This window comes from Tachyglossus aculeatus, chromosome 16 (genome assembly GCF_015852505.1).
Source record: "Tachyglossus aculeatus isolate mTacAcu1 chromosome 16, mTacAcu1.pri, whole genome shotgun sequence".
In the NCBI taxonomy this organism is placed as follows: Eukaryota; Metazoa; Chordata; class Mammalia; order Monotremata; family Tachyglossidae; genus Tachyglossus; species Tachyglossus aculeatus.
The window spans coordinates 31,609,060-31,681,148 of NC_052081.1; positions in this window are offsets into that span (position 1 = coordinate 31,609,060).

Here is a 72,089-nt window from a genome sequence, read left to right on the forward strand (position 1 = left end):
ATTTAGTTCTTGGGGTAGTGACCATATCAGTGTTGAGGAAAGGAGTTGGTTTCAAAGCTAACCAAACAAATCCTGGCCTTTCCCTTGTCATTCATTTTCAATCCAACTAAGCTTGACAGACAATTTGAATATTCTATGTTCTGTTTTCAAATCGAAGCCCTCTGTTGAACTAAAGAAGCTGTGATTAAGGTACATTGTTTCAGAACACTGTGATTAGAGTTTGATTCAGCCTGCTACATGCAATGAAATCAAAATATAAACACTTGGGAGAGGGTTGCCAATTTCCTAGTAAGCACCTTGACTCCTTTTTACATGCCTAGTGCTGCCCAGAAATTATTTTTCCAATAGTAGACAAGACCCTCGGGGAAAGGAGCTCTTTGTTTTGTCGTCTTTGGCAGATGGCTTTAGAGTGTGCAAGTGAGTTTGATTCTTGGGAAAGTAAGCTCCAGGGTTCTATCACAAAGGGCCCCGTGTATTGAGTGACCTTGGATCCTTTGATCAAATGATTACAATAATTGCGGTATTTATTAAGCACTGACTATGTGACAAAAGATGAGGTAAACACTAGAATAGGAACTATACAGTCAGATCAGACACAGTCCCTACCCAACATGATGTTCACAGTCAAAAGGGTGAGAGAAAACAGTTATGTAATCCCCATTTTACATATGTGGACACTGAGCAACAGAGAATTTGAGTGACTTGCCAGAAATCACCCAGTACATGAGTGATTCTCATGAGAGGAGAGCTCACCTCCTCCAGGAGGCCTTCCCAGACTGAGCCCCCTCCTTCCTCTCCCCCTCCTCCCCCTCCTCATCCCCCTGCCTTACCTCCTTCCCCTCCCCACAGCACCTGTATATATGTATATATGTTTGTACATATTTATTACTCTATTTTACTTGTACCTATTTATTCTATTTTGTTAATATGTTTTGTTTGTTGTCTGTCTCCCCCTTCTAGACTGTGAGTCCTCTGTTGGGTAGGGACCGTCTCTATATGTTGCCAACTTGTACTTCCCAAGTGCTTAGTACAGTGCTCTGCACACAGTAAGCACTCAGTAAGTACGATTGAATGAATGAATGAATGAATTCTCCCATGTCAACCCAGTGCAAGGCCATTTTCCACTTCCTAGAGAAGGGCTAGCAACTGCTTCCTGTTAAATCCTGAATTCCAAATCATGTCCAGCAGAATCCACCCAATGTGGACCTTTTGGCAGGGGAGCGTAACCTAGTGGAAAGAGCATGGTCTTGGGAGTCAGAGGAACTGTATTCTAATTCCAGCTTCCCCAGTTGCCAATGTGGCCTTGGCTAAGTCATTTAACTTCTCTGTGCCACAGTTTCTTTGTCTGTAAAATTGGGATAAAATACCTGTTCTCCCTTCCTCTTACACTGGGAGCCCCATGCGGAACAAGGACCTTGTATATTTTTTTTGGCAATTATTAGGTGCTTACTATGTACAGAGCACTGTTCTAAGTATTCTGTTTATATTGTATCTATCCCAGTGCTGGAGTGCTTTGCACATAGAAAGTATTTAACAAATATCACTATTACTATTTTTTTCCCAAAAGCCCTCTCCAGTATCATCATTATCATCAATGGTATTTATTTAGTGCTTACTATAGAGTGCTGCACTAAGAAGATGGGAGAGTACAATACAACAGAGGTCATAGGTATGATCCCTGTCCACAACTGTTTGTCAGCCATTTATATGGAAGAAAGAGAAGTGAGGAAAAGTAATTACCAGGCTGAAGAATGGAGTTGACAAAACAGAGCACTGTACTAAGCATTGAGAGAGTACCACACAATAGGCAGACATAAGCCCTGCCCTCAAGGGGTTTACAATCCAGTGGAGGCATATGTCTAGAGGTGCAGTGAAGAAATCAAGAACAGTGGGAAGAGAGCTCATTTTACCCTTCGCAGATCCATCTTGACGATTCTCTTTGGGAATCTACACATCCAGTCTCTGCCGCATTTCTGAGGTGGTGACTCCAGTCAACTGTCCCAGCAAGGATGAAATTGGTAAGAATCACTCAGTGCTTAAACAGATTATCAAGGAGGGTTGTAGCCCCTGCTTCCTTTAAAAGAATATTTAAAAGCAGAAGAGAAAACCTCCCATCATGGGTGGTTCAGTTATAATCTTGCCTACTGAAAGTCCTTCCTTCCCTTTGATGTTGTGATGTTTGTTGACTGGGTCAAGGTGAAAGTTTTCCCCACAATTATGTCAAGGATTGATATTGGCTATTTTAATGCTTCCTAAATCCTGGTTCAAGAGGCATGTTGTAACCACAGAGACCAGAGAAAACAATCAACATTAGGTGCCAAAGATGATGAGAGGAGTGTATCTGAGCTACAGTGTTTAATCCCGTCCTCCATGGCCCAGAAATTGATCTCAGAGTTTTCCCCAAGAAGTAGTAATTGACATTGATTGATAAGTGTTCTTGGTACTAAATCAGGCAGAGTTGCTAACACTTTGGAAGGCAGGAATAAAGTGACCAAGACCAACAAAAATAGGATTGGTTTCAATATCTAGATGTGCAAGAGAGTTATCCTTGAGGACAACAAATAAACATCCAGCACTACAGTTCAAGGGATCCAGGTTAGGCCCACAGACATAGTTGACTAGGAACTAATTGCAAGTTGGCTATACTGTGCTGTTGCTGAAAAAATCAACATGCTTTTGAGATGTTTATGTACTCATGTGTGTGCCCATCTGGGTGTGTATGCCCACTGCCAAAGTGAGTGAGAAAGCAACCAGGAATCAGGGAAAAGGTCAAGAGGAAGTCAGCACTTGCCCCAATGCAACATGTACAAGAAGCATATCACATTATTAATTTTGAAGCTGTATGTATGCTTATGGTTTAACCATTAGAGAAACAGCAGGGTCTAATGGATTGAACGTGGGCCTTGGAGTCAAAGGATCAGGGTTCTAAACCTGGCTCTGCCACTTGTCTCCTGTGTAACCTTGGGCAAGTCACTTCACTTCTTTTGTGCCTCAGTAACCTCATCTGTAAAATGGGTATTAAGACTTTGAGCCTTATGTGGGACAGGGAATGAGTCCAACCTGATTATCCTGTTACTACCCCAGTGCTTAGCAGAGTTTGTGGTACATGGTAAGCACTTAACAAATGCCATTTAAAAAAAATTGGATGAGAATCTCCCTAAGGATGGAATTCTTGTCTACTCCTTATCTATTTTCCCCACAATTTAAGACATAATGCTTTGCTCACAGTGGGTGCTCAGTAGGTATTACTGCCTGACTTGGGGGGGTCTAAGCTGTGTAATTTGTGTTTGTCAAAAATATATCTTAAGACTGGAAAAAATCCAGGCCAGAAAAAAAGGAGCAGGAGAGAATGAGGTTCTGAGGTTGTTTGTACTCAAAGCTGTGCTGTAGAGAAATGCATTCTTCCTTTGGGATCACTTGAAATAAGATGACACATATTTTACAGTGAAAGGAGTTAATTCCATCAGCCAAAAGTGTTTTTCTTTTTTTTTTTAACGTGAGGCATTCACACTGCCCTATAGAGGGTTTCCACATACTGAACATTCCTTCTGTGCATTTCTGCCCGATTTCATGCTGTCCCACATCTTTTTGGCCCTGTTCAGGGTCAAATTCAGCTCTAAGTTATTCTCATACAACTCCTGTTGAAACCGAGGCCAGGGCTGAAATTTTACTCCAAACATGCAAATGGCAGCATCAAAGGAAACCCCCAGAGGTACAAATAAAATAGGAAGAGAGACTTAATCTCTTCCGCACTTTGGAAATGTGTTGCCAACAGTATTGGAGCCCTAAAACCGCCATCAAAGGAACTGGTGAGATCCCATTTTATTTCACTTTTAGTCCCTTATAATCAATCAGTGGTGTTTATTGAGCACTTAGAGTGTGCAGAGCACAAGGGTTTGGCAGAGTGCAATAAAAAAGAGTTGTTGGGCACAATTCCTGCCCTCAGGGTGTTTACAGTCTAATGAAAGAGTTTACTCTTCCCCTACCACAGTCAATGCTTTCTTTTTTTACCCTGTTCCTTTTCAGCAGGAATGGTCCACAAATGCAGGTTATCTGTGTCCACCCTGGTTATCTTGCACTTAGTAAACGACTAACAAATACCACAATTATTATTATTAAGCAGGTGTGTAACTGCTAATGAGTGTGTGTGTTGTGGCAGGGGGTGGAGGGGGGGTGCGCATTTTTGATATCTGTGTCTACCAATTCAGTTATATTGGGGATAGTATATTCTCCCAAGTGCTTAGAACAGTGCTCTGCACACAGTAAGTGTTCAATAAATATGATTGATCCACTGTCTCACCCTATTTATCTTCACTGGGAGCCCTTCTGCTTTTTTCTCTCTGCCTTTCTGTCTCACTCTACCTCTCTATGACAGTCTCTGTGTTTGTGTATCCCCTTCCTGCCTTTTTCTACCCAGCTCTGTTTGTGCATTTGCCTCCATTCCTTACATTCTAACCATTGTCCCACTCTTAGCTCAAGACAAGAAATAGTAATAGTAATCATAATTATGGTATTTGTTAAGTGCTTACTATGTGCCAGGCACTGCACTAAGCTCTGGGGTGGATACAAGCAAATTGGGTTGGACACAGTCCCTGTCCCATGTGAGGCTTACACTCTCAGTCCCTTTTTACAGATGAGGTAACTGAGGCACAGAGAAGTGAAATGACTTGTCCAAGGTTACACAGCAGACAAGTGGCAGAACTGGGATTAGAATCCATGATCTTCCAACTCCCATGCCTGTGCTCTATCCACTACATCATGTTGCTTCCCACGAGAAAGCCACAGGATTGCTCAATGTGTGTTTTTCAGAGATCTGGGGTGTGCTACTTGCAGGCCAGGGCCAAGGGTTTGGTACTGATGGGGCAAAGGTGAATTATGAGTGCAAGGAGCTGGGAGCAGTTGGATCCTTCCATGGAGTTAAAGGGGCCTCAGAATTGCTTTCCAAAAGATTGAAATCAACAGCAAGTGTTTATCATAAGTCCAAAAAATGTGAAAACCATGGAAAGTCCCACATTACACAATAGCCTTGAAATGGGGCCAGGCAACAAGACACATGCCATAGGGAGCAATCTTGCAAAGGCTCTCAGTGGACTGGGTGACATGAGAAACCTTTTCCATAGCTCACTGTTCAGAGTGTACAACACTTTCATAGGAGCAGCAGAGATCCACATTTCATAGAGGGAGTACTGCTCTTTAGAAGAAGAGCATCCAGTGACTTATATGGGAAATGTCTTGAGGCTGAAGTTGTGGAGGCAGACTTCTGAACACCTCGAAACTCTTGACAGAAGAAAATGGCACATTAGGCATTAGGAAGGAATTGCAAGCCATTAAGCTGTTTAATACTACTATTCATTCATTCATTCAGTCGTATTTATTGAGCGCTTACTGTGTGAGAGCACTGTACTAAGTGCTTGTGAAGTACAAGTCGGCAACATATAGAGACGGTCCCTACACAACAATGGGCTAACAGTCTAGAACTACTAATAATGGTACTTGTTAAATGTTTATTATGTGCCAAGCACTCTTCTAAGTGCTGGGATAGATACAAGGTGGGCAGGTTGGATACAGTCCCTGTCCTACATGGGGCTCACACTCTTAATCCCCATTTTACAGATGAGGTAACTGAGGCCCAGAGAAGTGAGGTGAAGTCACTTGACCAAGGTCACACTGAAAACATGTGGCAGAGCTGGGATTAAAACCCATGACCTTCTGACTTCCAGGCCTGTGCTCTATCCACTAGGCCATGCTGCTTCTCCATGTGCTAGTGATATATCTATGTGAACACAGACTCATTGCTAGGAGTTAGGTAGATTCAGCTATTGACAGGTATAGAAATACACCTACATATATGTACGTGCATAATGTATACATGTGTTTGTAGCATGAATAGGTTGAAGCTGGAGGAGAGTTGCTCCCTGGGATAGAAAACATTCCCAAATGACCTTATCTCTGCCTCTGATTCCAGTTACTGGTCTCCCCCCATCCCTCCCCCTGCCAGGTGGAAGAGGAGGTGGTCCCCCTGGGGTCAAGCACCCTCTGACTGACAGCATTCCAGGAGCCAGTGCAACCTCTGGCTCCTCTCCCTGTGTCGTGTCTCTCGGCTGTCTCAGCATCTGCAGCTGGAGAACACGGCACGACAGCCCTGTAGGAGTCATAGTAACGGCATCAGTAGGTTAGAAAATGCAAATGCATTTGCAAGGACTTGCAGAGAGCTGGGGGTGAGGGTTGCACTAGTCATGTGGTCCATGTTCATTCTCCCAAACCAGAGCCCTGCTTTTCTCTGTACCACATTCCACCCCAGTCCCTGGAAAGCACCAGGGAGATGATGGGTGGGAGCAATCCCTGTGCTCTCCCTTCCTCCGCCTACCTGTTCTCAGGAAAACTATGCACAGGATATTTTCAGCCACGGGGCTGTACAAATTTGCAATGAGATTGTCAAACTTGCAAACTGAGAATTATGAGGGAGGCGGATTTCACTAATTATCTATAGCACATATATCACTTCGTGACTTTGTTAAAATGAAGTAGTATTTCAGATGAATTTGTTCAGAACCACCCTGAATTATGAATTTATTTACATTTTTATGTGTGATTCAAAGGAAAATGAACTTAAAAAACAAATAAAATCCACTAACAAAACTTCTAATCTTTGTTATGAAGTCATGTGAAGTCTTGCCTTTAGCAAGATAAATTATATTACCGAAGTACTTGGGATAATGGCATAAATCAAGACATGCCCCAGTATAATTTTCTTGGTATGATATTTAGAGCTACACAGTAATTTGAATGCAAAAGAAAAAAAAACAAATTAGTTAAAAGCCATATTTCAAATCCTACTTGCAACTATTCCCTGTTTAAACCACTATAGTGACGTTAGAGAAGGATTCTCTCCCAGTCTCTCTTAAACGTGTTGTTTCTAAGCTGGTTGGAGTTATTTTGAGGTCTTGCAGGAAGCTCGTGAGGCTTTCACCATCAGGTAGCAAGATTTTTCAGTGAGGTGCTTTTTAAAATACGGTTCCGATTCTAAGTCAATGAACAGATCAGGAACTCAACCTGAGAATGTGTTTTCTAGCATTTTAACAAACAGGAGTGACAGACTGTAGACTGTTCCCGGAGGGCAAATTCAATCAGGCCTTGAGGTAACTGGTGAATGTGATAATCACTTACTGGCAAACCATTATCACTAAAATTGGTTGCTTGGCAAAGGTTCTTGGTCCTGAAATCTCATGGTTGAGGTTCACCAGTCTTTCCTATAAGGACATGCCATCATTATCATCATCACATTCATCATCATCATCATTATCTTCATTTATCAAAATCCTAAAATTCCTATTGAGCTAACATTCCTTAACACCAATCCCAGATTACTTCCTGAATCAAACTTGGAACACATTCTAACTGTTGTGAAACTTTCCTGATTAGTAAAACCTAGGCTGTCTTACTGACTTTAGAACTGAAACAGAGCTAAGCAATAAATTCAGTTGAGATTTCACATTCAATGTAGAAACAGGTTACTCCTCAAGGAGAGAAGCAGCTTGGCCTACTGGAAAGAGCACAGGCCTGGGATTCAGAGGACCTGGTTTCTAATCCCACCTCTGCCACCTGTCTGTTGTGTGACTTGGGCAAGTCACTTAACTTCTCTCTTCTTTAGTTACCTCATCAGCAAAATGGGGATTAAGACTGTGTCTAACTTAATTATCTTGTATCTACCTTAGGACTTAGTAAAGTAACTGGATCACAGTAAATGCTTAATAAATATTGTAAGCAAAAAAGAGCCAGCTACTACCCCAAGAAAAATATGCCCCACTTTCCTAATATGATGTCTTACAAAGGTCTGCCCAAGTCCTCCCAACCCCTCAAACCTAAAATATGTCACCAGAAGGAACCCTTAATATACAGACTTTCCTTCAAACTCGGGCAGAGGGAAGTATCATGGCCTAGAGGACAAGCATGGGCCTAGGAGTTAGGGGATGTAGGTTCCAATCTCAGAACTGCCACTTGCCTCTTTTGTGACACTGGGCAATTTCACTTAAATTATCTATGCCTCAGTTTCCTCATCTGTAAAAATGAGAATAAGATGTCTGTTCTACCCCCTCCTCAACCCCATCCCTCTGCCCCATCAATACACAGTCTCCAGATTATGAACCCCATGTGGGACAGGATTGGGTCCAATATTCTAATATTGAATAATAATCATCATCATCATTTTTAAGCGCTTACTAGTGCCAAACACTGCATTAAGCCCTGGGGCAGACACAAGGTAATCAGGTTTCACATGGGGCTCACAGCCTCAGTAGGAGACAGAAACAGGTATTGAATCCCCATTTTGCAGATGAGAAAATTGAGGTACTGAGAAGTTAAGAGAGTTGCCCACGGTCACACAGCAGGTAAGTGGTGGAGCCGAGATTCAAAATTAGGTCCTTTGACTCACAAACTTGTGCTCTTCCCACTAGACCATGTTACTTCTCATTTTTCCATCTTGTATCTTTTCCAGCACTTAGTCCAATTTTGGCACATAGTAAACACTTAACAAATACCACACTTATGATTACTGGACTTGTTCCCCCAGAACGGTGAGCCCTTAGGTGGCAACCTCACTGACTTTCCATCAGAGGCATTGCTTTCTCCTACAGCCCCACCCCGATCATGCAGTCATATCGCAACTTGAATCAAAATGAATCCATTGCACTCGTCCATATTTCCCATTTTATTAGTCTAAAAACACCCAATCTTACAAAAAAGAGAGTGATTAAGGAACTTCTGTGTTGAAAGGAGGGAAAAGAAAAGAGAAGAAATCCACCTTGGTCATTTTGAAAGTCACATTCTTCCTCAATGTGCAGCATTTGTGAATGATTTCTGAGGCAATTTCAAGGAAAGGTAGGGACTTTGGAGAGTAAGATTCACTCAGTAGAAGGCATTTTGATCAGCTCAGCTTGATATGAAGTTGGATTTGGCTAGCCCATTTTTTAAGAAGCATGGCCCTTTAATTTGCTCCTTGAGGGTAAATTGAAAAGCTGCTTTAGAATATTTCCAGAAAATATGACCTATATTTTCAAAAGAAGAAGAAAAAGCTGGGGTCAATCCTTATCAGGAATTTCAATTCTCTGGCATCCTGGGTTAGGCCAACCATGAGAAATGTATTTATCTTATGTTAATAATGTCTCATTTGTCATTATAGAGGATAATAAGGAAAAGCTATTAAGCTGAGCATAATGTTTTATTAGTGCTACTTCTGGATTCTATTGCTACACAAAGCGCAATGAATAAAAATGGCCTAAATTTTTCCCTCCACAAGACATTTTCAGGCTTGGTTTCTTCAGCCTCTAACACACAGTGAAACCCTTTGCAAACACCATTGGACTTCAAAGATTCAGTTCATAAAAAGAAATGGATTTATATAATTTTTATATTGTGCAATAACCCTTAAAGATCCAAGTCCCCATAAGCAGAAATGAGTTGATTCTTTTTGATTTGCTGTTTAATAACCCCCTACGCTCATGTGGCTGCTGAAATTGGCAATGTCAGCCGTGCACTGGTCATGGAATGCTTTTAGACTGGAGCCATTATCTCTCCATTCTATTGTTGATGTTATTGGTCTTCATTTTAATGGTACATGACATTATATGTGAAGAAAAACAGCAATTTATGGGTGAGGGTGGAAGTCTAACTGAAACTTGGTGCTGTTTCCCAGGGTCTCATAATGTGGTTCTGCTCTTAAATCCAACCCGGCTGGGTCCAAACAGAAAAATTCACTTTGAATTGTTTTGGGGTTTTTTTATGTGGAAGAGGCACTTCTTCCTTGGAGTGCATATTTGTGTATGTGTATATGTTTATATATGTGTGTGTATACGTATATATGTGTATAATTCAATTCAATCATTTTTATTGAGCATTTACTTTGTGCAGAGCATTGTACTAAGTGCTTGGGAGACTAAAATACAACAATGAAGAAACACATTCCCTGCTCACCTCGAGCTTACAGTCTAGAGGGGGGAGACAGATATTAATATAAATAAATAAATTATAGATTTGTTCAAAAGTGCTGTGAGATTGGGACAGTGGAAGAACAAAGGGTGTGATATCAGGGCATCACAGAAGGAGTGGGTGAAGAGGAAAGGAGGTAATTAGTCAGGGAAGGCCTCCTGGAAGAGGTGTACCTTTAATAAGGCCATGAAGCGGTGGAAAGTAATTGTCTTTTGGATTTGAGAAGGGATAGACGCACACACACATATTTATGGTATCTGTTAAGTGATTACTAAGTGCCAGGTACTGTACTACGTGCCAGAGTAGATAAAAACTAATCAGGTTGGACACAATCCATGTCCTATGTGGGGTTCTCAGTCTTAATCCCCATTTTGCAGATGAGGTAACTGAGGCACAGAGAAGTTAAGTGACTTGCCCAAAGCCACATAGCAGACAACTGGCCAAGCAGGATTAGAACTCAGGTCCTTCTGATTCCCAGGCCTGTTCTCTATTCACTAGGCCAAGCTGCTTCTCCTATATAAGTATTTGAAAATGCAAATGAAGACCCTAGTCAGAACAAAATTACAGAACATCTAGGGGCATATAAAATCCTGCATGTCTTGTATATTGGTACATTTATTGGCTAAGGGAATTCAAGATATCTCTCTGATGAGAGGACTTCACTTTGTGAACAAGAGTGTAGACCTTGGTACAGTGTATGTCAGGAGAAGGTACTTGAATTATCAATCCAAAGAACAACTTTGAGGCAGAATAATCAGAGGAACCAAACGACTGAGAAATAACCTATATATTTAAATACCAGAAAGCCTTTCAGACCTAAAGACCTGTTTTAAACCAAGAAAAACTGAAAGCCACCCTGGAATCTTTAAGGAAAAATGATTTCCATCTCCTGTTCATCTCCTTTTAGACTGTAAGATTGTTGTGGGCAGAGAACGTTTTCCCTAACTCTACTGTATTGTACTTTCCCAAGTGCTTAGTACAGCGGTTTCCCCACAGTAGGTGCTTAATGAATACCTTGATGAATTGATTGATTGTCTCCTTTCCTCTCCATTCTCTCACTTCACCCCACCCCACATTCTTCACTCCTCCTACACTAAATTCATAACTATACCTTGCTTGCCACTCTCCCATTTCTGACCCATTGCTCATGCATGCAACTCCCTTCCCCTTCAATCCCTGAAGCCTTTCTCTCCTCACCTTCTGAGTCATCCTGAAAAAACAAGTACTGTTTTCTATGCAATCCCCACTGTCTTGGTCATTCCACCCCATCAGCCACTCTAGCACTTATAGTAGTAGAACTCAGGCATCCATTTGTTCATTTATTACATTTATGCATTTATTTAGGGTCTGCCTCTGATTTTACCAAGTATAGCTGTACTTTTATTCCTCTTCCTTTCTCATTTCCTATCCACCTGTCTTCCCCATTAAATTGTAAATTTGTCAAAGACAGGGACCACATTTTCTGTCTCTCTTGTATATCCCCAATTGCCTGGTATAGAGTTCAGTGCACAGTAGTCATTCAATAAATACCGGTTATAATGAGGATTTCTCTAAATCATCTAGCAGGGACTGTAACAACTTACTTTTGCCAACATCTAACATCAACCTGACAACATTTGTTCTGGTATGAAATGTCTTGTAATCACTACTGATCTCCATTAAGTATAGCAACAAGAAGGTGTATATTGGAGTCTGTCAATCAGTATGCCTTCCAGATCTAGTGATCATATTACTGGATTTTTTTTAACTTCAATAGCAGAAAAGAAAACAAATAACATTTGCTGGAACTGAAGGGAGAACAATGGTAATTCCATCCACATGTTATGATTTTGCCCTTGAGTCAAGTTTGGAATGAGGTGGTAAATAGAATAAGCATGATTCTGGGAATCAAACATAATTCCTTGGGAATCTAAAATGCTTACTGGAGGCAATTTAATGGACTAAAGAACAAAAGTTTTCTTTTTAGGGCAACAACAGTACCAAGTATGGTCTTAGACATAAAAGGCTCTTCGAAGTTGGAAACAGCAGATGGAGGACATGAAGTTTGAAATTTAGTAAGATTCTGAAAAGGAAAATAATTTCATTCTGTCAAAACGTTGATTAAAAACAACCAAATTCATCCATTTAAATTTTAGGATGAATAGGGTTTCATTCTTGTAATAATGAAAACAAAACTGAATTCTTCGAATTTCTTCTAGAATATGAATTTTCAACTTGTAAACTCTTGAATTTCCTTTGTTCCACTAAGAAAAGCAAATATGTTTTTAATCATTTGTTTATAGGTGATTTGATTCTCTGAATATACTGTCTTTGTTTTGGTAATTACGTGTTAAATTTATGTAGACAAAATATAAAACAGTTTCATAAACAGAACAGTTCTAAGAAATCTTTGAGAACTGAGGCTTGTGTCTGGACTATAATGTTGCCAGAATTCCTTTCAACTGCTAGAGTGTAAAAATAAATCACTTTTGTGCTTTCCAATAAGGATAAAAGTCTAGTTCTTTCAATATGTCCTTTAGGTTTCAGCTGTAAAATCCAGCAAGATAAGAGACATGAGCATTTTAGTAGCATGTATTATTATGGGAAAGGAGGTCCACTGATTATCTTTACCAGATAATCTCGCATTTTAATTTCCTACAAAAGGCTCATAATATTTGCTTGTAGGATGCAAGGTCCTTAAAGACCAGAACCTTAGCTGTGGTACATTTGGTTCAGTGAAAGGGTCCAATCATCTAGGGGAAATCCTCAACATTCAGTTCATAAAAATGCCATTGCTGAGTCTGTCTGAGTCTATTTGACTATCTTTTATCCAGACTAAAAGAAAATAATAGTGGATCATGAGAATCATCCTGAAATTTCCCAGAAGACCCTTGTTCTCCTCTTCCTCTGCTCCGCCTTTTTCTCTTTCACACCGGAATCCTCATAGGGACAGAAATTGGAAGAGTTCAAAGATCAGGAAAGGGACTATTTTTTAATCGTTTCCTTCACAAGTCAAAACGGAACAATTATTGTCCTAAATCCTCATTTCTAAAGAGACTGGAAGACCCAAGAAGATGCAAATTTTCTCTGAGCAAGGCTTACTGGTCTCTAAGTAACAGCTAAGAGCTGCTCTTGGAAGACTTGTTTGTTAATGTCTTACTTTACTTACTTTTTTCTCCTAGCTTACCTTTAGGTAATGAAATCCAGAGAACCATTGTCCTTCAAGGACAAGAAGCTAACCTGAAAAAGGAAGTGTTAGGATGGGACAAAAGAGAGGGTTAATATGAAGATGTCCTAGAGGGCTTTATATGCCATCCTGCCTGGAAGCCACAAAATGTATTAGAAAAATTATCAAAGTCTCTTTGGGACCTAGAATACTCCAATGACCCACTAAGATCTGGTTTTCAATACTAATCAACCTAAATGCAAAAGGCTGGTATTCCATTACCGGTTCTTTAAAAATCATCCATGTTTCTTAGCCATTTGATGCTTGATGGAAAGAAATATCAGAAAGAATATACCTGTTATCATCCTGAGTAGAATAATTACAACAGTGCTTTTAGGAATAGAAAACTAAATGTTTCCCTTTTCACAGCTTCCGATTTCCATCTATGTGCTATTCATTTAGTGTTTACTGGGTAAGTTTTCAGCATGACCGGTTAATATTTATTAATCATTGCTGTAGCGGTCTCAGAGATGTTCCGTTCCATGATCATGGATAACACTCCCTCCCTACTCTCCTTACCAGCCATCTCTAATAGCCCCTGGGTACAGGTGAAAGGGAGAGGGAGTGTGAATGGCTCAGCACAAACCATCACTACTACAATGATGATGCATCGCTTCAACTCTCATATAATAAAAATCATGTATGGATTGATTACATTTATTATTGTCTAAAAGATTTGTAACTTGCCTGAAGAAATGTATACATTTGGGTTTCATGTTTCATGTAGTCGGGATCTCCTGTGCTTAACAGAGTGCCTGGTACCTAGTAAGTGCTTTAACAAATGCCACAATTGTTATTATTATTATTATTGTTATATGAATGACCACCAGTATGCAGACAGCAGGCAGTCATGGTTTGAGCATGAGAAATAATTTGAAAATTGATTTCATAGGGACAATTTCAATTTGTTTCATTGATTTATCTATTGATCAGTGGGGAGCCACTCTGATTTAAGCCCCAAATACCATTAACAAAGTTCTTTAATTCATGAAACACCACATTAAAAAAATATGGTATCCCACTGAAAGGAATACTTGGTGAGAAAAATCTTTCTGTTCTCACGCAGCAGTATTCTCATTAACTTAGTTCTAAAGATGTTAAAAAAAAACTAGAATGGCAACCTCATACCTGTAGGATCCTTGGAGGCATGCAAAACTGTAATATTGTTTTTACAATGAAAAACAGATACTGACCCAATATGATTTCCTCATTCCTTCTTTCCACCTGCAATCTTTTTCTCATACTAAGATTTACTTCCTAATTACATGTCACTTGTCTTCTAAAGCCTCATTTTTGAAAACATCCATGAGTCCAGGCTCTCTTGCAATCTTCTATGCCAGTCTTTCATGCTCCAAAATATCTCACCTGTAGATTTTTACTAATTGAAAGCTCTTAACATCAGTCATCTCCCTATACTTAAATGAAACACTGACATCTTTTTGAATGGAAAATAAAATTTCTAAGATAGCCCTACTCCTAAAATTAATAAAATATCTAAACCTACGTTAAGGTCTCGGTCTGGAAAATAACAAATTATAGTGTCTGCAAAGCTGAAATTTTAATTGAAGGCCACATCTTTAAAGGATAATGTTTCTTTATACATTATGTTTCCATTCAGAGTATGTCACATCTGGGTAAAGTAAGATGGCCAATGGCTTAGTGTAATGTAAAACATCTGTCTGTCACAGGGCTTTCAGGAATCAATTCCTGAGATCACTGTGGTGGTGGTAATGTCACATCCTTCTGGTAAATCCAGGTGTTTTCAAAATGGTATCCACTGGTAAAAAAGAAAAATATTTTCCCACAACTTTTCAGCTGAAAAGAGGTACCAATGTCAAGTTCAATTTGCTGAGGGGAGTCCTCTGGGTGGAAATGTCAGCCCTTCCTTTTGGGCTTGCTGAATCTTTCTCTCCATGTTTCTGGAAATAAAAAATCAGCTTCATCTTCTAACTGAAACAACTTAACGTGCTTCGCTGATCAGAAAGTTTTGTGTGCTCGGTGGAGGAGATACACAGTCTGAGAACATTAACCTACTAATTGATTCTTACTTTGGGGAGATTGTATAGCAACCCTGTATATCTAGAATGAATTGAGTTTCATTTACAAGGACATGGAAGAAAAAAATTAGAATTCAGATCTTTTACTTGTGATCTAATTCATGAGGCTACCTTTAGAAATGCTGGCATATGGGTTTTTTAAAAATCTCCTGGGAAACCGGTGTCCTTTTATGATAGTGTGAAGGATAGGACTGGAGAATGCAATCCGGACTAGGATGAAGCAAAGGAAGCGAAGGGTCTATTCCTCCTCTTAGAACACTGCAGAGAGCAGATGAGCTAGGAAAGAGATTTTGATGCCATCTTAGAAGCTGAAAATTATCTGGGATAGGAGGTAGATTGTCCAGAACAGGGATAGAGGACTTCCTTATTCTGTTCATTTTAGAAATTTCAATGGGACAAAGCAAAGGGGATCTTTAAGGATAGGCAGTTTGAGTAATTGTAATAATAATAATGACGGCATTTATTAAGCGCTTACTATGTGCAAAGCACTGTTCTAAGCACTGGGGGGATACAAGGTGAGCAGGTTGTACCACGTGGGGCTCACAATCTTAATCCCCATTTTACAGATGAGGTAACTGAGGCACAGAGAATTTAAGTGACTGGCCCAAAGTCACATAGCTGACAATTGGCAGAGCTGGGATTTGAACCCATGACCTCTGACTCCAAAGCCTGTGCTCTTTCCACTGAGCCATGCTGGTGGCTGCTCCCATTCTTCTGTTTGTTTTCCAACTTATCCTGAGAGAAGACCCTACAACTCTAGAATGTTTCCTCAGGGAATCATGGGCAACAAACCTGCCAATATGTAGGATACAGAGCAATAGCTTGAGTTAATCCATAACACATTTTCAGGAGGAGCTTTGATTTGCAGTGTGTTTCAATTTAATGTTTTCAGCAATAGACTCATTGATCTGAAAGATGTGTTCCTTTCTGGAAAATTCATATCATGCTGACTTAATTCCAGTGAATCATCCTCTTTCATTCAGCATGGCTTTTGGGGTGGCCAAGCCTATGGGGTGTGGGACAAAATTTCTAACCCCGTAAAACCTTGACCAGTACATTAGCTATTTACCAAGGAGCCGAAGGTATCACCTCTTTGGCCCTGAATTAGCTTGTGCCTTGGCTTCAGCCGAAAGGTGTTTTTAGGAAAGAAGAATGACTGAATTACTTACATGTCTCTCAGGAAATATTTTGGCCCATGCTATTTCTGTGGCCCTACATGCCATTCTGTAACCTAGCTTGGTTTGTGGAGTGGCAGGAAACAACAGGGGATTAATTCCTAAAAGGCTTGACCTCATTCAAGTAGCATCACCCCACCCGGCCTCACCCATTGTACACCTTATTCTTATCAATCAATCAGTCAACCGACTTTATTGAGCACTTTGTCCACTTTATTATGCTCTTAGGAGTGTACAATGGAGTTGATAGACAACACCCTTGCCTTCAAGGAGTTCTCATTTTACTGGGAGAGACAGTTATTAAAATAGATTTCACTGTCCTTTTATACATATGTATGTGTACTTTTATTTATTCTTCTATTTAATATATTAATAATTTTGGTATTTGTTAAGCGCTTCCTATGTGCCAAGCACTGCTCTAACACTGGTTACCTATATATATTCAACTGTTCAGCTGTTTCATTCTGGTGTGTATGGATCAATATGATACACCTACCTCATTTCTCATTTTTTATTAGCAATGCCTTTTCTCAAAACTCATATTTTGACTTTGATTTATTTGAAAAAGAGGATCCATGTGTTAAGTGTTAAGTGGAACCCACATTTCCATAAAAGTTAAAGCTCAGGTAATAATGTTTACATAAAACAACTTGACTTGTGGAGAGTTTTCTTCAAGGTTTCTTACATTTAATAGGGTCAGTGTTTTGAGTTGTGGATACATAATTTTACATTGAATTTATAACCAGGTAATTGGAGGCTGATCATTTTCTTCTACATATACAGTGTCACTAAAGGTATGGTTAAAACTAAAGACAAATTAAAAACCAGTCAACTTCAGTTTTTCAGATCCGTGCTCACTGAGCAGAGAGTGAATATTTGAAATATGAATTGTTTCTCATTCAAATGGGTGAGCCTCAAAGAATTCAAAATGACCTTGGGGAAACAGATTTTCTTGTTTGGTAGTGTACGCATGTCTTCTGTTGAATCAGGTCCAACATTCAAAGAATAATAGAGAATTTTTCTCAAATCATCCTTGCTTTCCTATACCATAAGTAGGTCAAAAGCAGCTGCAACATGCCTCTGCAAAAATCAGAATTTTGGGAAGGCCTTAGTGGCTGCTGTAGTGGTAACTGTGGCTGCAATTGTGTCTGTTGGACTCTGAGTTAAAAGGAGCCTGAAATTCTGCTCCTCTAGTCTTAGTGCCCGTCTCCTTTTTATTTTTATTTTATACATTTATCCTTGTCTTATATGTGTTCATGGTTTTATTGTTTCATTTTTCCTTGTGTAACTGTCACTGTCTCTGTCACTGTTTTACCCATATAATCTTAGATTATGAGCCTCTTAAAGTCTGGGACTATGTCTAATTCCCACCTGTATATGCTTTCCCACACTTAGTACAGTGGTGTGCTCACAGTAAGCATTTAATAAATACTATTACTTCTACTACTACTAAGAAAGTTTGTCACTCTCAGGCAGGCATAAAACAAAACTAATAAATGAATAAATAAATTTCAATCCCAATGAGTCCCATGACATTAAACCCTTGCTTGGCAATAAGGATAGCAAGGTTTTTATTGACAAGAAAATAAAGTCTTCAGCAAGAAATATGATTCCCTTTGCCCTCTCCAGCTCTATGAAAAATGAGTTGCTCTGGAGAGATAACAGATAGCTTCCCCTTCTGAAGGTATTTGCTCAAGTTTCTCTTTAGAGAGTGGTGTAGCAGAGCTGAAGGCAGGGTGACTTGTTCAATTGCTGCCCTGGCAGTCAAACAAGGATGGATGAGTTACCTAGGCCACAGGAGTGGGAATGAGGGCACACTTTTCCAAGTGAAGAACCTGCCTTTAAGTCACAGGGTTAGGACTTGGCTCCTTGAATAATTATGCCTTCATGAGCAGCAGGCTTCCCAGTTGGAAAGTCTCATAGATGATAATGGAATCATTTTAAGAGCCAAAGTTTACTTTTCCTCAGTTACTTGTCCATGAAATGACTATTTCAGCTGTGCTACGTGGACCTACCTAAAACTGAGAGGAGAAAAATGATTGAATGTAAACAATGAGGTCTCAAGGAGCTGAATGGTGGTGAGGGGTGTCATGAGCACACTTTGAATAAAAGTTACTAGGGTTATTTGGTGCTTTCCAGTTTTAATACTTAATCTTGTTCTCCTAGGTATTTAATGATGATGATGATGGCATTTGTTAAGTGCTTACTATGTGCAAAGCAGTGTTCTAAGAGCTGGGGGCATACAAGGTGATCAGATTGTCCCACGTGGGGTTCACAGTCTTAATCCCCATTTTACAGATGTGGTAACTGAGGCTCAGAGAAGTTAAGTGACTTGCCCAAAGTCACACAGCTGACAATTGGCGGAGCCGGGATTTGAACTCATGACCTCTGACTCCCAAGCCTGGGCTCTTTCCACTGAGCCATGCTGCTTCTCATATTTAAGGTAAGGGCCCATATGTATGTTCAAATCTGTCAGCTCCTTGTGATCCAGGTGAGTAGAAAGTAAAAGTGCCTCAGATAAAATGCTAACAATGCACAATAGCTGAGGAGGTGGGTGAGGGCCCACTGGTTAAGGGAGAAGGGAGTAGGGGAATCCTCAAACCTCTCTAGGCAGCAGAAAGCTGTGGATCCCTAGAGAAGAAGGTCAGGGGGAAGGCAGTCTTGCAGCTGACAAGAACATAAGAATCTGCTATGGAAATTGGATTCTTGACCATCTCTGCTGAGCCAAGCAGCAATAGAAGCAAATATCACTTGAGGTCCCAAAATGTTGGGCAAAATCCATGAAATCTACAGTCTACAATCTTACAGTCTACAATCCTCTAGACTGTAAGATTGTTGTGGGCAGGGAACATATCTACCAAATCTGTTATGTTGTACTCTCCCAAGTGCTTACTACAGTGCTCTGCACACAGTAAGCTCTCAGTAATAACACAATTGATTAGGAAGAAAAACAAAATCAACTAAATGTGTTAGATTACTAGGCTTAGTGAATGAACAGAATCAAGGTATACCCTAGCCATAAGCATGATGTTACCTGTATTTAAAGTGACGCTTATAGCAAGAAGCAGGACTCTTGGGAACCCTCAGAAGAATGAATTCAAGATTGAAAAACAAACATGTTTGACTAGCAGCATGGCCTAGTCGGAAGATCATGGGCCTGGTAGTTAGGAGACCTGAGTTCTAATTCTAGGTCTGCCAATTCCTTGCTCTGTGATCTTGGGCAAGTCACTTAACTTCTCTGTGCCCCAGATTCCTCAACTGTAAAATGGGGTTTGAATAACTGTTCTCCCTCCTACTTAGACTGTGATCCCCATGTGGACAGGGACTGTGTCCAACCTGATTAACTTGTATCTGCCCCAGCACTTAGAACAGTATTTGACACATAGTAAGTGCTTAACAAATACATTAAAAATGACTCTCAAAAACTTGATGGTTACTTTGGCTTCTTAGGTTCCTTATTCTCATAAAGCATGTTTTTCTACTTACGAGAAGGAAAAAGAAAGTTACTATACCAATACAAATACATTTAAGTAAAGCACATCATCCTTTTAACTTACATCTGTGGTTTTGTGCTGTTGGATTGATGTAGAGGATGTTTTAGAATATCCCTATTAACATTTTACTGACCCTTTCAAGGTATGTATTCTTATTTCTTGAAAAGCTTGAATATCATCAACTCATTGTCTTCCAAAGAGATAAAGCCACTCATGTCTAATTCACTAGTTCAAACAGTGATATGAAGTCATCATTTGTTGGAGTCTATTAGCATGATTGAAGCAAGATGATTGTCTTATCCTGCCTGAGCAGATGGGATGAAGTGTAAATCAGCTGTTACAACTGCTTTAGAGGTGAAAACAGAAAGCAGGCTACTCTTCTTTATTTTGAGTGATTCCAATGCTAAAAACCTGAGTTATTTTGAAATTGAATCTTGTGGTATGTCTTATAAACATACATTCATTCATTCAATCATATTTATTGAGCACTTACTGTATGCAGCGCACTGTACTAAGTGCTTGGGAAGTACAAGTCGGCAACATATAGAGATGGTCCCTCCCCAACCAACAACGGGCTCAGTCTAGAAGCTTCAATAACAATTTCCACCCCTTGGTCCCAACTTGCTAAAAATCTGTTCTGAACCTTCAGTGTCTTCAGAGGGCATATTACTGGGGATTAAACTGCATATTTTGTTCCATCTTTCTCCCCAGTTTAAGTTCTTTCCTTTTCTTGCCTAGGGATAAGTAAGACTCAGAAATAATAACTGTGGTATGTGCCAAGCATTTACTGTGTGCCAAGTATTGTACTCTGCATTAGAGTAGGTACTAGATAATCAGTCAGACACAGTCCCTGTCCTACATGGGGTTCATAGCCTAAGAGGGAGAAAGAACAGGTATTGAATCCCCATTTGACAGATGGAGAAACAGTGCAGTTAAGGAACTTGACCAAGGTCACGCAGCAGGCAAGTGGTAGAGGTGGGATTAGAAATCAGGTCCTCTGACTCCCTGGCACAAGTTCTTTCCACTATCTAGACCATGCCACTTTTCTACTCACTAACATGGAAAACAGAGGGATCCAGAAGCTTCATTTTTCACTCCTAAATCCCTGCCTATTTCAACCAGGAAGCACTTTCATATTTGTTCACTGCGCTTTCAGCCAGTCACATACAACCATGTGGGTCGATACTGTATTGAGTTTTCTCATTTGCCTGGGGTGAGACTTGCTGATTCTTGGCTGCTCAGTGCAAACGTTCATTTCCTTTCCATTAATTCCATACGGATGTAGGCAACTTAGCTCCAGAAGTTTCCCCATAACGTGAGAGCTGGGAAAATGGGAGATATGCCTGTTAATTAATGATGAAATGATTTTACAGTTCCGGTCTTGAGAGTATCTCTCCCATTGGTCAAGACCTATTTTTCCTATAGATCTAAATCTGTATCTTTGATTATCTTTCAAGCACAATCAGGATCAGTGTAGCTCAAACAACCCTAAATTGTGCTTTCCATAAGTCAGAGTAAATAATATTACTCCCCCAAATGCTACCATTAAGAAGAGATTTATTTTTACCAAAGATGACTCTCGGAAAAGAGAGATATAGCAAGGAGTGACTGCAATGAACAAAATAATCTGCACTGCTGAAATGTGATTTCAGTGGAGGGCTGTTCAGGGTTTGTATAAATAAGAAATATAAATTAGATGACTCCTGGTGGTTTTCTGTAATGTGATTACTGCTGGGGAATAGATCTTTCTCTTTGCATGTCTCTCTCACTCTGAATAGCATTATTACAAAAGGTTTCCAGAATTTAAAATCAAGCTGGGCTACGCCTTACTGTGCACACTGGTGTTTGCAATTAAGCAGTATATCCCCATATTGCCAGCAATGGGTGGAGTGCTTGAAGGGAGGGAAAGTGTTCCATTAGAGCTGACCAGAGGGATCTTTAGAATAGTGCTGTAGAGGGGTACACCACAGGTGGATGGAGAAGGTTCAGAAAAGTTCCAGAGTCATTACAAGCATTAAGCATTATGAGAGAACAAAGTGACAGCAGTCCTTTATGTGTGAAACAACCTCCCTGCTTCTGGTCTCTGTTAAATCTGAAGTCTAGGCCATTTCTTGCAGAAAGTTTTCCCTGATGAACTCTAACCATTCTGCAACCATCACCACAATCTCTGACCTATCCCTGGCCCCTTCTACTCATTTCTTGCGAGATGCAAATCTACTAGCCAAAGGCAGGTCTGGAAAACTTCCTTGGAAAATGAAAAAATGAACTGCCCTGGAGCAAAATTATAAAATGGCCCAACTGAGCCAAAACCCTGAAGCTGGGTAGTCATCCTGCCAAATGTTTGAAATCGTTTTGGGGTGCAACAGAAGCAGGAGGCAGTAGGGTAAATTAGAGACAAACATCAGAGAGTATTTCTACCTCTCGCACTAAGAACTTAATAGTGATTATAAAATGCCCACTATGTGCAGAACTTCTACTAAGGACTTGGGGAAATATAATAAAGGTTGGAAAGAATTATAAAGTGGGGCCAAATAAATGGTGAAAGGGTTGAAAAGTAGATCTCTAGAGGAAAGATTGAAGGAATTGGGGCTTTTTGACAAAATAGAGAAGTTTAAATCCAGAATAAGGAAACATTTTTGCAGTCAGAGTTCCCTTTAAACTACATCATACATCTAAATCATAATTGAAAAACAGGTTTCTGTAACAGTTGGCTTTTCAATGTCTGCTTGTTGCCCATATGCTATATTTATCTCCTCAATATCTGGGATCCTGGAAGTCAGAGGGGTCACATCTGTATCTAGAGGCAGAGTGTGTGTTGCTTTGCTGACCTACCTGAGCAAATGTCTGTCATTCATTCATTCAATCATATTTATTGAGTGCTTACTGTGTGCAGAGCACTGTACTAAGCACTTAGCACTGTCAGAAACAGTGCCCAGGATCAGGCCCATGTCTATCTCTGGAAATACAGATGAGGAACAGTGGGGAATGAGACTGCGAAAACAGAATGCTTGAAAGCCCTAGTCTAGCTGTGTTCCTATCCACTTCCTCTTTCTTCCATCCTTAACTTTCAGATTTTCTCCTCTCCCATCTCCTCCCCACCATGATCTCTGTAAGCCTCAATCAAACATTGCAACTCCCCCAAAATATGAATTTACACTCAGTCCAGGGGCACCGGCATCAAACTGGGATCAGTAGGGATCAATCTCAACTTTACCCAGCATGATATAATTCAGAGTTAATTAACCTATCTCCCTGGAAATCTCCCTGGAAATCACAGTTTCAGTCTCTGAAGAGGGAACTGGGTGTTCCTCGAGTACCTGGATTCATTTCTCTTTTGCTCTTCCTCTCCTCTAATGGTTTAACTCCTCTTCCCTCCAAAAATCAGATTAAACCCAGTTTGTCATTATCTGATATTGTTTCAAGCAATTTCCTTAACAGATGCAAATTGAATGCAGCCCATTTGTTTAGTGTCTGCTAAAGTTGGTGAGCCAGGTGCTGCTAATGCAGATTTCTGGATTTCTTACTCTGTAGTATTCACTTGCAAAATGTCAATGCTTAACAAGGCACAGCCATTTATGACAGCACCGTTGTTCAGAAAAATGGTGTGTGCATAGAAAACAAATCACTAATTGGCCTCTACCAGGTTTCTATGCACAGATATTCCATGAAAATTGCAAACAGACCTTCGCCTAGAAAACGAACAATCGAAATGAAAGGCTCGGCCCTTGGAGTTTAAGGCACAGACTCTCGAAAGCAGAGATGGCTCAGCACTGCTTCCTGGAGACTCAACCAAAAAGTGGTCAAGGTGCACCAGAGGTTTCACCTGGCAAATCTGCCCATTATTTCTCTCTAGGATTGCTCCTCTAATCAAATTATTGGTCTCCTGAGGGAGAAGAGGTGAATTGTAAGAGGAGCATAGACAACATAATAATAAATAAATGCCCGAAGAAGGATTAATATTTGAGATCAATTTACTTGGGGTGGAATGTCTCAATAGAGATAAATATCCTAAGGTTATAATTCCCTACAGATTGAGTCCTGGAAATGAACCAAATGTTCCAGATGTTTACATTACAGAGGCCAGATTGGCTTTAAGTGCAGGGCAACATAATGCAGTTTTCACCATTAAAGCTTGGCTACATGGCCCTTATGCACACAAGGATATTTGAAGAGTGACACTGGGGAGTGTAGGGAATGAATGGCTCTGGTCACCTCCATCCTGATATTGTTCTATCTAGTGCAAATGAGGTGAGTGTGTGAAATGATCAGATACCCAAGTACCTGCTGGAGGATCAACTTAAAAAAGGCACACAGAAGCCCGCAGGCAGAATAAACAATGTAAAGACAAGGAGAAGCACATTTTCAATAATGCAACACAGTGGAAGAATACTAGGAGACCACACACTGCTTAAGAGAAGCAGTGTGTCTCAGTGGAAAGAGCATGGGCTTTGGAGTCAGAGATCAGGCATTCAAATCCCGCTCCGCCAATTGTCAGCTGTGTGACTTTGGACAAGTCACTTAACTTCTCTCTGCCTCAGGTCCCTCATCTGTGAAATGGGGATTAAGACTGTGAGCCCCCTGTGGGACAACTTTGATCACCTTGTAACCTCCCCAGCGCTTAGAACAGTGCTTGACACGTAGTAAGTGCTTAATAAATGCCATCGTCATCATCATCACTGCTGTGGACAGATCAGCCTGGGGACAACCATTGAGAGAAGGGGTTGCTCTCCTTGGGCAAAGGCTTTGCAAAGATCTTTTTACCAAGAGGCCAGCTTTAAATGAAATGAAATTATAATTTATAATAATAATTTTGTAATCAATGTAATAAATATGATAGTTATATACATAATGATATAATAATTTATTATAATTAAATAATAATTATTATTATCACATTCCCAAACACTTAATGCACACCACATACTCTCAATAAATGTCATTCCAGCAAGTGATGATAGATGAGCTAGTTGTGGGCAGGGGATGTGTCTGTTTATTGTCGTACTCACCCAAGTGCTTAGTACAGTGCTCTGCAGACAGTAGGAGCTCAATAAATATGAGTGAATGAAGTCCTTCAGCTGTACCATATGTAGAGGAGGTGAGGTCCAAAAAAATCATTTGCTGACATTTCTAATGCTATTTGGAATGGTTAATCAGTGAGTAACTTGCTCATTCCCTTGAGTTTTAAGACTGCGTCATCATCACAAACATTTTTGGGAAAACAGTTGGTGAAAAATCCCCGGGGAATCATGGGGGGGACAAACAAAGCCTCGAAGGCCAGCCGGGCCTCCCCAGCTGGGACCACATTTTTAAAGTCCTTCCTTTATAGCAAGAGTTAGAATCTGAATCCCAAACTAAAGAGTGTTCCTTCTACAAATGGAAACGACATGCTCAAAAGGAGGTCTCTGAAGTGCCTGCTGACCCTTCTAAAAGGATTCGCTATGATTTCTGAGAAAAGAGCGCATACAGAAGGCCAATTTACAGGGAGAGTCAAACATTTTCATACCATTCTTTGAATCTGCATGAATTTCCAACCTGATGATAATTGGTGTAATTTGATATGAAAAAGGGAGGGAAGTTGGGAGCACTAAATACAGAGCAGGAAGGGAGATATTGTACAAATTTCAAAAGATGTTTCAGTGTTTAGAATGCTGGTTCAAAATGCCTCAATTTAAAGATATAGAATATTTGATTGAGGTGCACTGAATATGCTTTTCTATCCAAATGTGTAAAAAGGAACTGTAGTGAGGTACTATTGCTTAAATGAAATTAGTTTTAGGTCTAAATTTGAGAAAGTAGTCTCCTCTCACCAAAGTTTTTATATAGCTCCCTGCCATTACCAAAGCAGTGTACCTATGGTGGTTCACAGTGGTGGTTCACAGTTCCACCACTATTTCCATTTCTCTCGCTCCCTGCCAATCAGACTGGAAAATTCCTCGAGCCAAAACCACAGTCCTCCCTTGTTGGAAACTCAAAAAACCACATTGGATTGGGTTTCTTTGGTGCAATTAATTCATTAATTGCCATAGCCTCTTCAAAGAAACTGCTGGTTTTGACAATCCTGAGCATTTATAGGCAAGGTTGAAAGGTTTCATTTTTCCTCTGGGTCCAATAAAATGGGACTTGATGGCAACTGCACATTATCTTTCTCCCTAATGTGTTCAAACTTAAAAAAAAAATCCCTAAAGTAGGGGCAAAACTGAAGAATGGGTTTCAGGGATTCCAGAGTTTTGATCCTGACATATCTGCTCTTCTCTCTGAAATTCATTCCTTAACTGTGCTCTGAAAGTCCTCTCATCTACATAAAGGGGAGGAGGGAAGGGTTTTGTTGGGGGGTTTTTGTTCATGCCTCAAAAAGTCATCAGGAAGATTAATTCTGAAACTGCTCTTAGGATAAAAAGTGTTCGATTAATGGTACATAGTTGCTAATTGGCTCTTTATGTACCATTATTACATCCATCATTTCCACATATTCCATCACACTGCTGTGGTAGGTGCTGTTGAGATTCTTGACCACTCCTGTCTTACTTCCACTTTCTCCTGAATAACCCAGGGTTTTGCTCTCTGTTTAAAATCGTATTCCTGAGGACCGAAATGACATTAGGTTTAAACCATGTTTTAAAGTCCATCTAAATATAGTTCTCTCCTATATGGTGACTCCCATCTGCAAATCAGTCCTTCAAAGGCAGAAAGCTAATTGATTACGTAAGTGGATGGAGCCGCAGAGGAGAGAGGCGGATGATCTGATTAGCACTGGAATGGTCTGTGTGCCCCCTGTCCAACCGCTGTTTGGCACAAACGCCGGCAAATGGGAATTATCTCTCTGCCAGAGTTTTCCCAACCATGATTAGAAAAGATCCCAGCCTTTCTGAAGTAGGAGGAGAAAAGCATCATACAGCATCAGAAAGCTCAGTTGCACCACATCCACTTATTTAGAGTCTTAAACACAGCTTCAGTTCATCTGAGACCCTAGATATGAAATAAGATTGGATTTAGAGATTGGGGGAAGAGTCGAAATCCAATTTTCTCAGCTGCATTCTTATTCAGTCCATCTTTCTTGCCCAGGAACCTTAAATTGAAACTGCTGATGTATGCGTTTATATGCAGTGCAAGCTTATAGTTAGTTGTTCTTTGTATTCAAAGGCGATGCTATTGACAGTGACATTTTCCCAGTGGCCCTGGAGTGTCTACCAAATGTACTGTACTCTCACAAACACTTAGTACAATGCTCTGCAAACAGTAAGTTCCTAATAAGTACATTGATTGATTGGTAGAAAAGGCCAATATAGAACCACCAACAGACCCAAACAAATCATAAAAAAACAAAAACTGCTCTCCGTTATACTGATGTATCGATCATTCGTAGTTCTTGGTGCTGTTTTAGTTTTAACCCTGTGGCCAAAATCTTCTCTTGAAGATTTTGCTAGAAAAGACCAATTCCTTTCTTAATAGCAGTATGCCAGTCCAATGCTAACCTCAGTGTTCTCCAGACTTCATTTAAAGTGCTTCCTCTGCCCTCATTGCTTTCCTTTGTGTCATCTGAGCTTGCCATATATTAACTCTTTGCTAAAATCCACCCTTTGCTCTCCATCCAAGCTGCTACCAAGTTAATGCAGTCACTCGTCCTATCCCCCCTGGATTACTGCATCAGCCTCCTTGCTGACCTCCTAGCCTCCTGTCTCTCATGACTCCAGTCCATACTTCACTTGGCTGTCTGGATCATTTTTCTCCAAAAATGTTCAGGATATGTCATCCCACTCCTCAAAAAATTCCAGCGGTTACCCATCCACCTCCACATCAAATAAAAACTCATCACCATTGGCTTTAAAGCACTCAATCACCTTGCCCCTGTGTACCTCACCTCACCACTCTCCTAATACAACCCAGCCCACACGCTCACTCCTCTAACACTAACTTTCTCCATGAGCCTCGATTTAATGTATCTCATCACAGAACTCTCACCCACTGTATCTATCCCAGCACTTAAAACAGTGCTTGACCCTTAGTAAGGGCATAGCAAATACCTTAAGTACAACAGAAATAGTATTTATTTTGTACTCACTGTGTAGAAAACACTGTACTAAGTGCTGTAAAAGAGTACAAATGATGTGAATTAGACATGCATCCTTTCCTTGGAGGACTCACAATCTAAAAATAAAGAAGAAGAGGAAAGATTGGCAGCAGACACCCAAGGAAGAATAAAACCTGTAACATCCCTAATCTGTCCCCTTATTATCCCTAATTTTTCCTTTTGGAGTCTCTTAGAACTACTAGTCTAAGGATTGTAGTGTACTCTTGGAATCTCTTAGGACTACTAGTCTAAGGATTGTAGTGTACTCTCCCATGTGCTTAGTACAGTGCTCTGCATCCAGTAAGCACTGATTGGAATAATTTTTTTATAAATGCAAAATCTAATTGTTTCATATGAGAAAGTAGTGACTTTATACTCAGGTGAAGTGCCACCTTTGCAATAAAGCTATTATATAACTATTCAACAGCTAAGGAGTTCATAGGAATATTGTTGGCAATTGTCTACAAGCTGCCTGTGAGCAATGTAGTTCAGCTGCTCAGTTAGCAACCAGGGATCCAATAACTCATCACTGTACAGTAGACATTATTTTCATTGAGGACTTCACTTCAAATGAGCACAAATATGGGACTAAGTTGGGTGTGAGGAAGGCTTTAACTATTTATTTCCTCAAAAAACATCAGAACGAGCCAATCATTTCCTTGGAAAAATATCAGAATTTTTTTTATTTGTATTTCAAAGCTGCATAAAATCTCACTGTGCTTCTGCAGTTGGCACAACTTTTTACAGCCCATGCACAAGAACCACTGTTAGCTGTTATTTGTAGGATCCAGGAACCATTCCCTGACTAAACCCTTCATTAAATAATCACATCAACTACCTTTAGAAACTACAGATTGATTTATCGATTAGTGGCAAGAGCCCAGGCTTAAGAGCCAGACATGGGTTCTAAACCCAGCTCTGCCACTTGTCTGCTGTGTGACCTTGAGCAAGCCACTTAACTTCTCTGTGCTTCAGTCACCTCATCTGGAAAATGGGGATTAATACTGTGAACACCACGTGGGACAACCTGCTTACCTTGTATCTCCCCCAGTGCCTAGAACAGTGCTTGGCACATAGTAAGCGCTTAACAAATACCATAATTATTATGATTGTTATTATTTATACCTATTAATTATTAATTTTTACTTACTGCACGGTTACCAGATGTATCAGTGTTTACTTTCTTGTTCCCACTTTAAGTATGCAATATGTGTGTGTCTGTCTCCCCATTAGGTTGAAACCTACTCAGAGCAGGAACTGTATTTTGTATTTTATTGTATGCACCCATATGCCAAGCATGTGCTAGTCACATACTAGGCTCTCAATAAATACTTATGATGATGCTGATGATAGCAAGCATAAAATAAGCATTAAAGACAACAATCTAGATGGGAAAAGCTAAATGGAGGAATATTTTCCCAAAAGCCACTCAGACCCAGCTATCTCCAGCCAGCAGTTCATAGCTCCCTAGCCCAGATCTCCAGGAATTATCTGAGGGATTGTTACCTCTCTCTTATCCTTCAATCTTTTCCCCTTCAATCCCCACCATACAACTCCCTGCCAAGATTAGAACCAGAAGTCATCAATTCTGGAACTGATTCTGCAGTCAAAAATGTATTTATTTTAGCTGTCTGTTTCAACAAAAGCACAATAGTCAATGTATCTTTATCAGAAAGGAATAGGAAAATATTACTTTTCAGATGTTATACCTTTCATTCATTTGTTCACTCAATCGTACCTCTAATCACCTCCCTGTTTTAAGGGAGCATGAGTGACTATCTCACAAGCTCAAAAGTTGGATAACTTCACTTCCACCTTTTTTCTCCTTGGACATGTTTCTCTTGCCCACTTTTCTGGGAAACAATACTTCACATCCAATTGTTCTCATGACTGCTACATTTTCATTGCACTTTTAAAAGCTAAGGTTTAACTCTTCCTTACAGTCATACCCAGACACTCAGGAAAAGGAAACTGATTGTGAATGCTATAGAAGCCACATAGTTTACCAACACAATCTGCCCACTTTCCTGTTGTGTAAATTAAGAATTTTCTATTATGCTCCAGGAAACATCTGCATTCTAGTCCACTGGATTGGTTCACTGGGTTTGCAACTGGTGGGCTGTTCAAGTTACCATACCTAATTATTTATCACTGGCGTGTCATTCAGAAGTCATCACAGTCATCAACATGGATGATTTTGACTCTGAGGTAAAAGCATTATGATTGAAGCTGGATGAGATTTTCTTTTTTATTTTTTTCTCTTTCATTTTCCTTCCAACATATTTCCAGCTGCAAAGACTCCTGGTGACAAATAAAGATGGCCCAGACACTCTCCTCAACTCTCCAATCCTTAAAACTCCAGCAAGCTATTACATGTCATTATGTGCACTTTATAGAGAATCAAATGGCCACCACCTCCCACATATAAAATAGCAATGGCCTTGCAGATGGTACTATCATCTTCATGATTGTTCTTGGAAATCAACACAACAATAACAGAAATTTACTTGCTCGATAAGAAAGATTAGTTTACTTCTAAGTAAAATGTTATTTTTAGAGTTGGAGATGAGAAAATATTTACTACATAATGGTACTGAAATAGCATTTTTAATCTCTGCCATTAATACCTGTATGCCTGAGATAGGTCAATCAATCAATTAATGCTGTTTTGAGCACTTAAACTGTGTGCAAAGCACTATATTAAGCACTTGGGAGAGTACAATAGAATAGGTAGATAAATCTAAATGGGGAAACAGACATTTAGAGAAATTACAAATGGGGGAAGCAACAGAGCATAAGGATAGGTACATATATGCTTACTACCAAAGTTTTCAGGGGATTTTAACTTACCTAAGGAGATTTAATTTACTAGGGCTTTGAAAATAGGGAGTGTGATGGTTCGATTTCCATTAATTCTGTTGCACTGTACTCTCCCGAGGGCTAAGTTCAGTGCTCTACACATAGTGAGCACTCAGTAAATACTATTGATTGGATATGATGGGGGAGGGAGGTCCAGGCCAAAGAGCCTGAGAATGGCTTAGTGGAAGAACACAGGCCTGGGAGTTAGAGGACCTAGGTTCTAACCATGGCTCTGCCACTTGTCTGCTATGTGACCTTGGGCAAATCACTTAGCTTTTCTGTGCCTCAGTTACCTCATCTGTAAAATGGGGATTAAGAACATGAGCCCTATGTGGATCAGGGACTATGTCCAACCTGATTATCTTGTATGTATCCCAGCACTTAGTAAGTTGTGGGCAGAGAATGTGTCTACCAACTCTGTTATACTGTGCTCTCCCAAGGCTTAGTTACAATGCTCTGCACACAATTAGCACTCAATAAATATGATTGATTGATTAACAAATACCATTAAAAAGGGGAAGGGGAAGGTAGGATCTAACAGTGAGAGAGATAAGATTGAAGCAGAGTGAGTAGGTTGGTGTTAGTGAAGCAACATGTGGACTGGGTTATATTAGAGGAAGCAGCATGGCTCAGTGGAAAGAGCCCAGGCTTGGGAGTCAGAGATCATGGGTTCTAATCCTGGCTCTGCCACTTGTCAGCTGTGTGACTTTGGGCAAGTCACTTAACTTCTCTGGGCCTCAGTTTCCTTATCTGTAAAATGGGGATTAAGAGTATGAGCCCCATGTGGGACAACGTTGATTACCTTGTATCCCCCCAGCAATTAGAACAGTGCTTGGCATATAGTAAGCGCTTAACAAATACCAACATCATTATAATTATTATTATTATTATTAGGAGAAGCATGCTTATTACAGTGCTTTGCATACAATAAGCACTTAATACTTATTAATAATTATAATATTGATGTTATTTAAGCACTTACTATATGCCAAGCACTATACTAAGTGCTGGAATGGATACGGGCAAATCAGGTTGGTCACAGTCCCTGTCCCACATGGGGCTCACAGTCTCCATCCCCGTTATACAGATAAGGTAGCTGAGGCCCAGAGAAGTTAAGCGACTTACCCAAAGTCTCTTAGCAGACAAGTGGCAGAGTAGGAATTAGAACTCAATTACTTCTCACTCCCAGGTCCGTGCTCTATCTACTAAGCCACGCTGCCTCTGTATGTTGCCGACTTGTACTTCCCAAGCGTTTAGTGCAGTGCTCTGCACACAGTAAGGTCTCAATAAATATGATTGAATGAATGAATGAATGCTTCTCTAATAAATACCATTGATCAACTGAGTGAGCATAGGTGGGAGAGAGAGCTTAAAACTGGTGGTGAGGAGCTTCTGATTGATGTGGAAATGAATGGGCAACCATTGGAGGTCTGTTAGGAGGAAGGAGATATGCATAGAATGATGTTTTAGAAAAATGATCTGTGCAGCATGAACTTGAGAGGGGAGAGACTGGAGGCAAGGAGGATGGTGATGCAGAAGTCAAAATGGGATAATGGCAAATGCTTTGATCAGTGTGGTAACAGTTTGGATAACAAGGAAAGGGAGGACACAAAATGTTGTGAATATGATTCCAATAGGATTTGGTGACTGAATATTCAGTTGAAGGAGATAGGAGATAGAATGAGGTGAAATTAGAATAGTGATCATAGTGAAATATTCGCTCTCATTAGTCCCCACCTGATAGGTCAAACTACTATTACTCTTCCCCCAGTGCAGATGCTCATCGAACTGGGTTGTCATGATGCTGTAACTCTAAAATACAATTCAGTTCTCTCCTAACACATTATTTTACTACGTGTCTTTGCTAGATCTCAAGTAAGGAATTAGGATATATTTATCTGACCATTCATATCTAACTAGATCGAGTTTGAGGCAGTGTCAGAAGACAAGGTTGTGCATATAATTATCATCTTCATCATCATCATAATCATCAGTGGTCTTTATTGAGTGCTTATTGGGTGCAGAGCACTGAACTAAGTGCTTGGGAGAAGACAGTACAACAGAGTTAGTAGACACATTCACTGCCCACAACAAGTTTACAAGTCTAGAGACAATCTTATATTCTAGAGACTATTCATCCCTCCCCATCTTCAAAGAACCTCCTGAAATCACCTCCTCCAAAAGTCATTCCCCAACTAAATCACCATCCTTGGTTGTGTCATCCCCACAGCCACTATTAGTACTTAGGTATATATGAATTCACATAACCCATAATTTATTCATTTTTATATACTCTTTCTGTTATGAAATGTTTCTACTTCCATTCATGTCTGCTGGACTCCTAGACTAGATTGTAAGCTCCTAGAAAGGAGTGAATGGGTCTTTTGCTTTTATTGTACTTTCCCATTTGCCTAGGATCATGCTGTGCACCCAGGAGGTTTTAAATAAATATTCTGGGTGTCTATTCTGTGGTTCACCTTCATTATTCACTATTTATTTTCTTTAAAGAAAATGGTTACTCATAGAAGTTGGGCTAGGAATTGTACAGCAAGGGTGGTAATGTAAGATCAACCCTTAATTGCAGGACCAAGAATTGTTAGGTGTTACATAGTGAAAACAGCAGCATTGGAGATAATTATGAACATGATTCTTTTTGTTATCACATGCTATATTTAAACCACTAAAAAAGAGTCTCAGTCCTCCTTTATTCACCTCATGCTTCTAATTAGCCATCTACTCTGGATTTTAATTTTTGCAAAACTTGAATCTCTTCTGAAGAAAACAGACTGTGCTAATTACTAAGAGGAAAATAGACTTTTAAGTCTCTAAAAGGCATTGTGAGAGTATCTCAAGTGAGAGGGTGTAAAAACATTGTAGATACATTTTTAAAAATCTGAAATGTCCAAAACCTTTTCTGGATCTGGCCAGACTTAACAGTGTTCTCTCCTTGGAGTTCCAACTACCCAGTCAACCCTGTCACATCCTCATATCACCAGTTTTGATCTCCCTCCATTCTTCTTTTCCTCTATCACCGGTATTACCCAATTATTTGACCAGAAGGAAAAAAACAGTGAGGAAAAGTGATTTAAGTGGTTTGTATCTATGGCCTGGTGCCTTAAGGACCCTGGACAAGTAGTAGTTTGCCCAGCGGGAGAACTGTATGCATTAATGTCAAATTGCCAACTTACTTTTGGATTATGGCTAATTGCCTGACCAGGTGAGGGTGATGCTGTTACCATGAAGAGTTCCCATGCACTCAGTAAATTGTGCTTCTTTTCTAGGAAAAGATCATAAAGGAAAGTTCACTACACCATATTTCCAAGCAGTAATCACTTCCTGTCTAACCCCTAGCTGAAAGCCCCTTACTGGATTTGTGGTCCATTGCCAAAAGGCAAAAACTAGAACAACAATAAACTACAAAACACTGCACTTACGAATCCAGCCTGGATACCAATGCTGGTTTTTTATGACTTTTTCAGCACATTTGTTTTATGACTTACAAATGTGCACTTGGGGATCCTACCATTCTTTCAATTCGATACCATCTTCTTCTAGTCCAATGGCTGATAACCCAAGCCGGTCTATCATTCTGAAGAAAATTAAACTGATAGATTGCTCTCTACCCTGATGCCTCACAGTCATATCTAATATAAATTGTAAATGGAAAGATAGACATTCAATCCTACAAGTGGCACTTCACTGTAGACCTTTTCTTCAGTTTCAAGTATATTAGGCAGTAGGTAAAATGGGGAGAAGCAAACCTGGCTGAGAACTGAATGCAGTGACACAGACTGCTAACATTTATTTATGTGTTCACTCTGGATATTGTGGGATGCATCAGTGTGGTAATTTAGCCCATCCTCTGAAGCTATTTAGTGATACATAGCCAGATAAGAATGCAGGGAGCATGGGGAGGATTTGAAATATTCCTCTTTTTTTTTAGTTTAAGAGCACTGGTTTTTTATATCTTAGGGGCAAGAACTAAGAAAACAATGTGCATTTTTTATCATCCTTTGCTTTTAAATATTCTGCACAATGCAGATGTCAGAAGACTCGGAAAAAGGTGGCAAATAAATGAGATGCTGCTTGTATCTCTATGGCAATCTATTGGGTTGCCTTACTTTCAAGGGGAGAAACAGACACAACCAATTGTATTCCACTGGTATGAGCCCAGAACTAAGTGACAGTTCTTTACCTGGACTAACTCCGCTCAAGCATTCAGTTCAAGAGTTTTTTGTTCAGGCCTTAATCAATTATTATTTCCCTTCCTTCTGTTCTAGCAGTGGTAAAGCATACTCTTCCACTGGGCAACTGGAGGATTGAATAATTGACTCCATCATAATGGGATTGAGTTTAATAGTGGCATTTATCAAGCATTTAGAATGACTTTGATGTCTCTTTAAATTTTTTTATTGATTAAAAGGTTAATTTTGATCATGTCTGGGGATTCATTTTGAGTGTTTTAGTTTAACCAGATCTTTCCTTTGTAAATAACAAGCCTCTTAGTCAGTGGTGTTTATTGAGTGCTCACTAGGTGCAAGCCCTGTACTAAGGGCTTGGAAGAATACAATACAATAGAATTTCGAGACATGTTCCCTGCTCATAAGAAGACAGAACAAAGATATGACTAAATCTGAGTCAGCACTTGCCACAGTCTTATGAATTTTATCCTTCTCTGACCCAGGGAACTGAATTTTAAGATTTTCTTCATTCATTCATTCAATAGTATTTATTGAAAACAGGAACATGTAAACTTATCTGTAATCATTTTGTGTATTGTCTCCTCAATTACAGTAGAAATTGGGTCACTGATAAAAAGGTAGCCAGAATAACCAATGCTTTACTTTGGTCTGTTTTAAATTAATGGACCAGAAATCTCTTTATAAACTTATTCTGCATTCCCTTAACTCGTTCCAAGCTAACCTTTTCCTGGCTCTTTACCCTCCTGTCCCTGACCCAGTGTTCACTCCCCATCCATGGCCTGGAACTCTCTCCCCCTTTAAATTCACCAAATTACAATCCAACCCATCCTCAAAGCCTTCTTATAAACCCACCTCCTGCAGGAAGTAATCTCTAAGTAATGTCCATCCCTTACTGAGACATTTTAACAGCCCCATTAGAAATTATGCATTATTTATTCATTTATTCATTTTCCATATTCTTGTCATTACTGGTTGTGTTCACAAATTTTCTCTTCCTGTTCTCATTGTGGGAATACAATATATGTCCAAATATTTCCTCCATTAGACTGTAAGCTCCTAGAAAGGAGGGAACAGATCTTTGACTTTTATTGTACTCCTCTGAGCATCTAGTACAATGCTCCGTAGTCCCTGATCAAATACTATTAAATGAGTGAGTGAGGAATTATGAATGCTGATGAATGAAGTAAAAACTTCTTTCTGTTGCTTCACTAATTTTCCATCTCTGCCTTCATTCATTCATTCAATCGTATTTACTGAGTTCTTACTGTGTACAGAGCACTGTACTGAGCATTTGGGAGAGTGATTTACAACAATAAACAGACGCATTCCCTGTCCACAATGAGCTCCCAGTCTAGAGGGGGAGACAGGCGTTAATATAAATAAATAAATTATGTCTGTATGTATGCTTGTGTGTGTTTCTCTCTTGCCTTTGCTTCTCAATTTCTTCCCTCCTTCTCATTGGCTCTATGACTCAAAGCTATAATCTATTATTCACAATATAATGTCGTTTTGCAGAACTGCGTGTATGATTTATGCCTCGCCTTGTGTTAATTCCACTAGGCATTTTGGGATAGCATCAGTATGAAAGATGCCATGCCAAATAAAGTGCCATTGCATTGGCTAATAGTAAAAATGCAGCTGAAAAGCCCAAGGACACAGACGCTGAACCCACCATTTCAGGCTGCATCATTTTTTTAATTTTTTTTATGATTTGTATTGGTCCTTGAGTTCCAAAAGTCTTATTTTTCCCCCCTCTGGCTCAGGTGGCAGGCGGCTGTTATGAGTCTGCTTGCTTTGTTGTGGGATCCTATCAGCACATGGTGAAGCTGTTCATCATTTCCTCCTAGAGGCATTTTCAATATAAAGTGAACCAGATGGCAATGGGAACATCAGGGACAGTAGCCGCCTCCCTGATTTACAAGGCGTCAGTCCCGAGTGGCTGGAGCCCAGAAGTGGAGATCTGGAGTTCTGGGTTCCAATCCCAACTCCTACATTTACCAGTGCACGATTTAATTGGCAGCCCCAGCCTCTTGAGGCCACAGTTTCCATTTGTGGGGTTGCTGAGAACTCTTCCTTCCTCTTGAGAGTTGTGAGGATGGCTTGTGAGTGTTCCAACTGCCAGATTGTTTTCCAGTGTCTTCCCTGAAAATAACTTCTTGCCATCCTTGTGGCTCTAGGTCTAATGCGTTTTGAGGTCCTCAGAGAATATGTGTTATTAGCCCCTAGTGATTACTGACTATTATTATTTGCCAGTCCATTATCATAGGATTCTGGCTGACAACCCAAATGGAATGCTGCAGGAGCAGGAAGAGGGATTGAAAAAGATATGGCATTTCTGAAATTCTCTCCAAAGAAAAGATCATTAAGGAAAGAGCTTTATCAGAGTAAGCATTGTAATCATTTTCTAGTCAAGAGCCCCTCTCCACACTCCTTGCTACTGCACCTCTTTAAGCTATAGGATTTCTCTGGTTTATGTCTCTACTGCCTCTTAAATAGAATCATCCCTCTTCCCAATCCCTGCAACTGTTTGTGTGAACCTATTGAATCAGACACGGGTTCACTTTGACATTTAGCTCTCCTGCCATCCTGGGTTAATGTGGCCCCAAATCCCACCCCTTGAACCTGACCTTAGAAAGCATTTGCATTCCCTTGCAGATTGTCATTTACGAAAGGACACAGTCCCTGATGAATCATTTCCCTTATTGTTTCAGCATTCAAATGTCCTCTCTCACCTGCACAGGGAGGAGGAGGGGACCTAGACGAGGAGAGGAAGGGATTTATGCTTCCATAATCAAAACTATTGATTTTAAAAATCTACCATTTCAATTAGAAGACCCCATGTGGGAGAGGGACTGTGTCCATCCTGATAAACTTGTACCTACCCCAGGGCTTAGAACACTATTCGTTCGACCCATAGTAACTGCTTAACAAATACCATTGAAAAATACAGGAGAATTTGCCTTCCTTCTGCTGTCTCTCTTTCTCTCTCCACCTTAAGGGATCCCAGCAGTGGGCTTTAGTTCTGAAAATCCATTCCACCAGGTTGTTAATGCTTTCTATTTGATTCATTCATTCAATTCTATTTATTGAGCGCTTACTGTGTGCAGACCAGTGTACTAAGCGCTTGGGAAGTACAAGTTGGCAACATATAGAGATGGTCCCTACCCAACAATGGACTCACAGTCTAGAAGGGGGAGACAAACAATAAAACAAAACAAGTAGAGAGGTGTCAATACCATCAGAATAAGTAGAATTATAGCTATATACACATCATTAATAAAATAAATAGAACAGTAAATATGTACAAGTAAAATAAATAGAGCAATAAATATGTGTCCCCTTGGTGTAGTGCACTAGCTACTAAGTGCTTGGGAAGTTGAAAACAAAGAAACACATACCCTGCCCACAAAAGATTTTACATTTTAAGCAGGTTTGAGTTGAGTCCCTAAATAGATCCAATCATTTATTACTCAACTAAAAAGACTCCCTCACTCCTTGAATTCAAAACTAACTGGATGCCTAAGCCTCAACCTTATCTGCAAAAGATGCAGGATGTCCAGTGTTCAGTCAGGCCTCAGGGGGTAGTTATAATTAAGGGATCAACAGGGCCTCTTGGACTTGATTCTGTTTTCATATATTCAGACCTTTAACCCTGGAGGAATGACAGTAGTGGTTTCTCTATGCTCTTTCCCTAAAGTTTTTCCACACCCTCTTCCCAGGCTTCAGGAGGAATGAGTTGGGAAGAAAATGCTGCTCTGCGCAGTTGTACTACTATTACCTAAAGTGACAGGGTTTTCACCCATCAGTGTAGAATTCTCACCTTCAGGGGAAGATGCTTCTCAAGGATAGGGTCACTGGTCCCCAAGCACCCAGAGATGCACTCAGCCACACAGACACATTTAGGCAGACCCAAAGATGGAGAGACAGAGACTTTATAGAACTACTCGTGTCCTGTTGACTCCTGGAATGTCACAGCAGTGGTATTTGGATGATTTCATTTGTTTAGAAAATTGTTGGAAGACAGACAATGTTGGGGATGAGGAGGGCTTTGTGTAAATCAACTGCAGAGACACTTGGAATTCCATTTCTTAGAAATATAATGACTTCCTCACATCCTGTAACAGCAGGGTTTTCAACCTTGTTCTGCTAAATACCTCTTTAGCAGTGAGCAAATTCACAGACCCCGCCCCCCCCCGCCAACCAGCCCTTCTACGTTTCCTTAATCAGGTCTCTCTCTGCATCTTCAGGTTACAAATTTTTTTAAAAATTATAGATATAGCGGAAGCCCATGTCTGGAAATTTGATATTCAACTATTTTGATTGACTTGGCCAAATATTAGAAAAATGCAGGTCCACTTGAGGAAGAAATCATCGTGCATAGTAATACTTTCAAAGGGTCATTATGGTTAGAATGCAGCATTAAAAGGGCAAGGATTTTTTATGGTATTTTTTAAGCACTTACTAAGTTTCAGGCACTATACTAACTGCTCCCCCTCCTCTCCCTCCCCAACCCCCCAGCCTTACCTCCTTCCCCTCCCCTCCCCACAGCACCTGTATATTATGTATATATGTTTGTATGTATTTATTACTCTATTTTATTTGTACATATTCTACTTATTTAATTTTGTTAATATGTTTTGTTTTGTTCTCTGTCTCCCCCTTCTAGACTGTGAGCCCACTGTTGGGTAGAGACCATCTCTATATGTTGCCAAATTGTACTCCCCAAGCACTTAGTACAGTGCTCTGCACACAGTAAGTGCTTAATAAATACGATTGAATGAATGAATGAACTGCTGAGTTAGACACAAGCTAATCAGGTTGGACACAGTCCATGTCCCACATGGGGCTCAGGTCTGAATCCCCATTTTACAGATGAGGTAAATGAGGCACTGAGAAGTGAAATGACTCACCCAAAATCCCACATAAAACAAGTGGCTGAATCAGGATTAGAACCCAGTTCCTTCTGACTCCTAGACCACTAGATTATGGTACTTCTCTATTTTACATCATCCATGAGTTTATTATTTCTTGACTTTTGAGATGAGGAATATTAACAGGGTATGAGGGTTAGCATGCTTCACATCGAACAGATGTATAATTGAATAAGGAACAGTTGGAAGCTACTTGTTCTTGGACTGAGTATTCATCCACATTGATGTGAGAGCCATGCCTAGGAGGGAGTGAAACAGAATAACTCCTGAAAGATTCATGTGTTTTTGATAGAGTCTTTGAGCTTAAACTGCCACCAAAATATCTGGTAACATTTCTTCCCATTTGTCTTCTAAATAATTTTATGTAAAAGGAGGTTCTTGCCAGAGGGTAGGGGTGAGATGCAGGGGAATGGAGTGGAGGAAGGAGAAGGAGGTCTGCTACCACCCAGTGGCTGAACAAAGATAACATCCAGTTGGTCTAGAGATGCCCTGATTTAAATCCCATGTCCAATCAGGGTTTCTGGGAGAGAAGGTCAGAGCCATCTAACTATTTGGGGATGGTGGAATGAAGCCCAAATGCACCACCTGCCCTAAGTGATTATCACCTCAGCAGAAAAGATTGAAAGCCAAAAAGTAGCTGTTGGGATTTTTTTTTTTTTTTGTGTGTGTGTGTGTGTGTGTGTGTGTGTGTGTGTGTGTGTGTGTGTGTTTGGTGGGGAGGGTAGCAAATCCTAGTTGAATGAGAATTCAATCAGTCAATCAGTGGCATTTACTCCATGGTTTCTGCTTGACTAAACCCTTATTTCCCCACCCTATTTGCCCTCCCCTCTGGATTGCCTTTGAACTTGCCTGGTGCTTTTAAAGGGAGAAAGGAAGAAAGAAGATCTACAATGATGAGGTAGTGAAAGTGTGGGGTAGACAAGTCAAATTGTGATAGTCCTTGTTCATATGCTGATGAAGGCATGTAGCAGAAGACTGATGCTATCTGTTGTGGCAAATATGTGGAAGTTGTTGCTTACTTTAAGTGCTAAAAATACAATGAAGGCAGTTGAACGACTTTTAAATATACTGCTACCTTAGCTTAGATTGGGAGTCTAGTGTGGTACCAGGACCATGTCTGATTTGATTGTATTGTATCTACCTCAGCATTTCATACAGTGCTTGATACACAGCAAAATACCACAATTATTATTAACTGCTTTCAGCACCTTAATTCTAAGGAATCTGAAGAATTCCACATACACTGTCTTGTTTAGATTCCTAGAAGTCTAGAATTTCTATGAATAATTTTATCCCCACTTGGAAATAAGGACCTCTGAGCTAAATATCTGGTCAAGGTGGTAAGTAATATGGCCCTCGGGCACTGAAACCTAAATCCAATGCTCTATCGCCTATCCTCCTTTACAGTCTAGATTCTACCAACTCTTGTATTATATTATCTCAAGTGCTTAGTACCGTGCCCTTTATACAGTAAGTGCTCAATAAATAAATTGATTGGGAGGCTCTGTCTAATTCACAACTAACTGTACAAGACGTTGAAGAAAAGAGAATTCCACTTAATTGATTAATCCTGTTTTACTTTGAGTAAAACAATGACAAATGCAAATATATTGCACAAGATGTGAACGTCAAAAGTACAAAAAAACTCAAAACAGAAAATTCCTTTGGTTATCAATAATCTAGATTTCAAAAAATCATGTTGATTTCTAGAGAGCAATAACACAGATCACAAAATGAAGAAGGGTGATAAAGCAGCCAAAAAAGAAAAAAATTCCTTTTGACTAATGATATCAGGATTTGAGATATGTAGCAGTCAAATCCATTTGAGACCTAATTCCCTTTCAAAATAATAATGACATAAAATAGATTACAGGACAATATCTCATTTCTAAATTTGGAAATTAAGGAAAAATGTATTCTATTATAAACCTGTTCTTCCAGAACAAGGAAGGAAACTAAAAAGTACTGAAATGTGTGCCACCGGGAGGCAAAATTACACCAAAAGCACTCTTTTTGTTAAGGCAATGAAGTCAAGAGGAACAGCATGGAAATGTAACTTAGAAGGCCTGAATTCCAGGTTCATGATAGTTCTTTGGAGAAGTTACTTATCCTCATTAAATTTTAATTTCCCGTGTTTGAAATAAGGGTAAAAATAATCCTAATCCCAACAACATCAAGGAAATATAAGAAAAAGTGGAATTATGTAAACTCTCTGAGGGAAGATATCATGTCTGCTAACTCTGTGGTAAAGTTCTGCACTGAGGAAATGCTCAAGAAATATTCACTGATTATGTGAAGGAGTTTGCAGTTCTTAGAAGATTTAAGGTTTCCTATTTATGGAAGTGTTATAAGCAGAATTAGAATTATATTTACTGATTGCTTGAGACATAAATATTTGTACAAGCTACAGGGTCCTCAAATGTGAGATTACACTATTTACCATTTTCTACTTTCAACCCTGGATGTGATAAAGTCTGAGAATAATCTGATTAGCCTACATTTAATCCAGTTTGGCACCTAGTCAATGGATAAGAAATACCTTTACTAAGCAGGAAGCTATGAGATGATTCGATATAATGATAATCTGTGGTATCTGTTATAACTGTGATAGTTGTTAACATTTACTATGCACTAAGCATTGTACTAAATGCTAGGGTAAATACAAGATCATCAGGTCAGATACAATGCCTGTCCTTCATGAAGTCTAAGGGGGAGGGAAATGAGTATTGCATTCTTCATTTATAAATGAGGAAACTGAAGAACAGAAAAGTTAAGTGACTTGGCCAAGGTTATAGAGCAGGCAAGTGACAGACCTGGGACTAGAACCCAGTTCCTCTGACTACGAAGCCCTTGTTCTTTCCACTATGCCATGCTGCTTCTCATGTAAAACTGTCAGTCATCTTACTTCATTTTGGCTTCTGGGATACCCTAAACTTGCAGGATCAGGAAGCTCCCTGACCCTTGAGTGAGTTGGATCTGGTTCCCATATCCTCTCCCCATAGTTTTTAAATGATTACCATCTGCCCTGAAGAAATTAGGAAAAGGCTTACAAGTTGAATGCTCAGTGCATCTCACAGTATGGTGGATGATCTGATCTGTCTCAGCAGGAGACATGAATAAGCACCTATCAAAAACAGACCAGTCTTCAGAGAGGAATTCAATGACCTCTCTTACTCCTGCCACGTTTGGTTCAGGATATTATGTCCAAATTTATGTTTTGAAGGACCTCTGATTCAAACCTGTTGAAGGCAGATGCTTGTGTTCATTAATTACAGTATTTATTATGTGCTGTGTCATGCTTTCTATCTAAGGTGGAAGAACAGGTATTTTATCCCCACTTTACAGGAACACGAAGGTCACATAGGAGGCTGGTGGCAGAGTTGAGACTTGAACTCCCATCTTCCTGCCCCATGCTCTTTCCATCAGATCCCCCTGTCTCCCTGCCTGTGTTCTCTGAGACTATTTGAATAATGGAGGAAGGGGTAAACCTGGTAGGGTGGGATGGGATTAGCAAATTGAGCAACACCCTGATGATTTATAACCAAGCAAAAATATTAGTGAACCCAGAATGAGCCAATCAGCCAGGAGCTCACTGCAGTTGTTTCTGTGCTTGGGGTTTTGGCCTGGCCACCAGAGCATCTGCTGAACCCCCTGGAGATCACAAAAACAGTTCTCCAATACCACAAAAAGGCACATCTCTAGTCTTCAAACAATCTATATGTTTCATGACCAGCAGACATTCAACCCAGCTATGGGAAAATTTGGGGAACTATTTTTAAGGATCAAATAAAGCACATTTGGGGGAAGAAAATAGCATAATTTAGGAAAAGCCACTGAACTGTCGTGAGGGGAAAGTCACATTTTCATGCCAAACCCATGCCAAATTTTTCAGCAACTAGCTGAGATTGCACATCTCCAGCCCCTTCAGAAGTTCACAGAGCTTGGGAAGGGAGGTTAATGTGTAGTTCAAGGCCATGAAACAGAAGAGGGAATTGGCTAAGAGGGGAGGAAACAAAAATTAAAAATAAAGTAGGGCACATAGAACCATTTCCAGCTACAAAGAAGCTGAGGAAAGGAGCAGTATCAGGAAATGGGCTTTGTTTTTCCAAACCACTCAGAGTGGATGTAAAGTCCCTTCCAGAAAGGGAATGAAACAAAAGGGGCTCACCTTCATTTCCCAAATGTGTCATATAGGGAGGAAGAGGCGAAAAGGACTCACATCCAAAGGCCATGCTAGGAGTGATCGTTTAGTGTGCTCCACTCTTCTGAGTCCCTTCTATTATCCCATAACCTGACCGGCATCAAGAAATCCATTCAATATTGCATTATTCACTTGCAGGAAAAAGAGTTTTAAGTGACTGCCTGAAAAGGTGGCAGAGCATTTACCCAAAAGACACACCTTCGTCACATTTCTATTCCATTGTGTTGGCAGAAAAGGGATTAGCACCCTCTCTCATCCTTCAGTTCCCCCCAAAATGGCTCTTATTCCTAAGCAGTATGGCTCTATGGAAAGAACACAGGCCGAGGAGTCAGGAAATCTGGGTTCTAGTCCTTGATGTATCTCTTCCATGCTGTGTGACCTTGAGTAAGTCACTTTACTTTTCTGTACTCAGTTTCCTCATCAGTAAAGTGGGAAATTAAATATCTTTCCCCCCTTCCCCTAAGACCGTGAGCCCCATGTGGGACAAGAAGCAGAATCCAACATGATTAGCTTGTACCTGTCCTAGCACTTAGTTCAGAGCTTGGCACGTAGTAAATGCTTAACAAATACTTTTAGAATTGTTATTATCACTAATAATAATAATAATGGCATTTATTAAGTGTTTACTATGTGCAAAGCACTTATCAAAGTGCTGACACTGTTCTAAGCGCTGGAGTGGTTACAAGGTGATCAGGTTGTCCCATGGGGGGCTCACAGTCTTAATCCCCATTTTACAGATGAGGTAACTGAGGCACAGAGAAGTTAATCAATCAATCGTATTTATTGAGCACTTACTGTGTGCAGTGCACTGTACTAAGCGCTTGGGAAGTACAAGTTGGCAACATATAGAGACAGTCCCTACCCAACAGTGGGCTCACAGTCTAGAAGGGGGAGACAGAGAACAAAACCAAACATATTAACAAAATAAAATAAATAGAATAGATATGTACAAGTAAAATAAATAAATAAATAGAGTAATAAATATGTACAAACATATATACATATATACAGGTGCTGTGGGGAAGGGAAGGAGGTAAGATGGGGGGATGGAGAGGGGGACGAGGGGGAGGGGAAGGAGGGGGCTCAGTCTGGAAAGGCCTCCTGGAGGAGGTGAGCTCTCAGTAGGGCCTTGAAGGGAGGAAGAGAGCTAGCTTGGCTTAGCTGGGAGGGCATTCCAGGCCAGGGGGATGACGTGGACCAGGGGTCGACGGCGGGACAGGCGAGAACGAGGCACGGTGAGGGGAGTAGCGGCAGAGGAGCGGAGGGTGCGGGGTGGGCTGTAGAAGGAGAGAAGGGAGGTGAGGTAGGAGGGGGTGAGGTGATGGAGAGCCTTGAAGTCGAGGGTGAGAAGTTAAGTGACTTGCCCAAAGTCACACAGCTGACAATTGGCGGAGCTGGGATTTGAACCCATGACCTCTCACTCCAAAGCCCGTGCATGCTCTTTCCACTGAGCTGCTTCTCACTTTACATTTTGTTTGAGTCCTGTTGTGGGTGCTAATTAGCAGGATGATAATAGTCTCCAGGATCTTTTAAATTAAAGGACTTGACTGCAGTATTAAATGCAAAATATAACTCATTCATAAGGAAGTTCAAATTCAATGAAATCAGTGTAAAGGATAAGGAAATTTAATTAAAGAAGTTGATGAAGGGATGAATTGATGTATTTCCTGAAGCATCTCATAACCATTTTAAACTTGCAGATTCTAAGTCAACTTTTGGCATGTGGAATTGGTCATTTGATTCCTTTTGTAGAACATCTTTTTACCACATAAAAAGATTTAAATACGATTGATTGATTTTGTGGACTGAGGTTTGTCCAAAGCACACCTTGAGTTAAGTGAACATAAAATGAAGTGGTCTTTTAAGTCTCCCAATAATAAGTCATTGAATTGAAAATCAGAAGGACAGCTTCTTGGTGAAGAAGAGCTTAGGTAATGAAACACAATTTTTAAAAGGCAATTGGAGATTTTGGACCCAAATTCTACAATTCTGCCAGGTTCCTCCGCTAGATTAAAGACCTACTAAAAACCTGTTTCTATGCAAGAGAGTAATTTTGTCCTGAGGTTTTCCCACAGATCTTTCCCAGAAATTAATGGGAATTGCACATAATGCCTAATGGTCTATATTAGTCCTCAAAGAAGAGTTTTATCTTCAGCAAAAAGTATTTTTAGTCATTTAACAAGTTATTTAGTGTGTGGGACCCTGGGTACTATAAAATTAATTTTAAAAGGGAAATGGACATTCAGAGGAATAAACATGTGCAACTGTATATTCGGTAAGAGTCTAAGATGTCTTCCCCCATTCCACATAAAAGAATCAGCAGAGGATTCAAATACCGTAAGGATATCAAATAGGAAAATAGATGAGCATAATATTAGATCAACTAGCTTCTAAAACCAAATTCCAACACTTCTTCCCTGCTTCAGGGAGAAAGGTGGAAAAGCAGGGATTTTGTCCAAGCCACTTTCCAAGTGGCATCACCTGAGGAGACTGAAACAGTCCCAAGAGAAGCACCATGGCCTTGTGGAAAGATCACATTCCTGGGAGGCAGAGGACCTGGGTTCTAATCCTGAGTCTGCCAATTGCCTGCTGTGGAACTTGGAGCAAGTCACTTAATTTCTCTGATCCTCAGTCTCTCAACTGTTAAAATGGGGATTAAATATCTATTCTCCCTCCTATTTAGAATGTGAACCCCATTTGGGCAAGGAACTGTGTCCGACCGAATTAACTTCTACCTACCCCAGCCCTTAGAACACACAATAAGTGTTTAGCAAATACCATAAAAAAATTCCTTTAACATCATTCCAACCTGAATCTGGAGCCCCCGTGGGATGGAGAACTACTCTGGTATGTATGTGGGGGTCATGGGGCAGGGGCAGGGACAGGAGAGAGGGTAGTGGCTGATGGCCATTGATGAATGCACCCAATGTGTTTTCACTGAATCGTGGACTCCATATAGAATTTCAAACTAAAATGACCAAAATGTTTCAATTGGTCTCAGGTTACTAGACCACCTGGGATATAATAATAATAACAATGGCATTTATTAAGCGCTTACTACGTGCAAAGCACTGTTCTAAGTGCTGGGAGGATACAAGGTGATCAGGTTGTCCCACGTGGGGCTCAAAGTCTTAATCCCCATTTTACAGATGAGGTAACTGAGGCCCAGAGAAGTTAAGTGACTTGACAAAAGTCACACAGCTGACAAGTGGCGGAGCCGGGATTTGAACCCACAACCTCTGACTCCAAAGCCCGTGCTCTTTCCACTGAACCACGCTGCTTCTCGTGGCACATTACATCATATTACATAAGACATATTAAATCATTATCCTATGTAGTTATGGCTGATCTCAAGAGTCAGAAGAATCACAAACTCTTGAACTGCTGAACTGGATGGTAAGTGACATTTCTTTTCAGACCACCATTGATTTGTCAATCCTTTTGCAGTGTTCTTTCAGTGCAGGTGAATCGAGTTAACCCTTGACCTGCTTCAAGGGGAAATGCTAAGTAGCTAGCCTTTAAATTAATGGCAACTGACATCCCAGAATGGTTTGCTCCTGAAAACTTAAAAGTCATAGGTTTTGAGTGGCTTGGGGCTAGTAACATCGAATATTACCCCGTGTCTATGTGGTGTATTAGGGCACTTGATGACTCCAACCTGGCACAGTGAGATATTTTCAGGAAAGATGCTGCTAGCCCGTGGCTGCTCCTGTGACTTTGTGGAATCTTTCTGCAGTCCATAGGGAGCAGCTAATCATGGACTAGGGGTACTTTCACACACTTGAAAACTAATTTTATCCTTCCTAAGAGAAAACCAGGCACTTATGCAATTTGCTAGTTGATCAGTAGGCCATCCTTTTTAAATACCACCACTAACAACTTCCATTTCTCTTCCAAAGTTAAGAAATGGACTGTGTAAATCAGCAAAGTAATTTTGGTCATGCTGGTTATAAAATCCTCAAAGGGTACAAAATTCATTACATTGGATCAGTATATGCTGCAGGCTAGAATTTTCTCACAGAATTGTTCTCCTTTTCTCCCCTAAGCCATTCCCACCAATGAGCATCAATCAATCAACCATTCATATTTACTGAGCACTTACTGTGCACAGAGCACTGTACTGTTTAGAAAAGTACAATATAACAGAACTGGTAGACATGTTCTCTGCCCACAAGGAGCTTATAGTACAGAGGGGGAGATAAATAAATTATGGATAGATACATAAGTGCTGTGAGGCTGAGGTAGAGTGAATAAAGCATTCAAATCCAAATATAAGAGTGATTCAGAGGAAGAGAGAGTAGGGGAAATGTAGGTTTAGTTAAGAAAAGCTTCTTGGAGGATATGTGGGGAGAGTGATCAGCCATTGAATATGAAGGGGAAGGGAGTTCCAGACCAGAGGGAGAATGTAGGTGAGGGGTTAGGGGTGGAATAGATGAGATCTTGACTCCTGTTGGGATTTCTATGACTTCTTTACTTCTTCCCACTGTCTTTCCAGCTGTCAGTCAAGTGAAAGTAACTAAAAATGACCTGAGTGCAGCATGACTTAGTGGATAGAGCATGGGCCTGGGAGTCAGAAGGTCATGGGTTCTAATCCTAACTCCACCACATGTCTACCTGTGTGACCTTGGGCAAGTCACTTCACTTTTCTGGGCCTCAGTTCTTTTATCTGTAAAATGGGGATTAAGAGTGTGAGCCTTATGTGGGGCAGGGGCTGTGTCCAACCTGACTAAACTTGAATCTACCCCAATGCTTAGAACAGTGTTCGGCACACAGTATGTGCTTAACAATTACTATAATTATTACTATTATTATTTTGAGAAATCAGCATTTTATCCATAAGAGATTTTAAGTTTCATGTTGTTTGCTAGTTCAAGAGGCTACATAGAAAGTTGTTTCCAACCTATGCCTTATAAGTATGACTTCCAGAGTCTGTGCCACAAGAAAATAAATCCACCTGAGAAATACAATCACAAAACTCCCATTTGATTAGTGGTTCGGTTTATGACAGGTGAATTTAGATTGCCATATTTTGAAATTCATTAGAGAATCGGCATCAGCATGGCCTGTCAGAAAGATCATGGGTCTGGGAGTCAGATGACCGGGGTTCTACTCCCAACTCTGCCACTTATCAACTGTGTGACCTCGGGCAAGTCACTTAACTTCTCTGTGCCTCAATTCCCTCATTTGAAAAATGGGGATGCAATACCTGTTCTCGTCTGAGAGCCCCATGGTTGATCCGATTATCTTATATCTACCCCAATGATTAATACATTGCTTGGCACATAGTAAGTGCATAACAAATTCCACAATTATTATTATTATTCATTTATCTAGATATTACTGAACATTACTTAACCTACTTGTCAAGATGTCTTGCTTCCAGAAACACAAATATTTGATTTTGAGCCCAGGCAAACAAGGGAGGAGCTTTTAGGGTGTGGGTGAAAATAAGTTGTAAAAACAAATCTAGCCAGGGATACTTCCAGAGACCCAGAGGTGCACCCAGGAGTTCAGAGACTCAGCCAAGATCCCAGATTAATTGCTAAGACACCCCCAGTGATACAGCCAGAGTCAAAAACTGAAAACAAAGAACCTTTGAAATCACAGTGAGGGACAGACCCAAGAGAGGAGAGAAGTGCTAAAGTCAAGGAACCAATGTAAAGACAACAATCCTGAAAGTAAAAGGAAGAGAGTAAACTAAAAAGATACACCTGAAAAAGAGAGAGAAGGAGATAGGGAACAGAATGAGGAAAAAAAATAGAGAGGAAGAGAAAGAGACAAGCAGAAAGCCACATTCTCTGAGAGAGAGACAGAGATTCATCCAGGGAAAGCTAAAGGTTGACCCAGAGAGAAACACCCATAAAAATGCAGGGAGAGAGACAATAAGATTTAGAGTTCTTAGTTACCCACTTCCATCTTCCTCCATCTTCCTTTCTCAATCCCATGTCAACCTCCATTCGGTTTACCTGTTTGTCTCTTCTTCGGATCTCTTGTCAAATAGCCCAAATTTGAGATGCCTCGTTGGAGCACTCTCGCTCCTTCCAGCCCACACTCTCTCCTCCCTGGGTTTAGGAAGGGAAAGATTTAGAATTCCCAATCAGCAGTTTTGGCTGGAACGGGCAGTATTTCACTTGGTGCTGGGTCAGAACAGTGGGGATAAGAAACATTACATTCACTAGTGGAAAGAGCACTGACATGAGAGTCAGAACACCTGTCTTCTAATCCCACCTCTCCCCTGTGCTTCAGATGCCTCATATATAAAATGGGGATTAAAAACCTCTCTCCGGCCCTCTTAGGCTGTGAGCCCCATGTGGGACAGGGACTGTGACTGACATGATTATCTTACATCCACCCCAACACGTAGTACTGTGCTTGGAATTTAGTAAGTGCTTTAGAAATGTCACAGTTTATCATTATTATTATTATTACACCACCACCCCTCTCATCTCCCTAGACTTGCATATGATGGCGTTCAGAGTGACATTAGCCTGATAATTATTCTCACCATTAGCAGCAGAGAAGCAGTATGACCTAGTGGAAAGAGCAAAGAGTCAGAGAATCTGACTTCTAATTCTGGCTCCAACACTTGTCAGCTATGTGACATTGGGCAAATCACTTAACTTCTCTGTGCCTAAATTCCTTCACCAGCAAAATGGGGATTCAATACATGTTCTCCTTCCTACTTTGACTATGAGCCCCACGTTGGACCTGATTATCAGGCATCTACTCCTGCATGTAATACAATGTCTGACACATAGTGCTTAACAAATGCCACAATTATCATTATTATTACCATTATTGTGGAATATCCAGGTCTCAGTCAACTCTGCTACATGTCCCCACTCTGTGTCCCATTTTATATCTCACAAGATATTATAATCACTGGCCTGGCAGACTTTATATTCTAGATAAGCAAGATAACTAGAAATACCCAAACAGGCAATACAGTGAAATTCAAATCATTTTTTGAGGTTTAGGTACAAAGACCTGCAAATAGCAACAAGGTATTTAGGCTGACCCTCCTCTCAGAGCTGGTTTCAAATAAGATTGCATAAGATCCTGCCCCTTTCCACTTTTGCAAAAATGACCCCCACCCCCTCCCAAATAGCTATGTTATTCCTATCCTCTCTTAAAGGGACAAAATAACTGCCCCATATAAAATACATTCTAGCATTTCCTTTAAATAACATTTAAGCTTTTTGGTTTTGCTTCAGTATATGGATTCCATTGCTAAGCAAGAACAAACACTGCTACCATAAAGTCTTTGGTGTAAATGTTCTGCTCTGTAGTGGCAAGAATATCCAGGTGTCAACTGAGAATTGGAAAAGGAAAAATAGCAAACAGATAGAATATCAGACCCCTACCAATAAAAGTCTAGTCTTCCTCAGCATCTTAGATCCTTTATCACTCAGTTAATGACTGCCTACCTTGGGGTTATTTTTACCAAAGCCTTGTAGAACCTCCAGCTGTTTTTTTTTCCGGTGTCATTTTGTCAGTTTAATGGAGGGTGGGGTGAAAAATGGAGAGCTGAGTCTGACAGTGAGGCATTTAAGTCAAACAGCATAAGATTAACATTGACCTGCTGCTTGCGAACATCACAAGAACTTGTCAGACAAAAGGAATGAAAGCAAAAGCTACTGAGATGCAAAATCTTACTGGTTTTGCATTAGAGGCCTCAAAGACCTCTATTAAGGGATTCTTTGATGAATTTTTTTGCTGTATATCTAAAGGGAAGTTTGAAGAAATCTTCAGGAAATAAATCACTTCAACAGTTCCTTTGAGTGGTAGAATACAAATTCATAATATGCCACACAGCATATACAACACAAGAACAGCTCCTCATTAAGTTTGCTTGATAGCACTTTATATTATGTAAACGACAGAATGTATCCATATGCTGGAAAATGTCATTGACAACTAAACATTTTTATATCAATGTTGTCCACAATTTAAAATGAGCACCATTCATTTCCTGTGGTAAATAGAAATTGACATTAACTACATCTAATCAGAGAAAATCAAGTCTGAATTGTATTTCATCCAACTATGTAGAATTGATTGAAAACTGCTTTAGATGTTTGGAAGCAATGTGCTCCGATAATTACAGATCTCTGCCATTAAAAAATGCAGCACTTTTATTGTACCATTCAAGGCAGGGGGAAAATTAGCACTAGGAAATTAGAATTAGGAAATTATGCGGATTTGACAGCTACACAGATCTGTATCTCATGATTTTATCCCTGAGATCCAGGAATTATCTCCATTCTTCACTCTTCCTTCTCTAAATGCAAATTGAATCTCAGTGCATGATCTATACTGTGAGGGAACCAGCTTTCTGGTGAGATTTCCAGGCCTGACCTTGGATAATAATGATAATAAATGTAATAATCACAATAATAATAATAATGGCATTTATTAAGTGCCATTAAGTAATGGCACTTATGTGCGAATAAATAATGGCATTTATTAATATATGTGCCAAACACTGTGCTAAGCACTGGATAAGATAAAAGACAATCAGGTCAGATACAGTCCCTGGCACACATGGGGCACGCAGTCAAAGAGGGTGAACAAGTATTTAATCCCCATTTTACAGATGAGGAAACTGAGGCACAGAGCAGTTAAGTGACTTGCCCAAGGCTACACAGCAGGTAAATGGCAGATCCAATTCTAATAACCCATGTGAGCAAGAAAGGTCAATGAAAAAATCCTCAAAACCTGAGTAGTTTATAAGATTCCATTGACAGAGTCTATCTAGTGACAGGGGATACTTGAACAGTCAATGCTGCATGCTTCTCCTGCACCCTGTGTCTCTGAACTATTTCTGTCAGTGATCTTTACTCTATCAAATATCCACTCTTTTGCATTGGGTTACTTTGGAGGTAGAAGCCACAGTTAAACTTTATTCACTGTTCATCCCCAACAACTCTGAAAATGTCAGTACACATTGCAGATATTGACAGCTGCACTTGGCATGGTGTATTACAAGTCTCAGACAAGGATATCATTTGGGCTTGATAAGATCCGTATTTTTATTTGTCTTTTTTTTTTTGTAAGCAAAAGCATTCACACTATCTCAAATTACTTGGAATTCCAGGATGAGTAAATGCAGAATTCTTAGAAAAGCAGCGAGGCTCAGTGGAAAGAGCATGGGCTTTGAGTCAGTGATCATGGGTTCAAATCCCAGCTCCGTCAATTGTCAGTTGTGTGACTTTTGGCAAGTCACTTAACTTCTCTATGCCTCCGTTACGTCATCTGTAAAATAGGGATTGACTGTGAGTCCCCCATGGGACAATCTGATCACCTTGTAACCTCCCCAGTGCTTAGAACAATGCTTTGCACATAGTAAGCGCTTAATCAATCAATTGTATTTATTGAGCACTTACTGTGTGCAGAGCACTGTACTAAGCGCTTGGGAAGTACAAGTTGGCAACATATGGAGACAGTCCCTACCCAACAGTGGGCTCACAGTCTAAAAGGGGGAGACAGAGAACAAAACCAAACATACTAACAAAATAAAATAAATAGAACAGATATGTACAAGTAAAATAAACAAATAAATAAATAGAGTAATAAATATGTACAAACATATATGCATATATACAGGTGCTGTGGGGAATGGAAGGAGGTAAGATGAGGGGATGGAGAGGGGGACGAGGGGGAGAGGAAGGCTCAATCTGGGAAGGCCTCCTGGAGGAGGTGAGCTCTCAGTAGGGCCTTGAAGTGAGGAAGAGAGCTAGCTTGGCGGATGGGCAGAGGGAGGGCATTCCAGGCCCGGGGGATGACGTGGGCTGGGGGTCGATGGCGGGACGGGCGAGAACGAGGTACGGTGAGGAGATTAGCGGCAGAGGAGCGGAGGGTGCGGGCTGGGCTGTAGAAGGAGAGAAGGGAGGTAAGGTAGGAGGGGGCGAGGTGATGGAGAGCCTTGAAGCCCAGGGTGAGGAGTTTCTGCCTGATGCGCAGATTGATTGGTAGCCACTGGAGATTTTTGACGAGGGGAGTAACATGCCCAGAGCATTTCTGGACAAAGACAATCTGGGCAGCAGCATGAAGTATGGATTGAAGTGGGGAGAGACAAATGCCAGCACTTGGGAAGCACTTGGGAAGTACAAGTTGGCAATGTATAGAGACAGTCCCTACCCAACAACAGGATAGTTGAGACTGGTAGAGTATTAGCAACTCTCCAGATGCAATTCTGAGAGGGTCCATGAGCTGTACATGCTTAATTTAATTACTGAGTCCTCTTTACTGGTATTTGTTGATACAGATTTCGATGTAAAATTTTATAAAATGGGATAAAATGAAATTTAGAGTCTTATTGACCAACTTGAGTGAGTTACATAGCTTGGATTTTTTTCTCATTCTTGATCAAATATCTTCTAACATTATAAAGGGTCGACCAACTCTGCTATATTTTACTCTCCCAAGTGCTCAGTAGAGTGCTCTATACACAGAAGGCACTCAATAAATACCATTGTTTGATTGATTGATTGCTTGCTTGGTGATTATAATTCAGAAGTACAATGGAAGCTATTTATTCATATATAAGTCACATTATGGTATAGAGTATCTTGGTTTTCATCCTCTAGAAGTCATCTCCTATTTTTCAGCTAGCACAAGACCTTTGCACGTTCATGTGCATTTCAAGATTAAAACCGAGGGAAACAGTTAAGTATCTCTTTCAAGAAAGGAACATTCATTCATTAATTCATTCATTCGTATTTATTGAGTGTTTACTGTGTGCAGAACACTGTACTAAGCGCTTGGGAAGTACAAGACAGCAGCATACACACACACACACGTTCATTCATTCATTCATTCAAACACATAAATACATGGTCCACCTAGCCATCTGATTGAGTGCTCCAGTCAATCAATCAGTGTTATTTATTGAGTGTTTAGAGTGTGCAGAGTACTGTACTAAGTGCTTGAGAGTGTACAAAATAGCAGTTGGTCGGCATGTACCCTGCCCATAAGGAGCTTACAGTCTAGAGGGGGAGACAGACATTAATATTAATGAATTAACTGTTGCTATGTAATAAATGGTGTGAATCAAGAAACAGCATAACCTAGTGGAAAGACCATGGGTCTGAGAGTCAGTGGTCCTGGTTTCTAATCCCAACTACAACACATACCTTCTGTGTGACCTTGGGCAGGTGATTTAACTTCTCTGAGCCTCAATTCCCTCATCTACAAAATGGAGATTTAAGACATATCCTCTCTCCTATTTAGACTGTGAGCCCCTTGTGGGACCTAACGATCTCAGCACTTAGTACAGTGCTTGACACATAGTAAGTGCTTAACAAATGCCACAGTTAAATCCAAGTGCAAGGGTGAGGCAGAGGGAAAGGGAAAAGAGGAAATGAGGGCTTAGGGAGAGGTCTCTTGGAGGAGATGTGCTTTTAATAAAGTACAGTGCTCTGCACACAGTAAGTGCTCAATAAAAACGATTGATTGAATGAATGATTGAATAAAGCTTTGAAGGTGGGGAGATTGATCATTTGTCAGATATGAAAAAGGAGGGAGTTCTAGGCCAGAAGAAGGACTTGGGTGAAAGGTCAGCTGTAAGATAGACAAGATCAAGGTGGAGAGAATAAGTCGGCATTAGAGGAGTGAAATGCCTGCACTGGGTTAATAATAATAATAACAATAATAATAATAATAATAATAACAATGGCATTTGTTAAGTGCTTACTATATGCCAAGCACTGTTCTAAGTGTTGGGGTAGACACAAGGTAATTAGGTTTTCCCACGTGGGGCTCACAGTCTTAATCCGCGTTTTACAGATGAGGTAACTGAGGCACAGAGAAGTGAAGTGACTTGCCCAAAGGTACAGAGCTGATAAGTGGTGAAGTCAGGATTAGAGCCCACAGCCTCTGACTCTCAAGCCCGGGCTCTTTCCACTTCTTGTAGTGCTTCTTGTGGTGCAGTAGGAAATCAGAGAGATAAGGTAGGAGGGCAACAGGAGCCTTAAAGGTTAAGGTAAGGAGTTTCTGTTTGTTGAGGAGATGAACGAGCAGCCACTCAAGTTTCTTGAGGAGAGGAATGAACAGTTTTGTAGAAAACTGAGCTGAGCAGCAGAGTGAAGTGTGAACTGAAGTGGGGAGAGGCAGGAGGCAGAATGGTCAGTAAGGGTTTTACTTAATATTTACTATTCTATTTATTTTGTTAATGGTGTGCATTTAGCTTTAATTCTATTTATTCTGACGACTTGACACCTGTCCACATGTTTTGTTTTGTTGTCTGTCTCCTCCTTCTAGACTGTGAGCCCGTTGTCAGGTAGGGACCGTCTCTGTATGTCGCCAACTTGTACTTCCCAAGTGCTTAGTGCAGTGCTCTGCACACAGTAAGCGCTCAATAAATACGATTGAATGAATGAATGATGCAGTTATCAAAGCGATATAAGTCCTTGGATCAACATGGTAGCAATTTGGATGGAGAGGAAAGGCTAGATTATAGTGATGATGTGTAGTCATGATAGATTGACTGTGTGAATTAAATGAGTGATAAGTCCAAAATAATGCCATAGTTACAGATTTGTAAGACAGAGGATGGTGGTGCTGTCTACAGTGCTAGGAAAGTCAGGGAGTGGATAAGGTTTGGATGGGAAGATGAGGAGCTCTGTTTTGAACAGTCTACAGGATGTTTCTCCTCCAGAGCAGAAGCATTCCATCACCTGAATCAGTGGTCTCCAGAAGGGATGCTGGACATAGGATAAGCAGGTGAAACTAAAAGAAATTGTTCTGTTTGCTTTGTCTTAACAGACCTTTCTTCTCTTTATCAGAACCTACCAGATCTGTCTTTTAGAACATTTATATGACCTTTATCTCACATGCCAAACTGATTACATATTCACAGTAATTCCCTTCATCTTAGACTATGGACAGACCTGTAGCTTGGATTTTCAGGGTTGCTTTCATTTTAGTTCTATGAAAGAAAATGAAAAGACTACAGAGAGTAAGAGGAGAAATTTGAGTGTGCTTGACATTTCCTCATTTTCCTGTAGCCGACAAATAATATTGGCAAAAAATGTCAGAACAGTTTTCATTGTCTTTCTTTGTAATTGCTCAAGCTTGCAGTTTCTTTGACTGCAGTTCTTTAAATTAGTGTATGATTAAAATTTGTTTCGAAAATGTATGAAAAGAATTTGAAGCTGATCAATATTTCCAAGTTTAGTGGAATAGCAATACTCTTATAGTAAGTCATTCAAAATCTGACACAGTGAAAAAATTTGAACAGATTTTACCAATAATAATGCAGGGAGGAGGGATGCTTTGTAAACATAATAATGAATTCAGACTGCCTCCAATCAAAATATTTGGGATTTTTCCCACCAAAATATCATCTAGTCTGCTTTTCAACTTAGATTCTATAAATCCTTAAGGGTTCACTGTTCCCATTGTTCAATTAACCCTCAATATATTTTCCATAAATTTTAACCTAAACCTTATTTTTATATTGTGAATGCTATTTACCCCCAGGAAGTGTTCTAAAAAGTAGAATTCAGTAAGAGGCTAATTTAGGCACATTCTATCATGTAAGCTCCTTTTATTTTATTTTTTTCATGGTATTTGTTAAGTGTTTATTATGTGTCAGGCTCTGTACTGAGCTCTGGGGTAGATACAAGTTAATTAGTTTGGACACAGTCCATGCCCCAAATGGGGTTCACAGTCAAAATCCCCATTTCACAGATGAGGTAACTGAGGCACAGAGAAGTTAAGTGACTTGTCTAAGATCACACAGTGGACAGGGAGCTTGTGGACCTCCCTATGTAGCAGGAAACATGTCTACCAACTCTATTGTATTGAACATTCCCAAGTGCTTAATAAAGTGCTCTGCAACACAGTGAGGACTCAATAAATACCATGGATTGATTGATTGAGTCCTAATTCCGAGAGTCTAGGGAGAGATTCCTTAGTTATCAAACCTGCTGAGAGAATGAGGAAAATCTCTCAAAAATTGCTTTACTACCACTCAAGAAAAATAACCTCATCCATGTGGGCCATTTGGCTCTTAAGAAAGGTCAATTTACCTAAAATGAAGAATTTGTCTCTTTCAGAAAGGAGCATTGCTTGCTCAGTTACCTCACTGTAGTTTTTAATACATTCAGCCTACATCACAGGGGTGTTGTCAGCATTCCTGTCTGGTTAAAAAAAAAGACTTTGTAAGTTAACAGGCAATTGGAAGATAAAGTGCTAAATGAATTCATAAGTGGTCACTTAGTCCTTTTCTTCACTTAGAAGCCCTTGATTTAGCCTCCGCAGGGTTGCAGATGGGTAAAGATTTCACTTACTGATTTAGTCATGGAAGTGCATTTTGACTGATTCACTCATGGAAGTGCCTTTTGCTTCCTCTGTGGAGGACGCAGACATCTCTGGAAGAGAATAGAGCACCATTTAGTGAGGGCATATGCACAAAATAAAGTTTATGTACCTTTCTCTCTTTGTGATGCAGTAAGTCTAGGTTCTGGTTGAATCAAAAAAAAGTCTCTTTCAAACAATCCCATCCATTTCAGTCTCTGAGCGCAATTTTTTCCATAAGAACTGAATGGGTCAGATTTTTAAATCACAGCATGCTTGCCTTAGTAAAGGAGATGGAGAACTTTAAGCGGAAGATACTTCAGATCCATTAATTACAGGTTCCATGTTATTCCACTGAGATTTAGGTCCAGTAGGCTACCGCTGCTCGCTAAGAAGCTGGGCACATCATTGCCTTGAGAATGCCTAGCTTCTTGGAGAGCATCACTCATTTAAAGTAACAAGCTGAAAGAACTGACCCTCCTCCAAATCAGTCAATCAATAGTATTTATCGAATGCTTACTTCCTTTAAAAAATGGTGGTTTTTAAGTGCTTACTGTGTGCCAGACACTACACTAAGTGCTGGGGTAGATATAAGATAATCAGGATGGACACAGTCCCTTTCCCATATAGGGCTCACAGTTTTAATCCTTATCTTACAGATGAGGTCACTGAGGCACAGAGAAGTTAAGTGACTTGTCCAAGGTCACACAGCAGACAAGTGTCAGAGCTGGGATTAGAACCCAGTCTTCTGACTCCCGGACCCTTGCTCTTTCCACTAGGCAATGCTGCTTTTGTCTGTACTTAGTGCTTGGAAGAATATCATACAACAGAATTGGTAGAAAAATTCCTGGTGCACATGGAGCTTCCAGTCTAGAGGGGTAGACAGACACTCAAATAAACTACGGATAGGGGATGTGGCAAAGTATAAGAAGGCAGGGCAAATAGAGGAAATGAGGGCTTAGGGAAGGCTTCTTGGAGGAGATGTAATTTGAGTAGGGCTTTGATGGTGTAGAGAGTGGTGGTCTGATATATATGAAAGGAGAGGGATTCCAGGACTGAGGAAGGTTGTTCGCAGGAAGACAGATCAGATGGAGGTATAGAAAACAGGTTGGCATTAGAGGAGAGAAGTGGGCAGGTTGTATTAGAGTAGGAAATCAGTGAAGTTATCTAGGAGAGGAAAATCTGATTGATTGAAGGCTCTGAAGGCTGTTTTATTGAAATTCATGAAATTAATCCCTTCTCTCCCTACCCTATATCCCCACAAATGCCACTTCCGCTCTTCTGTACCACCTGAGGACATGAATCATCGTAGTTCCATAGCAGTAATGGATATATCTCCATACTCTATTATAATTTCCTCCTATCGATCAATCAATCAATGGTATTTAATGAGTGCCTATTTTATGTAGAGCACTGTACTAAGTGTTTGGGAAAGTACAACAGAAATAGCAGACATATTCCCAGCCCACAATGAACTATCTGTATTGTCGTGACTGACTAATTCTATTGTACTCTCTCAAGTGCTTAATGCAGAGTTCTGCACACAGGAGGCACTCAATAAATATTTTTGCTTGATTGACTAACATTTATTTGTTATTCATTATTACAAGCAAACTAATGATACAAATGATCCAATACCTGTTGCAAAAATAAATATCAATGAATAACTTTTACGCAGTCTAATGGGAATTTCCTGAATAAATCCTCAGTGTCACTAAATCTGGACCCCATTGCTCACCATTTTCAGACTAGATGTGGCCATTTTTAGTATCTAATTGCTATTATGGGTATTTTAGCATTTCCATTGCCCTCCCTTCATCTCCCAGATCCATTAAATTAGTAATATTTTCTGCAGGTTCATCATATAGAAGCTAAAAGGCACTTTTTTCAGGCTTAAATCTTCCTAAAATGCAGACAGAATTTGGCATTTATCATTATGTTCCACAATATTATCTTAACTCTTCCAGGAGAAAGCATTTTGCTAAGGGAACTGCCGATGAAAGCTTGTTTGCTTCTCTTATGCATTTATACTCTCTAGTAAAATGAATATGAGTTCAGAGGACACTAACAGCAAACTCAAACATGAGCTTGATTAGCCTTTTCCATTAACTCCTTTTCCCCATCTAACTAAAACACTCACCCTGGTCTGACATATGACTGAAACCTGAGTCTTTTAGATAATCAGGCAACCCATATTCTATGTAACTTCAAATTCTGACTTGTGATATTGCAGAGTTCCTCACGGTAGAATAAGTTTTTCTAAATGGCAACTCTAGATTCACCTACTTTGACTTTTTTCCCTGATGAATAACACGCTGTCTTGCCAAACAATCCAAGACCTTCTCGCATTCTACTCTACTTATTCTACTCTATCATTCTATTGTTATTCTACTATTCTATTTATTTTGTTAATGATGTGCATTTAGCTTTAATTCTATTTGTTCTGATGACTTTGACACCCGTCTACATGTTTTGTTTTGTTGTCTGTCTCCCCCTTCTAGACTGTGAGCCCATTGTTGGGTAGGGACTGTCTCTACATGTTGCCAACTTGTACTTCCCAAGCGCTTAGTACAGTGCTCTGCATAAAGTAAGCGCTCAATAAATACGACTGAATGAATGAATTCTTTCAACTTATTCTTATACATATTGCATTCATTTATCACATTTAAGTTGGTTTTAGGTTCATTTGTCTATCTTATTTTCCCTATTAGTTGGTAAGTTCTTCTCGGGAAGGGACTATTCTTTGAAGTGCATGGATGACAGACTAGATGAGCGAGGCTAACCTGAAGTCTTCGGTTGTGAGACAGGCAAAAGAACATCACTTGCATCCATTTTCCAGCAGAAGGAAAGATGTCACCTTTGACCTATCCCAGCGGTACCCTTTCTATGTCACCAATCTTACCCAAGGTTCACTGCCTAGAAAGATTCTCTGGTGGTAATTGCATCTCTTCTCTTCATGGAGCTGCAGCCACAAAGATGGGCTTTCACAAATCCAATTTTCAAACTATTTTTAGTCTGGGCCTTGTAAGAATAGATTCTGTTTGTTTTTGTTTGAGAAAAGCTGCCAGAACTTGTTCTTTGCCAGAAGAATCAATTTGGAATTCTCACTATTTTGGTTTTTTTTTCCCCTTAACATCCTTGGTAATTATTTTGTTCATTTGCTAGATTTCCCAGCCCAAACCTTCCCATTCCATGCCCTGATGGTACCTAGATGGGGGTCACAAAGCAGCCGTGTTGATAGACATGTCACTATTCGGTTCCTCGTCTCATCTGTGGGTTTGTTTTCCCAAAATGCTGTCACATTTGAGTCTCAGGTGGTAGCCTGGGGTACACAGCTCAGTGAAAGGATTGGGGCAAGGGAGGAAGACAGTTGCAGGTTGGCTGTTCTGGGGGCCCTTAATCTGGGTGTGAGGGTCTTGAAAATGAATTCAAAGGACCATCAAAAGTACAAATGACAAACACATGTGGTTGTCGAAGATACCAGTACCAATATCAGTAATAATAATAATTATGGTATTTGTTAAACACTTACTATGTGCCAGGTATTGTACTATGCTCTGGGGTGGATACAAGCAAATCGGGTTGGACACAGTCCCTGTCCCAAGTAGGGCTCACAGACTGAATTCCCATTTTACAGATGAGGGAACTGAGGCACATAGAAGTGAAGTCACTTGCCCAAGTTCACACAGCAGACAAGGTGGAGACCCGGGATTGGAACCCATGACCTCATAGAAGCAGTGTGGCTCAGTGGAAAGAGCACAGGCTTTGGAGTCAGAGGTCCTGGGTTCAAAACCCAGCTCTGACAATTGTCAGCTGTGTGACTTTGGGTAAGTCACTTAACTTCTCTGTGCCTCAGTTACCTCATCTGTAAAATGAGGATTAAGACTGTGAGCCCCCCGTGGGACAACCTGATCACCTTGTAACTCCAGCACTTAGAACAGTGCTTTGCACATAGTAAGTGCTTAATAAATGCCATCAGTATTCATTCATTCAATCGTATTTATTGAGCGCTTACTGTGTACAGAGCACTGTACTAAGCACTTGGGAAGTACAGGTTGGCAACATATAGAGACGGTCTCTACCCAACAGTGGGCTCACAGTCTAGAAGGGGGAGAAAGAGAACAAAACAAAACATATTAACAAAATAAAATAAATAGAATATGTACAAGTAAAATAAATAAATAAATAGAGTAATAAATATGTACAAACATATACATATATACAAGTGCTGTGGACAAAACATATTAACAAAATAAAATAAATAGAATATGTACAAGTAAAATAAATAACTAAATAGAGTAATAAATATGTACAAACATATATACATATATACAGGTGCTGTGGGGAAGGGAAGGAGCTAAGGTGGGGGGATGGAGAGGGGGAGGAAGGGAAGAGGAAGGAGGGGGCTCAGTCTGGGAAGGCCTCCTGGAGGAGATGAGCTCTCAGTAGGGCCTTGAAGGGAGGAAGAGAGCTAGCTTGGCAGATGTGGGGAGGGAGGGCATTACAGGCCAGGGGGATGACGTGGGCTGGGGGTCGACGGCAGGACAGGTGAGAACGAGGCACGGTGAGGAGGTAATATTATTATTATTATTATTATTATTATTATTATTATTATTATTATTATTATTATTATTATTCTGACTTGCAGGCCATGCTCTATCCACTATACCATGCTGCTTGAAATTCATCTCTTGGAAGATGTGTTCATGGAAAGGCCAGTGGACAATGTACAAGGCCCACTGTGCACCCACAAACAGAACAGGTTGAAGAGGAAAGGAAAAGAAAGAGCATCTTGCCACAGGATTTAAGGGATCTGATAAGTGATTAAATCAATATCTTGATGACCAACCACCTATTGAGCTTTTCTAGAAACTTAGAGCTCATCTGCTAAAACTTTAAACCTGTTGGTCCCTCCATTCTAGAATGAAAAAGTGGTTGTTCTTAATATACTGAATGATTTTAGGTGAAAAACAGCTCTTCAAAAAAGACTTAGGTTATCAATATTGTTCTACAACTACTCCATAATGACAACAATGACTTGCTTGAAGTAGCTCAAAAAAGTACAAGAGGGGGTTTATACTTTTCTCTTTCATGGGTGGTCAACTTGAGTATAACAAGCAGTATGTGAAAAAAAGAAAAAGCTTAAAACTTGTTGGCTGGAAGAGTTACGGATACTGGCAGTTCTTTTCCATTAACTGACTCAGACACTCTCAGAGGAATAAGGAGCTTAGAATCCTTTGGGGGCAGTTCCACAAGAATCAAGGAAGTGGATGAAAGTTATTTTTTCCTTGATATTGTCAGCAAGAAACCCTCCCTTCCCCTTCCTCAAATAGTGCTTCTTCAAAGTTCTTAGAACAGTGCTTTGTATATAGTAAGAGCTTAATGAATGCTATCATTAATAAATGCTATCATTAAAAGTGCAGTGAGAAAGCAGTAGTTCAGACAAGTGGATGAGGCAGTGCTTCTTCACTCCTGATAATACTGTCATCGTCACTATCCCAAAGTAACAAGTTTGGAAAGGACTTCAGCAACATTCATTTCCTTCCCTTCTATCTCTCAGATTCAAAGTATCTTTTAGTGGTATAGAATATGGGTCTAGGATAGTGCTTTATAGGGAAATGTATGGTCTAGGGGAAAGAGTATGAGCCTGGAAGTTAGTGGACCTGGGTTCTAATCCCATCACCACCACCACTTCCCCACTGTGTGACCTTGTGCAAGTCATTTAACTTCTCTGGGCCTCAGTTTTGTAATTTGTGAATTAGGGATTCAATATCTGTTCTCCCTCCTATTTAGACAATGATACCAGTTTAGGACCGGGACTACATCTGACCGAATTTGCTTGTATCTACCATAGCATTTAAGATTAGCACATAAGGAGCATTTAAAAAATACCACAGTTGCTTGGTTTTTGTTATTGTTATCTTTCTCATGCACTGGATAATTGTGATAGTTTCTTATTTACCCATGCACTCTATCACTTGTTCTTTATGCAGCTTTTTGTTTTGCCATCATCATGCTAATGTCCTTAGTTTGAAACTAGTATTCTTGTGGCAGTGTTGTCATGGAAGGGGAGGGAGTAGTTTGGCAGGTGAAGTCAAACATGTTTAAGTTGTTTAAGCAAGTGTTGTTAAATGGATTTGGTGGCAAAGAGTGCCCCTCCACAGCACCCCTCCAGACACCTCCTTAACCCTCGCTCCCTCAAACTAGGTGAATTATGTCTAAGCACATATGAAAAATGCCAGTAAAGTAAAAATGACATTAATAATAATAATTTCTTCTTTTCTACTCCTGACAGAAAAAAAATATTGCTTGTTAATCACTGGTTTGGTGCGAAGCAGGGAAACCTCTTTTTTATAAATGTCCTTTAAGTTATTAAACAAGAGATTCTCAGGTCCTCAGCCTCCATTAACATCTGAACTCTCCCTAATCATTGTATCTTGTTATGGCAAACTCTGAAGGTAACTAATCACCAACTGGGGTACCTAGTTATCATTCACCAATTTTATACAAGTGTGGGATAGCCTTTGGGAGGTGGATGGACCAGATGATACCAATATGACCTCAAGAGTCAGACCAAATCGAAGGGATATAGAACAATTGAAATGTTCAAAATTATGTAACTAAGACACCCAAATCCACAAGACTCTCCACATCTACCAACATCAGGTTTGTGCTAAGCTTAAACTCAAATGGCATAGCAGAGCCCAAGAGGATGAGGTCCTGAAATGCAGTCAGTCCATTAACATCAGCACAATTCCCATCCTATCATATCTTCACTGAGTGAAGTGTGTGAGGAGAACATACAACACCAAAGTAATCAAACAGTTGCTCTGTGGGTGAGCTTAAACAAGGAACCTGTCAATGGGTTGAGCATTTTCTGTTTCTTTTCAGAAAATGTAACAAAATTCTGGAATTAGGCTGCAGCAGAAACAGACCAGCCTGGAATACAGCAATTAGAAATGTAGTGACCCTTTCGGAATAAGGGTTTCAAGAAGAGCATAAAAGAGTGTAAGCCCAGTGTGGGTAGGGACTGTCTCTCTTTGCTGCTGAATTGTACTCTCCAAGAGCTTAGTACAGTGCTCTGCACACAGTAAGTGCTCAATAAATATGATTGAATGAATGAATACAGTGATGAAGAAATGAAAACACCGTAGGACACTGAGGATAGCCACAGCAACAGTACAGCAAGGGACAATCAGTCTTGCAAGTGGCGTGTATCTACACTGATGATCTCATTATCAGGAATGTCATCTTCAAACCTGAAGGACATCTATATGTATATACATGTCTGGGAATAATTTTCCCAGCTCAGTTACTTCTGGGAGTAAACAGTCAATCTGCAGCAACTCTAACAGCTGAGATACTTTTCCTAACTTAAGGAAATGAATCCAGAATTAGCTTATTCATGTAGGTCCAATGGGGAATTTGTTTCCCACATTTAACCTGGCACTAATGGCATTTATTTCCCAGAAGACATTAGCACGTGTATTTTTGGAAGACAAGTTGTCACTTTTACAAATGCATTCCAGAGGAGGAGAGATAAAAACCTGCTTGCAATTCATATATTTTTCTCGGGGCACTGTTGCACATAGGAAAAAAATACTGTCTGAACGATGCTATTGGCACTTGGCCCTGAGGAAACTAAAGAGGAAATGATTGTTTTCCTCAAATATTTACCATTCTGCTCTATCCTGCTTACTTCTGATCAACTGAGGGGAACAAATACCTCTAAAACATAGAATTATCATCAAGAGCTACAAAGTAATTCACCTGCCTGCCACCTAGTTACTAGCCAACCACTTGGCATTTTTTGCATGTTCTTTCCTACCAAGCTAAAACATGGTTTAAATTGATTTTCTCCTCTCCAGTCAGTAGTAGTCACTCCATTTGAATTATGTTTCAACTGTGTAATGAATTCACCATGATAATCTGCATTTTATTTACATTATTGGTTAGTTTCAACTAGAGGAACTGAAGGAAACTATTGACCAAGAGGGCTTACTATGTGCCAGACACTGTACTAAACACTAACGTGGATACAAGCAAATCAAGTTAGACACAGTCTCTGTCCTACATGGGGCTCACAGTCTTCATCCCCATTTTACAGATGCTGTAACTGAAGCACAGAGAAGTGAAGTGATTTACCCAAGGTCACACAGCAGACAAGTGGCAGAGCTGAGATTCAAACCTTTGAACCTGAAAAGGAAAGTTCTAAGATGCTTGAGATACTTAAAAATAAAATTTGTATTTAGGGTTGGAAAATATTGGATACTGGTCAAAACTCAAATTGTGTCACAGACTCAAGAAAGCTAAAAGACTGAAGTGGATAAGAATACTGTTTAAGCAGCAGAAGCCAATTTTCCACTAAATGACCACACTGCCTTTGTTCAGAATGTGGTACAAAAATAAGACAATCAAATCACCTTCTCTAGAAGCACATGAAGGCAATAAACTTATTTGTGATTGCATCTGGGTACACAAGGTGGAGGAGGCAGGGTTAGTCTTACAAGATTTATCTCAGGTTAATTTAGAATTGTTTTAATGGACTACAAATGAAGTATTAAAGACCTCCTATAGATATAAGTAGCTTGAATATTTTTAAGCCTGCTGTTATATTCAAATATATTGTTCTTTAAACATTCAAGATCCTAGTGCAGTAATTTATCTGAAAGCCTTTATAAATGTGATAATAAAGGTGGTTTAACTATCTACATGTGTTAATAAGTATCTATATGAATATATTTTTAGACCACCCGCATTTTCAAAAATGGTGAGATTTTATCTCTGTGTGAGTGAGGCTGAAAACACTGATTTGTGACCCACACTGCCTTCAGCAGTGCTGAAAGAGTGAATGAATTAATTTATATGAAAAATTAGTTGCTTTCTTCACTAATTGCAGTAATAATACTAATAATATTTGTGGGATTTGTTAAGTGCTTATTATGTGCCAGGTGATGTTTTAAGCTCTGGGATGGTTACAAGAAAATCACGTTGGAGAAAGTCCCTGTCCTACATGGGGCTCACAGTCTCAATCCCCATTTTACAGTTGAGGTAACTTATGCCCAAAGATGTAAAGTGACTTGCCCAAGATCACACAGTGGACAGGTGACAGAGTTGGAATTAGAACCAAAGTCCTTCTGATAGTGGAGTGCTCTCTCCACTATGCTATGCTGCTTCTCACTAGAAGCATACATACATACTAGGTCCCATACAAACCTATCTCTGTTACAAAACATGTCTCTTGATACCCTGATCTTCCCAAAGCCTCTATTCAAGGAGGAGAATAACCTCTCTCTTGATCGTTACCCACCACACTATTCTGTTTGTGCAGGTGTCCAAGCAATCCACTGGCAGATCACATTGCTTGAGACTGTGCTTTACTCTTATCATCATAATCATCGGTGGCATTTGTTGAGAGCTTAACTGTGTGCAGAACACTGTACTAAGCTCTTGGTTTGTTCCCTGCACACAATGAGCTTACCTCTGAAGGACTGCCTTTAAACCATGACCCAGGTTGCATGTGCCACTTTTCAGAGCACCATAAGGCTCTGAAAAGTGTCCCGTGGGTGTCCCATTGTGGTTCATTCTCCTCACACATTCTGCCCAACAAAGCTGTATTCCTTTGAACACTGAGTGTACTTCAGGGCCTCAGTTTTGTTTCTGCTTTTTGACATTAATACTTTTTTGGTAGGTGATGCTGGCTAAGCCTACTCAAAAAGCTGAATGTCTCTTCTCTCATAGGTCCAGATCTTACAATCATGAACATCAGTAAATTTATTTCTTTTTTTCTGCCTATCAAAATTCTCAGTGTAGTAATTTAGTATTCAGCAGGAGCCCATTACTTGGAAAACTTTTATTAAGCAGCAAGATAAGTTGAATTAGAAGATAGGGAAGGTCACTTCCCTAGAGTTTAGACATTCAAACTGTATTTGTACCACCCAGAAGGAGTGGAGGGAGTGATCAAATTAACCAAATAATTGATGTGGATGACCAAATCTCATAATGGATTTTTTTTTTGGCCCCCTACATTCATCACATACATCACATAACTGCCAAATCTCCTCAGTCCTGGGTGCAGCAAGCTCCAGCAAGATGGAAAGGATGGTCTTAATAAGGCTATCAGGAAATGCTGGCCACAGGGAATACAATCCTGATTTAAAGCCAATTCCTGTTAAGTGAAAAGTCAGGTTCATGAACTTCCATTTAAAACCTGGATCAGTAAAATGAATCGACAAGGATTAAGATAAAAAAAGTAATCTAATTCTCTGGGATGATAGGATAGAAAATGTTTTTGTGGGAACACTCCAAGTCTTCACATTTCTTGTAGCAAATGGAATGTATTCAATGAAGAGTGCAAGTCTGAGGTTCCCATACACCATACTTTATGTCTTGTTGCCTTCTCCCCTCAGTTGTCCACATGCTCATTTTTCATCACTCAAACAACTCCTGAAATCCCTCCTCTTCCAGGAGTCCCTAAGTGGAAAGGAGGAGTTCATTTCTCTCCACTCCAACCTGCCTAACTATTTCAGTTCCAGGATTCCCTCTTCATACTTCCCCAACTTATGCATCATGATACCAATTTATGCATGCATGATACCATATGCATGATGACACCAATTTTTCTCCCCACATAAAGGGAGGCATTTTAAAGCCACAAATAATGCCTTCAGTATGCTTACACAGGAATTGGGCAGAATTTTCTCCTAATGCCCTGCAAGAGAGGTCTCTACACAGCTTCCATGCCCACACTTTGTCCTTGAGTTTACCATCGCTGTTTAGGGGATAACTGAGGAGCTAAAAGGTTGCCACTTACTTGTAATTTATTCCCATTAGTACCCAAAGATGGCTTATTTTGTTGTCTGTCTCCCCCCTTCTAGACTGTGAACCTGTTGTTGGGTAGGGATTGTCTCTGTTGCCAAATTGTACTTTCCAAGCGCTTAGTACAGTACTCTGCACCCAGTAAGCGCTCAATAAATATGATTGAATGAATGAATGAAAGGGCATCTTCATCTTGCAGGTAGGTGCCCAGAGGGCCTAGGCCAAATTTCCTTAACCCCAGTCCAGACTGCATCCCCACCATTCCACTACTATGTTTCAGTGTGTTCTGGGTCTCATCTTGGGTTCCAGATCAGTTCAAAGCCTTTCAGAGTCTTTCCTCTGTGAAGCCATCCCAGATTTCATTCCTAATACTCCATTTAGATCAACCCAATTCAATCCTTAGCACTCACCCATTTCTTATCGATCTTTTCCTATCTTCACCACTTACATACATCTGTATAGATCTGTATGTCTAATTATTCAGCCATTTCATCATGATATAATAGTGCCATTTCCTCTTCAAACCTTGTTCTTCCTCCTGTTCCCACAATAGTCTTTGTCTATCCATCCCATAATAATAATAATAATGATGGTATTTTTTAAGCACTTACTATGTGTGAAGCATTGTTCTAAGCACTGGGGGGATAGAAGGTGATCAGGTTGTCCCATGTGGGGCTCACAATTTTTATCCTCCTTTTACAGATGAGGTAACTGAGGCACAGAGAAGTTAAGTGATTTACCCAAGGTCTCACAGCAGGTAAGTGGCGGAGCTGGCATTAGAACCCATGTTCTCCGAATTCCAGTTGCATGCTCTTTCCACTAAGCCAGGCTGCTTAAGAGTGACAGAGGCAGGAAGACACTTAACAAATACTCTGTAGAGGTGGTGGGAGTGATGACGTGAAAAATTCCAATATTAACAGGATAAATCTGATGTTCACAATTGGAAAAAGGTGGGTGATAGGGGAAGCAAATACTAGCTCAATGTTTTTCAAATTAATAACATTGCATTTTAAAATTACCAATTCTTAGGTATCAGGCTTCAAGGTCTGTCTATCTTCTGTTCTTTCATGTATCTTTCTTTGATTACTTCATCTATGAAATAGTTTGCAGTGATGTAGTCTTAGCCATCTCCATGTATTTCCCATCTCTGTCTAAAGTGAGTGAATGCTACATTTTATACCCTGAAACCTGCTTATATGCAGTTTGCTGAAGATTCATTTTCTGATAAATTGAAGAATGAATACCAAGGTACTTCACAAAGTGCCTTAGATGTAAATAGTTAATATGACATGAATGTTAAATTATGTACATGAAATTGCTTTGAGAAATGCATATTGAATGTGCACAAAGATCCTAAACAATCTAATTTTAAGATGGCATGCTTTAAAAAAAAAATGGATGTGTTAATTATGCACCAAGTCATCATTTCCCTAAGAATTAACCAAAAAGAGCAAAGTCACTGATGTTATTATAGCGAGAATGAGGAACTTTCAGGTCGATTAGATTTTTTTAACATTTCAATCTGATATTGTTACAGCTCACATGCTATAACTTCAGTTTGAAAATTTCCTTTTGCTATTGTCACCTTTAGTCTGTTGCCACTTAATGGAAATCAAGGCACCATCAACATTTGTGGGGAATGAAGAGCTCAGGAAATGCTCCTCTCCTTTGGAGATTTTTCCCTTTTCTTTTGAGAGCAAGAAAGTGCAAGGGTGTGGATTCCATAATTTGTTTTTCAGTTGGCTAGCTGGGTTTTCTTCCCTGTTGGGTGCAATTGGGATCTGGATTTTGTTATTGACAGCTTCTTCCCAGCCAGGTAAAAGCAAATGTGCCAGGAAGATGAGGAAAAGAAGAGGAGAGGGAGGAAAAGAGGGAGTTTTTGCTAATGAATAAAAAAGCCGGCATGCTCCCCGGGCTCCTCTTGCAGTTCCAGGCTTGGAGATGTATGCTTCAAGCAAAGGAAATGTGATGATTTGTGGGTAAACCCATCTAGATCAAATATGATTCTCTAACTTCATACTCAACTGCACAGTCTGTTCCACCAAACTTCTGTTCATTATTGCATTATCTGCTTTAAATATTTCTGACCTGGGAATGGGTATGGAGTTGGAACACAGAGTGCTGATTCAGAATAGACTAAACCCTGGAGATCATTTGTTGCAGAATTATGTTCAGAGATAGGACAGATCACAGTGCTCAGAGTAAGGAGTGGGGATGGTATTTGTTACAGTGCTTACTATGTGCCGAGCACTGTTCTAAGTGCTGGGGTGGATACAAGGTGATCAGGTTGTCCCAGGTGGGACTCATAGTCTTAATCCCCATTTTCCAGGTGAGGTAACTGAGGCACAGAGAAGCTAAGTGACTTGCCCAAAGTCACACAACTGACAAGTGGTGGAGCTGGGATTAGAACTCATGACCCCGACTCCTAAACCCGTGCTCTTTCCACTAAGCCACGTGGAGCTTGGTCTAGTGAAAGGAGCATGGGACTGGAAGTCAGGAGTTTTAGATTCTAATCTCTGCTCTACCACTGGCCTGCTGTGAGACCCTGGGCATGTCATGTGCCTCAGTTTCTTCATCTAGAACATAGGGATAAGATAGTTGTTTACCCACCTCTTAGATTGGGAGCCCCTTATAGGAGAGGGACCATCCCATTACCATAACTTTGGCATAATTTAATAATGGGTAGATACAAGTGTGCTGCAGCTTCAAACTCTTCCAAATAACACTAGCCTCTGGTCTGGCTGCTGGGTGTGGTCCGGAAGGGGGGCCTGCCAAGTGGACTCTAGACTGTAAG